Raw genomic sequence first — 72,089 nt, forward strand, 5'->3', positions numbered from 1 at the left:
GGGCGCGTCGTGTAGCTGCTGCAGTACCTTGGCGCGAAGTTCGTCTCCCGGCACGTAGATGGCCCCTTTACGGATGAGCAATCCATCTCGCAGCTGGAACTCGTCGGTCGCTGCCGTGCCCTTGCGCACCTCTGCCATCTTTGCTTGCGCGAAGGAGTCATCCTGCAACGCTCGTCGCACCGCCTCCAGGTCAACTGTTGCAGCAGCGCACGCCCACACTGTCGGTGCGAAGATGTGCATGGTGGCCGCTGGCGTTGCCTCCTCCAGATACTGTGGCTTACGGGAGAGAGCATCCGCCATGATGTTGGTGTCCCCCGGGACATACTCTATTCGGAAGTCGAAGTTCGCAAAGAACTCAGCCCAACGTATCTGCCTCTGGTTCAGGAACTGTGCCGTGCGCCAGTGCTCCAGATTCTTGTGGTCCGTGCAGACCTGCACCGTGTGCTTGGCGCCGATCAGGAAGTGCCTCCACGCTTTGAATGCTGCATGAATGGCCAGCAACTCCCTGTCCCAGATGGTGTAGTTCTGTTCAGACTTGCTGAGCTTCCTGGAGTAAAACGCTCCCGGCCTCCAAGCCCCCTGCGGGTCTTTCTGCAGCAGGACTGCTCCCACGGCTCTGTCCGAAGCGTCTGTCTCCACCCTCATCGGCCTGCTGGGGTTGACATGAAGCAGCTGCTCTTCCGACGCGAAGAGACGCTTGAGTGCCTGAAAGGATTGCTCCGCCTGCTCTGTCCAGATGAACTTCTTTTTCTTGGAGCTGAGCGTGTCCGTGATGGCCGCTGTCTGCATGGCAAAGCCTTTGATAAACTTGCGATAGAAGTTCGCGAAGCCGACAAACCGTTGGACCTCCTTCCGGTTGCGTGGGCTTTTCCAATCCAACACTGCTCGAACCTTGGCGCTGTCCATGGCGAGCCCCTTGTCAGACAACTTGTAGCCCAGGAAATCCACCTCGGTCACGTCGAATTGGCACTTCTCCAGCTTGGCGTAAAGCCTATGTTGCTGTAGCCTGCTCAGCACTTCCTTGACGTGTCTGTCATGCTCCTGCTGCGATTCCGAAAAGATCAGGATGTCATCCAAGAAACAGACGCACGTCTTGTAGAGGAGCCCCGCCAACACGTGATGCATGAAAGCTTGAAAAACGTGGGAACCATTTTGCAATCCAAAAGGCATAACTCTATATTCGTAGGTGCCCAGGGGCGTGAACATGGCTGTCTTCCACTCATCTCCTTCCCGCATGCGAATGAGGTTGTACGCCCCTCGCAGGTCCAACTTGGTGAACACGCTGCCCTTCCGTACCTTTGCGAGGAGGTCGTCGATTCGGGGCATGGGGAAGTCCGATGGCTTGGTCACACTGTTCAAAATGCGATAGTCCACTACAAGTCTTTTTTGGGGCGTGTCCCGCTTCTTAACAAAGAATACCGGACTGCCCCCCGCTGCCTTGGACTCTCGGATGAAACCGCGCTCCAAATTATGATCTATGAACTCTTTGAGTTCCTGCAGTTCGTCCTCAGACATGGAATACAGCTTCCCTTTGGGCAGCGCCGCCCCCGGCAGCAGGTCAATTTTGCAGTCATATGGTCTGTGGGGGGGTAGCCTGTCTGCCTCCTTCTCGCAGAAAACCTCCAAAAATTCTGCGTACTTGTGGGGAACCGCTTGCAGCGTGCCTAGCTGCAGCTGTGACTCCTCTTCCTCTCCTTCCTGCCGGGGCACGATGCAGTGTTCAGCGCAAAAGGAAGAGCCGAAGGTCAGCTGCCTCTGGTACCAAGCCAGCGTCGGGCTGTGCTTGTCCAGCCAACTCATGCCCAATACAATGGGCGTGTCCGATAGTTGAGTGACATTGAAGCTGATGATTTCCCTGTGATTCCCAAGTCGCATCACCATTGGTGGCGTCTGCTTCACCACTTGCCCCCCTAGCAGCTCCCTGCCATCCACCGTGACAACCTGCAGGGGCAGCGTGGCGGGCAGCAACTGTATAGCGTGCCGGTCGACAAAGTCCTGCCCTATAAAGTCCGCATTGCTTCCGGAGTCAATGGTGATTGGCACGTCCATGGTGATTCCATTGGGCAGCTGGAGCGACGCGGTGAGCCTCACTACTGGTTTGGGCGGGAGGGGGTCCATGGGCTGTAAAATCTCTGGGGACTGCTTCACTGACACGTCTGGCTGGGCCCCAGTGCCTCTTTCTCCAGCCAGACTCCGTCGTTTCCCTGCTGTGGTTCTCCTTGCTGCGTTGCTGCAGTTACCATTGCTGAGGCTGCAGTGTGCTTGTGGAGCCTCTGGGGACACTCTTTCGCCATATGCTGTGGATCATCGCAGATGTAACACTTCCTGTTCCCTCTAGGAGGCTTCGCTTTCACTGCTGCCGGTGCTAGGGCTCTGGCTGCTGACTGAGCCCTTGCACCTCCAACCTCCATAGGTTCCGCTCCTCCTCCTGGCGGAGGCGTGGATTGCGCACGCGCTGCTTCTCTGGGAAGGAAGGAGGAGCCCCTGGCTGGTTCGCGCCCTCCACGCCCTTCGTCCCTGCTCCACGGACGTTCTTCCAGCCGCACCCCCACCGCCAGCGCCCTCTGAACGATCTCCTGCGTGGTCCGGGGTCTCTCCCCCCTCGCAATTTCATCTTTAACCGAGCCGTGCAATCCCTCCCAAAACAGGTCTCTTACAGGAGCCGAATCTCTGTCCCATTCCAGAGCACTGACCAAAGCGAAAAAGCGGGCATGGTACTGCCTTACGCTGGCCCTCCCTTGCTTCAGTCCATGTATCTGCTGCCGAGCAAGATCCACGTCAGTGCTTGATAAAAAGCACCCATCCATCGCTTTAATAAAGGCATCCGCATTTTGGAGCGCCGGATCCTTATCTCTCCACAAATTGCGCAGCCATGCTTTAGCATCTCCATGCAAATGGGACATGATGAATCCCACCTTCTCTTGCTCATCTCTAAAGTCTTTGTTCAGCAGTTGCATTGCACACATTACATCTGCTCTAAAGTTGGGGTACTGTTGCAAATTCCCATCGAAGTGAGAGACCAGACCGCCTGTTCGTCTCCCCAACCCAATCCCCTCCGGTTTGGGTGTCAGTTGCCCTTGCTTCGTAAGCACTTCCAACCTGACCTGGAGATCCCTGTAGGCGGCAGCTGCGTCCTCCTCTCTCTTCCTGGATGCAAGAGCCTCGGCATTCAGTCGTGACACTGCTTCTCTGAGTTCCGCTATCTGCTGTTCGGCCGTCATATTGTCTGCCGTTCGTGAGCTCGCTAGTAGGCACCCGCTTTCTCTCCTCTCCGCGAGGCCGTAGATGCCCACAATTTAAGGGATGGAGCTTACTGTCAGAGCTGCTTCCAGATCCTAGCTCACAGAGGATCACGCTAGCCAGCGATCATTAAACAAAAGTCTTTATTGAGTTACAGTTTCCATTCTCAAGCTGCTGCGTGCAACTCTACGTCTCATGGTTAGATCGGCGAAGCTCCATCTGAGTCTCCGCCCCCTGTACACCAGTTTAAGATTCTAGCCTTACTCCACCTCTTCCGTCTCTCCTTTCTCCTCTGGGTCCTGCTACCCCCCGGGGTCCCTTCCTTCCTGGATTCTTCTGACGCTGACGTTGACCCCCCTGACTCCTCCCCGTCTTTTCGGCGGGCTTTGGGACCTGGCTCCCTATCCGGGCTGCCAACTGCACCGCCCTCCTGTACATTTGAACTTGGCGCGCGCGCCCAGCCTTCAACCTTCCTCTCGACCGTTTCCTCGCTCCCCGATGGAGGCGTGGCCAATCCTGACTCATGTCCTCCCACTGGCAGTGCGCCGCCTGATCCCGATGCCTGGGACTCCTCCCCCCTACTGCACTCTGGTGTGGACGCTGGTCCTGATTTCCAACTGCTTCTCTCTGAGTCCCCTCTGGCCCCTTCTTCCTGGGGTGTCCCCCTTGGCACCCCCCTTGCTCTGACCATGGGAGCCCCTTTCTGTGAATCTTCCGATTCGCTGGAAAGACTCAGAGACCTCGGACCGCTGTCATCGCTAACATTACCTTCGGACTCCTCCCCCTCGCTCTCTATTTCCTCCCTTTCCTGTGCCTCTGCTCCTGAACCCCTGACAGATGCCTTCCTGCAAAGAATCCTGGGAACTGTAGTTTGTTAAGGGTGTAGAGTCATAAAATGAAATTACCTTGGGAAAAGTTGGTGGGACTCACTACTGATGGCGCTCCAGCAATGTGTGGAGAGAGAAATGGCTTGGTTGGACTGTTAAAAGAGAAAATGAAAAAAAGTAATTGCCACACGCCGCTGATAACTTATCACTGCATTATCCACCAAGAAGCTCTGTGTGGCAAGGTTCTGCAACTGGATAACATAATGTCCACAGTCACGAAAACAGTGAATTTTCTGCGTGCACGGGGTCTGAATCATTGTCAGTTCCGACAATTTTTGAAGGAGGTGGGCATGGAACATACAGATGTGCCATACCATACAGAAGTAAGGTGGCTGAGTCGGAGCACCGTTCTCAAGAGATTTTTTGAGCTTTTGGAAGAAATTACTCTTTTTATGCAAAGTAAAGGCAAGCCCTTGTCAGAACTGTCAGATCCAAACTGGCTGTGCGATTTTGCCATGTTGTGTGACATAACAGAGCATCTCGCCCAAGTGAATCTGAGGCTGCAGGGCCGCAAACAAGTCATAACCTCAATGTATGAGGCAATAACAGCTTTCCAGGAGAAACTGCGCCTATGGAAGTCACAGCTTGAAAAAGACAGTCTTGCCCACTTTCCTATCTGCCAGAGCATCTCAACCTCATTCCCAGGTACTTTTTCATGTGCTCGATTGGGTACCAAAGTGAATCGGCTGATTGATGAATTCAATCGACGCTTTTCTGACTTTAAAGAATCAAAATGTACTTTTTTCTGACTGACGGTCGAATAAAAATGATGACTGACTGACTGACTTTAAAGAACAAAACTTAACCTTTACCAGCTTTGCCAGTCCCTTCAACATCGATGTTGACAGTGCACCACATCACCTTCAAATGGAATTAATAGAACTTCAGTGCAACAGCAGCCTGAAAGCGAAGTTCCAGGATGCGACAGTCGACGACTTTTACCGTCTTCTCCCCCCTGCTTTGATGCCACAGCTCCGACTTCAAGCTGCACGTGTTCTGTCCATGTTTGGGAGCACCTATCTATGTGAACAGATGTTTTCAGTCATGAATCTGAACAAGACCAAGCTCAGATCACGCATCACTGATGATAACCTCCATGCTGTTTTGCGGATTGCTACAGCACAAGACCTAACGCCAGACATCGATGGACTGACCTCAGGAAAACGATGTCAGCCATCTATTCAGAAAAGTTTAAAAAAAGTTAATGCCTTGTGTTTGCCATATGTGTAATAAACAGTGTTTGGCAATATTTGTATGTTTTAAAAAAATAATTACTGTCTGTTACCAAAAATCATTTTTCAATAAATTGTACAATAATTGTACATTTGAATATCTACTTGCCATTATTCTGACTATGTTTCTGCTTTCAGAGCTAGTTATTACTTACATTATTACAAAAAACAGTAATAATTGAATGCCGTGACAATAATTTATGATAATAAAGAGTGGACACATAGTCCTACAGATACAACCGGCCCTTTGAGGGTGACCAAACTGCTGATGCGGCCCCCGATGAATTTGAGTTTGACACCCCTGGTGTAGACAGTTGTAAGGAGACTCCTATTCTCCTCAGAGATACGGTTGCCAGAGTGGTTTAACGGTTGATCATTTTACTGACACCTGATCTCCCCATAGGGCCTTTATGGGCCACAGAATTGCTTTAGCAATTACTGCTTTCTGCTTAACGATCAAGAACATGAACTGAGGTTGGGCTGAGCTATAGAGAGAAAAAGAAAAGCATGTTGTAATACCAGGTTTTCTGTAGCTGATAAATTTCCTAAAGTCAAATGGTGAGGCTTGTTAGTGGTTTCTTGCATAAGAATAAGCAGAAAGACTTAGCTGCTAGTTCACGGATCTGGAAAACTTCTGTGGTCTTTATGATGTAAGCCATTTCTCATAAACTCTGCTGGTTTTTGTATGCATTACTAAGCACCAATGTGTTGAATGAAGTATGAGGGCACATGGACACTCAACCAGTGATCTGAGTCTCATTTGTTTTCAGTGGGAGAAATGGACAGTGAGCACCATTTTATACACGTCTGTTCAGGGAAAAGCTTCTTTGAGTTCAATTTCGACTCCCTTTCCCCTCTTTCCGAGGTTCCTAACATTTATTTCCATCCTTTCCTGCATACTCCAAATTGTCTTAACTTAATTCTTTTATCCATCTGTTCTCATATACAGTGGTACCTCGGGTTAAGTACTTAATTTGTTCCAGAGGTCCATTCTTAAGCTGAAACTGTTCTTAACCTGAAGCACCACTTTTGCTAATGGGGCCTCCTGCTGCTGCCACGCCACCGGAGCACGATTTCTGTTCTCATCCTGAAGCAAAGTTCTTAACCTGAGGTAGTATTTCTGGGTTAGCAGAGTCTGTAACCTGAAGCATATGTAACCTGAAGCGTATGTAACCCGATGTACCACTGTAAAGGAATAATTGGACAGTCCTCTGGATGGAGAGATGTAGAAAGTGGCGTCCCCTAAGGATCAGTATTGGGGCACGTGCTTTTAAACGTAGAGTTGGGAGTGAGCAAAGTGTCATCTAGTTCAACCCCCTGCAATTCAAGACTCTTCTGCTCAATTCAGGATTCGAACGCATGACTCTGAGATTAAGAGTCTTATGCTCTACCGACTGAGCTACCAAGGAGTATGAATACATGCATGTAAGCTGCGGTCAGGCAAAGAATCATAGACACCGAGAGACAACAGGACTGCTCAAGGTGCCCCGACTATAAAATTGGAGAAATTGAGAGAGATATAGCCGCACCGGCAGCATATCTCTTCTTTTTCATATCCAAAAAATGCTAGAAAGGCCTTTACACTCGCCAGAAGCTTGGCCCTGCCCTCACCGGTCCTGGAAGGAGCTTTCAAAAAAGTCCCATACACTCAGAGACTTTGCGCCTGTTCACTGGGGGATATAGGAAGCCCAGAGCACTTGTTATTTAGATGTCCCTTTTATGAAGAGGCATGAAGTAAGATCATTGATTCCCTACTGGTGAGGCTCGCTGACCTCCCGGAAAAGCAAAAATTTGACCTTTTCCTGTTAGGCAAAGATTATAAGACGACCCAGTTGGTTGCCAGATTCTGTGTACAGATCTGTAGGTGCAGATCATCCCCCAACTCAGACTAGTTCGTGAAGAAAATCCCCAAACTCGGTTCCATGGGTGACTCTGGGTCATATCTATGCGGTAGCTTATCTCAAAGTTTTAAGTGTCTATATGCTTATCACATTTATAAATTTTAAATTTATTGTTGTACATTATTTTAACTGTTTTCTTTCTGGTATTATACCCCCAAGTGTGTTTTATAAGCTGGTCTCTGACCATAATAAATTATCTATCTATCTATCTATCTATCTATCTATCTATCATCTATCTATCTTGTATTTCTTCTTATTCCATGAAAGCCCGCCAGCCAAGATATGTAGTCTCTTAATTTCTTGACTAGCCTGACTTTTAATGAAATGGCTGAGTTAGATACATCACTGCTGTCCGGTGAACTTTACTGCATGATTAAAGCAACAGAAAAGGACATATCAGTGACTATGGAGCCATAGGTATGTGGTTGGCCTCTGTGAAAACAGGATGCTGGGCTAAGGTGAGCCATGGGCCTGATCCAGTAGTCACATCTTGTGTTTTTATTATCTTATATTTCTGCAGAATTTGCAGTCTTTTTAATAATAATAATAAAAAATCCACATGAAATTTCACCAGCATTTTATTGCAGTTTTCACATTTGTGCATGCATATGTCCACTTTTGTAAGCAATTTCCTCTAATGCATTTTTGTATGTATGTTTACCCCAATATGTGTTTTTCTGTGCACTGGTTGAAGAACTGCATTTTAAAATTCAGAGAAGAGTGGATTTTGGAGGGCAGCTGTGTTTCATTTCACATATTGGTTTGAGAAGTGAGAATGCAAATAAAATTGGATCAAAATGCAAATAAAATGGAATTTTCTCCTCCCTCCTTATCCTGAATACACATTGTATAATATCCAGTCATCCCAGTTTGTGGATTGTGGCTTATTTAACTCCAAACAAACCATGGTGTCAAACCAATAGTCATTTTTGGCTTACCAAATATAGCAAAGATTGGTTTACCATTCTAGTAGGGCTGCTGTTCTGTTATTTAATTATTGTTTATTGGTTTTATTTTTTTAAAAAATTGAGCCTCAGAGGAGACTACAAATTTGAGTGACAGAGGATGTGTGATGAGAGGGACTGCTTCATCCCCCCTCCCCCAGTTCATTTTTTGTATGATAATAACTTTCCATTTTTCATTTGCAAGACAGGAAACAGGTGCTCATGTGACTTCTGCAATATGCTTGCGAGTTAAAGCAGAAGTGAGTATTTCCTACTGATGCGAAACAAGGCATGCCCTAAGAACACAGTTTGGCCCAGGTCAAGATCCTGACATTATGAGAATTAATTGTGAGGCACCTCTGAGCCTCATAGGTAACTAAAATATTGACAATTTCAGAGCGAGGAAATCAAGAATTTCTGAACAAACAAGATGAATTTTAACAGGGAGAAATGTAAAGTATTGCACTTGGGCAAAAAAAATGAGAGGCACAAATACAAGATGGGTGACACCTGGCTTGAGAGCAGTACATGTGAAAAGGATCTAGGAGTCTTGGTTGACCACAAACTTGACATGAGCCAACAGTGTGACGCGGCAGCTAAAAAAGCCAATGCAATTCTGGGCCTCATCAATAGGAGTATAGCATCTAGATCAAGGGAAGTAATAGTGCCACTGTATTCTGCTCTGGTCAGACCTCACCTGGAGTACTGTGTTCAGTTCTGGGCACCACAGTTCAAGAAGGACACTGACAAACTGGAACGTGTCCAGAGGAGGGCAACCAAAATGGTCAAAGGCCTGGAAACGATGCCTTATGAGGAACGGCTAAGGGAGCTGGGCATGTTTAGCCTGGAGAAGAGGAGGTTAAGGGGTGATATGATAGCCATGTTCAAATATATAAAAGGATGTCACATAGAGGAGGGAGAAAGGTTGTTTTCTGCTGCTCCAGAGAAGCGGACACGGAGCAATGGATCCAAACTACAAGAAAGAAGATTCCACCTAAACATTAGGAAGAACTTCCTGACAGTAAGAGCTGTTTGACAGTGGAATTTGCTGCCAAGGAGTGTGGTGGAGTCTCCTTCTTTGGAGGTCTTTAAGCAGAGGCTTGACAACCATATTCCTGCTTGGCAGGGGGTTGGACTCGATGGCCCTTGTGGTCTCTTCCAACTCTATGATTCTATGACTTTTCAGAGCAAGCAACTCACTCTCCCTGGCCAGCTCTGCTCCCTTCTCTAGGAACAAAGCAGCTTTAGATATCCATTGATTCCCATTCTTTGCAGGTTAGCTCATGCTTGTGCCAAAGTGGAAATTGCAACACAGTGGGGGATTTTTGTCGGTTGCTTCACAGAGCAACACAGCAATGCAGAGTGGTCAGTTTAGCAGAGGCCTAGAAATGATTGCATCATTTGCAGTTGCTCACTTAAGGGCTCTCTGGAATACCCCTTGTGTAATGTTCAGTCCTGAACCCACATTCTGCTGAGCCACGTAGGCAATTCATCACTTGTTAAGGACAGCTATTAAAAGCCCTGGCGGTTATTGTTTATAAGGCTTGTTGCTGCAAAGGATAATGATTGTTTAACAATACAGTGGTACCTCGGGTTTCAGACGCTTCAGGTTACAGATGCTTCAGGTTACAGACTCCGCTAACCCAGAAATAGTACCTCGGGTTAAGAACTTTGCTTCAGGATGAGGACAGAAATCGGGTGGCGGCACAGCGGCAGCAGGAGGCCCCATTAGCTAAAGTGGTGCTTCAGGTTAAGAACAGTTTCAGGTTAAGTACGGACCTCCAGAACGAATTAAGTACTTAACCCGAGGTACCACTGTATATAAAAGCTGGAATGCCTGTGTAAATGAATTTGGAGAAGAGTAGTCATGTTAGCTTCCTGCTGCAAATACAATGAAGTGTCTTGTGGCACCTAACACATTTATCATAGTGTAAGCTTTTGTGGACTGCAGTTAGGGATAGTTCCGTTTTTTCAACTTGGCATATCAGTTTGTGATATTTTTATTATTTTACAGATTTGACTAATATTTTTACAGATTTGACTAATATTTTTACAGATTTGACTAATATACACCTCTTTGCAATGCCATTTTCCCCAACACATTTATTTTCTCTAATGTATGCATATTAACATACATTTCACATTGCATTTTGCATTTTTTTGTACACATTACTTGGCTGGAGAACTGCTTTGCAAAATTCAGAGAAGTGCAAATTTTCGAAGCTGGTCCATTAGAAATGTCTTCTATATGCTTGGTTAGTTTCTCCTTAACAATACTTTCCACCTGTTTTCCTGGAGCAGATGTTAACCTAACTGGCCTGTAATTTTCAGTATCTCCCCTGGATCCCCCCCCCACCTTTTAAAAAATGGTATTATATTGGCTATATCATGTCCTCAGGTGTGGAGGCTGATCTGAGGGACAAAATACATATTTTTATTAGAGAATCAGCAATTTCACATTTGAGTTATTTGATAACTTTTGGGTGGCTGCGATCAGAACTGGGGATTGGCCGGTTTCTATTTTGTCGATTAGATATGAGAGTGCCTGATCACCTCATCTGTCTCCTGAGAAATCTCTATGTGGGACAAGAAGCTACAGTTAGAACTGGATATGGAACAACTGGATATGGACCATAAAGAAGGCTGATCGCCGAAGAATTGATGCTTTTGAATTATGGTGCTGGAGGAGTCTCTTGAGAGTCCCATGGACTGCAAGAAGATCAAACCTCTCCATTCTGAAGGAAATCGGCCCTGAGTGCTCACTGGAAGGACAGATCCTGAAGCTGAGGCTCCAATACTTTGGCCACCTCATGAGAAGAGAAGACTCCCTGGAAAAGACCCTGATGTTCGGAAAGATGGAGGGCACAAGGAGAAGGGGACGACAGAGGATGAGATGGTTGGATGGTGTTCTCGAAGCTACCAGCATGAGTTTGACCAAACTGCGGGAGGCAGTGGAAGACAGGAGTGCCTGGCATGCTCTGGTCCATGGGGTCACGAAGAGTCAGACACGACTAAACAACTAAACAACAACAACAACATTTTGTCGATTAGGCCTTAGAACTTCATTTCTTTTCACCACTATCTGCCTTGGTTCCTCAGACTCAATTCCCCTTGCAAAAATTAATTCAGGCACTGGGATCTGCCCCATATCTTCCAAAGTGAAGACACATGCAAAGCATTCATTCAGCTTCTCTGCAATCTCATTATCCTCCTTTAGCACACCTTTGACTCCCTCGTCATCCAAGAGTCCAACTGCCTAGATGGTCTCCTGCTATGAAGGTATTTAATTCGTTTCTTGTTATTGGTCTTAAGGTGTCAGCAATGTGCTTAAGGTGTCAGCAAAGTGCCACTGTATTCTGCTCTGGTCAGACCTCACCTGGAGTACTGCGTCCAGTTCTGGGCACCACAGTTCAAGAAGGACACTGACAAACTGGAACGTGTCCAGAGGAGGGCAACCAAAATGGTCAAAGGCCTGGAAACGATGCCTTATGAGGAGCGGCTAAGGGAGCTGGGCATGCTTAGCCTGGAGAAGAGGAGGTTAAGGGGTGATATGATAGCCATGTTCAAATATATAAAAGGATGTCACATAGAGGAGGGAGAAAGGTTGTTTTCTGCTGCTCCAGAGAAGCGGACACGGAGCAATGGATCCAAACTACAAGAAAGAAGATTCCACCTAAACATTAGGAAGAACTTCCTGACAGTAAGAGCTGTTTGACAGTGGAATTTGCTGCCAAGGAGTGTGGTGGAGTCTCCTTCTTTGGAGGTCTTTAAGCAGAGGCTTGACAACCATATGTCAGGAGTGCTCTGATGGTGTTTCCTGCTTGGCAGGGGGTTGGACTCGATGGCCCTTGTGGTCTCTTCCAACTCTATGATTCTATGATTCTATGATTCTTTTTAGCAACCCTTGCTGCCTTCACTTTTTGTAATTGCCAAAGTTGGTTTGCCTTTTTGTTCTCCTCATTTGGCAGGAAGCCTTCTTGCCTCCAATAGCGTCTTTGCTTGTTAATCTCATTGGCATCCTCTTGGCTCTCATGGTACCTTTCCTTCTTTCCAGTTATTGTGTTTTTGACCTTGCCTTTCAACTTCCTTTTTTACCAATTCCCTCATTTGGGGGAAGTTCTCTTTTTTGAAATCAAATGTGATCGCACGGGATTTTCTTAGCACTTGGCCATTTAGTCTGGTTTAGTTCAATATCACTCCGGTCGCCAGGAAGCCCCACAAACAAGATCTGAGTTCAATGGTGATCTCACATGAACAACCATGTGCCTATGAAATGCTGGAGAGCCACTTCCACTCAATGTAGACAATGCTGAACTAGATGGATGAATGGTCTACCTCAGCATAAGGCAACTTCCTACGTTCCTAAGCCAAAAGGAGGAAAAATTCTTCCTGGCTCCTTCCTTCTCTAGCAACTGGCTTGAATGCAAAAAATACCACACAAGTGCTGTTGTTTTGCAATGGTTAGTTTGCAATGTTAGCAATGGTTGGGAAAAAAGGCATATCCTCCTCCATTTTGGAGATTTAGTTATTAGATAAAAAGTACAGTGGTACCTTGGGTTAAGTACTTAACTTGTTCTGGAGGTCCGTTCTTAACCTGAAACTGTTCTTAACCTGAAGCACCACTTTAGTTAATGGGGCTTCCTGCTGCCGCCACACCGCTAGAGCATGATTTCTGTTCTCATCCTGAAGCAAAGTTCTTAACCTGACGCCCTATTTCTGGGTTAGCGGAGTCTGTAACCTGAAGCGTATATAACCTGAAGCATATGTAACCTGAGGTACCACTGTACTTTATTTCTTTTCCACCCCAATTCCTCCTTACGAAATAACACTTGAAATATTGGAGAGGATGACATTCTTTAATCAGATTGTGATCAACACCGCCAAAACAAACATTAACAATGGAGGGGAAATTGGACTTACTCAAGAACATGAGCACGGATGGGGGTCTGTTCTCCTTGCTCTAGCAGTCTAATGTACATTTATCACTGTGCTAACTTTATTATGTCCATCAGAAGGACAAGGCCACTTGCCTCTGAGAACACACTGTCCGTTAGTAACCATTTGCATTTATATTCTTAGTACACTCAATCAAGCTCCAAAAGAATTATCCCCCAAGTGCAAATTAGAAGGCCTTTAAAGGAGATTGTTTAAAAAATCTGAACATTTTCTTGCACAGCTCCAGAACACTAAAAGACAATTGCTTGTTTGTTGTTTGCCTTGCGATGAATTTAATTAAGTCATACTCAGAGTTAATCAATGGCCCTTACTAACTTAAGTCCATTGTTACAGGTAGGTAGCCGTGTCGGTCTGCCGTAGTCGAAACAAAATAAAAAAATTCCTTCCAGTAGCACCTTCGAGACCAACTAAGTTTGTTATTGGTATGAGCTTTCGTGTGGTATCTGAAGAAGTGTGCATGCACACGAAAGCTCATACCAATAACAAACTTAGCTGGTCTCGAAGGTCCTACTGGAAGGAATTTTTTTATTTTGTTAAGTCCATTGGTTTCAGTAGGTCTACTCTTGTGCATGGCTTTGTCGGATAGCTACAATCCATTACGGTTTGCTGGTCTAAGAGTATGGGATTACTGAAAAAGCTCAGTGGTGTGGTGGGAAATTATGAAACACAGGTGCTTTTCATGGCAACCCTTCTAAAACTGTAAAACACAAATAAAATGTTGACCAGTGCAGACATCAATAACAAGCAAACTTTTCTCTCTCTCACCACCAGCCCTTTTATTTAACATCCAGTCTGCAAACGAATCTCCTTCCTCACTTGTTTTGTCACATTTTGGTTGGCAATATTTCCAAAATGAAATCCTTAGCCATTCATGCTCAGGTCACCTACTTCATCCTCTCATTTGTTTATTTGACGGGTTTCTATCTTAGGAAAAAAAGAAAGCTTATTTATTCAGCACCCAGAAGATTGGCACATAGCTTCCCTGGAGATGACATCATTGTCTCTGCTGTGAAATAAGTGGCAGTGCTTAATCCTGGCCTGTCCCTGCTTCACATAATCATGGGGGAAAACCCATGAATTTAGCTTTCCCAGGGATTAGTTCGGGCATGGCCAAACTTGGCCCTTCAGCTGTTTTGGGACTACAACTCCCATCATCCCTAGCTAACAGGACCAGTGGTCAGGGATGATGGGAACTGTAGTCCTAAAACAGCTGGAGGGCCAAGTTTGGCCATGCCTGGATTAGTCAAACCGGGAGCTCTTCAAACCAAATGGGTTATTTCATTGAGCAGCCTTTCTCAACCTGGTTCCTGCCAAACATTGTTGAACTCCTATCAGCCCCAGCCAGCATGACCAGGGATGATGGGAATTGAATTCCAGCAACTATCAGAGCATCACAGCCCACCCCGAATTGCTTGCGTGGCTTGATTCACTCTTCATAGGTTAATCAGTTATAACAGATGACAGGGCTCCTGTTATCTTGAATAACTGTGCTGGGGAATAATTTGGCTAGTTTCGCTTTCCCATGTGAGGGGTGAGGAAAGCCTTGCTACTTCCCTATAAATATACATTTCCAGCATTGCATGAATTTTTGTATTTATTATGAAAGACCAAAGGAACTCCCTTAACTTGTTTTTCTCACTCTGCTGAGATGTGTTATTCTGGTTGGCAGTGGCGTAGCGTGGGTTGTCAGCACCCGGGGCAAGACAAGTAATTTGCGCCCCCTAACCCGTGGATTTGCGCCCCCTAACCCTAACCCCCAGATGTTGCACCCGGTGCGGCTGGCCCCCCCTGCACCCCCCACGCTACGCCACTGCTGGTTGGTTTTTTTTATGTCTGTGGTCCCGTGGCTTGAAAAGCAGAATTCGTATTGGACTGGTTTCAATATTATCAAATTAATGAGTATTTTTTTTAAAGGATCTATTAAAAGGTTTTATAGATTGAAGTTCTGACTTTGAAAAGATTCTGCTCTAAGGAACAGAAAAACCGGTTTCAGAAATGTATAAATTGTTATTAGAATGGGAGATGAAAGATGAAATGGTTAAATCAGTGATGATACAATGGGCTAAAAGTTCTTGGACATAATATAGAAATGAACTCTTGGGAAAAGCTGTGGAAAGCTGATCTGAAATCTACTGGAGAACTGCATTGCACAATTTGTAGAAGTGCGAATTTTGAAGCATGGCTATGTTTCATTTTTTGTATTGTTTCAGAAAGCACAAATGAGGTATTTAAATAGGGACTAACTCGCCAAACCAGTGATGTTTGGTGATTCCCCTCTGCCCTTTCTGACTTACTTAGTGGCAGCCCTAGCAGTTTCCATTTTAAACAGAAACCAGCCTCCAAGGCATTGTGGGATATTAAAATGGAAACTCCTTGAGGCAGACATGTTTTCTAAGGTGAAGGCTCAGCAGTGGGGCTGGGCTAGGGCAAAAGATGTGAATGCTGATGTTGTAGTTGCTATTATTATTATTATTATTTAAAGAGAAGAATAATACTTTATTTAGAATTCAACAATAACAAAGGAAAAAACCACAGTAATTGTTACATCAATTCATTACAATTCACCAATTTTAACAATATGTAAATAGTAATAGAAAAATTACACAACATCACTTTTGACTTACTGAAGTTTTCATGTTACACTTTTATCTCTTTATCTCCTCCTTAACGCATCAAAAAGAGAAAGACCAAGAAAGGAGGCACAAAAAAAGAAAAGAGAAAAGGAAGAAGAAAAAGGGAAGGGGAAGGGGGGGAGAAAAAAAGAAAGGAGGGGGGGAAACAAAAACAAAACAAAACAAATACATTTGAATGCTGATGTTATTAGGCCTGCTTTACATTCGCTCTGAGGTGAGAGGTAAGATTCGTATCACTTGACTGGACTATTCAGAAAAACTGGCTGAACTTCCTCTTCTGAAAAGTATGGTATCGGGAGGAAAATCAAGTGATGGGAAGGTCTGTTGTGGTGTTTGACATGTGACAGCTGGTCGCCAACAGATCTTCTTTGTTTTCTTTTGGGGAATGTCAGGGTCATATTAATTCTATTCACGTGTCGGGTGCGGCCATGGTTTCTTGGCTATGCTTTTAGTCGAGTTCCCCATATCGTGTCTCCTCCTTTAATTAATTAATTAAATTTGTACTCCCTTCATCCATATATCTCAGGGCAGTTCACAGCATAAAAAAAATACAAGATAAAAGCACAAACTACACAATAAAAACATGAACAAGACCAAAACAAACCAATAACCCCCCCGCCTCCCTCAAACACATTTAAATAGATACAGGAAGTTAGTTTTCACCACTCCGAAAGGTGCATAATGAAGGTGCCAGGTAAACTTCCCTGGGGAGAGTATTCCATGGATCAAATCTGAGAGATGGGTAAGGTCACCCATCTTTCAGTCACCTGACATGATTGATGGGCATATTTGAAGGCACTCCCATTTTTCTAAAAACCCTTCTAAAATTAAGAATTATCGGTTGGGCGCTGGGAATGTGCTTTTCTCTAGCAAAGGAGTAATAGGAAGCTCAGTTTAACCTCCCAGTTGTGCCTTTGAAACCACACCCACCTGCCCCAAACAAGGCATCAGGTGTGGGGTAGGCAGCTGTGGTTTGCAGGGAATGATCTGGTGTGCTAAGCTGGGACCCCTGCGGGGAAGAAGTTGACTTGTGGGCTGGAGGTTTCCCACACCTGAGAGAGGACAGGCAAACACCTCTATAAATACAGTAAGGAGAGAAGACCTTCTCATTATTAAATTGGAGAGAGACTATAGCTCAGAAGTAGTCTTCTTCTTCTTTGGAGATCACTCGTAGCTGAGTAAGATTGTCTTCCACGAACACAGTCTTAACAGTGAGTCTGTGACTGTGGAGGCCAATTCTGGATCCATATGTCCTTCCGCAGTGAGGACATTGGTTTCCGGGCAGGAATTGATCATGGTGAGGGTTTGCCAAACGTGCTTTCCTCTTAGCACGTTTCACCCTTTCATCCTGAGTTTGAGCATCTTCAAAGTCCATGACACCTTTGGTAAAGGCTGTTCTCCAATTGGAGAGCTCACAGTCCAGTGTTTCCCAGTTGTCAGTGTTTCTACTGCATTTTTTTTAGATTTGCCTTTCTTTAGACCTCTTTTGTTGACCACTAGCATTACGCTTTCCATTTTTAAGTAGTGTCCATTTTTAGCAAGTATATAATCTTCTGAGACTCATCCTAGGCATCTTCTGCTAAAAGGATCATTAAGGAGCAAGATGTGGAGAGCCGCAGAGAGATTGACAAATGGCCTGACTCTGTTCAGGTGCTTGTATGTTCATAAATACATGGAAACAAGCATAGCTCAACATTTCATTTCTGCAGATTTTAAAAAAAGCACTGGGTGGTTCTTGGGACTTCTATTTCAGCAAAGAGCGTCCTGCATCCCAACTCTTCTGACGGCTGCTTCACGTGGTCAGCTATCGCTCGCCTCTTATTTCGACTCAATCCTCGAAGAGCAAGAACAGCGACAATGTGCTCCTTTCTGCAAAATGCAATGAAGGTGAATTCTCCAAGAAACAAATGGGGGAAATATACATGTAAAACAAAAGCAAAACGAGGCAATAAAAAGATCAGCTCCCATCATTCATTGGCAAACATTGACACCCAAATGATCATAGAGGCCTGGAGTTTCTAAAATGCTGTTGTCATCCAATAAACTGTAATCTGGTCAATTGTAGGTAAAAGACCATAAGGGCTTAAATTACAAAGTCGTTTCCCCATGTCTGGGGTGGTGGGGTGGGAGGGGAGAGAATTCTGCAAAGTCCTTTCTTGTAGAAAGTGGCTAAGTTGGGGAGTTTCCACTTTAACACCCCCACAATGCACCTGGAGAAATGTTACATGGAGGGAGGCATTGTGGGAAATTAAAATGGCAGCTTCTAGCTGCCCAGTGCTGATTCAGAGTGCTATAGCCTGTTTTTGCCACCTGGCCCACTGACATAGGAGGGTCTTGGGGGGGGGCATTTAGCGAAGGTGGAGAGTGACTCTGAATGTCCTAACCTACCTAGGATTGCCATACCTTAGAAAGCACCTATATCTGTGTGATGTTATATTATCAGTTAGTGGTTGTGCTGCCTGTTCTAGGAATTCAGTTGCTTCCATTATGTTCGGCTTGTATATTTGCAAAGAAACAGATATTATAAAGACACCATACGCCAGTCTTCACCAACCAGGTGCTCTCCAAATGTTTTGGATAGCAACTCCCACCACTCCCAGCCAACATGGCCATTTTGGATTACAAGAACCACCAGCTGTGCTGACTGGGGCTGAAGTTAATTTTAGCTCCCGGCATTAGGAGGGTGGCAGGTTGGCGGAGACGGAACTAAATCTACCGTAGGGATGGGGCTCTCTATTCCTTTCAGTGCTTGAAGTTTCTCATTTTTCCAGTCTTAAATTTACCTTTCCACAACAATTAGTGATTGTTTTGTGTGTCTTTTAAAAAAGAACCTTGTGAAAATCCACCAGCATTTTCGTGCGAATTTCCCACCAATATTACCATATTTTTCCGTCTATAGGATGCCCTCATGTATAAGACACCCCCTGTTTTGGGAGACTCGGATTTAAGAAAATGGGGGAGATGGCCCCGTGTATTTTTGACATTATTTTTAGGGGAAAAACCTAGTCTTATACATGGAAAAATACGGTAACTCATTTTTGTATATTATGCATTTTTATGCATACTTTACACTCGTTTACACATTATTGCAATGTGTTACTTGGCTGGAGAACAGCACTGCATATTTAAGAGAAATGCTGATTTTTGAAGGATGTCTGTGCTTTGGTTCGATTATCGTATTTGGTTCTCATATGTGTTCTGCTTCAAATTTAACTGAATTTTCCCCCTACCCCATCCTCTGCAGAATTCTTTCTTATCATGAGGAAGCAGACCCTATAAAGAGGAACAGCCCTGGAACTTCCCAGGGCATACACAAAGGAGGCATGTCTTCTCTGGCAAATAGTTGTTTGCGCTTTTTTATGGCAATGGTTATTTCATTGTTGTTGCAATAATAGCCAGTGTGTCAAGAATTATGACAGTTAGGGCTGGCAGCTGTGCTAAGTGGCTGTTAAAAAAAAAAGCTGGTTAGGAATGTTTATTTAAACATCTTTTTTTAAAAAAAGTAAAATTAGTGTCTCCTGCTGTAGATTGAGGAAAGAGGAGCATGGAATAAGAGAACATGGGAAGAATTCAATGTCACACACTTCTGATTGTTTTGTGGGGAGGAGATGCAGGCAACCCTCTTGCGCAAGCAGAAGTCCTTACACAGTGCTTCCAGTGATGGGATTCATTAGTTGAATCCTAGCCAATTCTCTTTATCCCTCCCTGTAAACAAGCAAAGCTGGATGGAAATGACTTGGTTCTGCCTCTTCTCCGCCCTTCCATCTTCTCTGGGGCCGGCCCTATCATTAGGCAAAGTGAGGTGGCTGCCTAGGGGAAGATGATGATAGCTGTCATGAAAGGGCAGCAAATGGTTAGTAATTTTAATTTCTTATTGTTTTGCTGCCAGAGAGGTGGAGAGGTAGTTGGGGGAGTTTTTGCCTTAAGCGCAAACACAACTTGACCAGTTGTGGGTACAATATGACTTTAAGTGTTGGTTTTTTGGGGGGTGGGGCCAGCCATTTAATTGTCTCAGGCACCAAGATGTTTGGCCAACTCTGATCATCTTGCTCTGCCTCCTCTCCCCAAAAATGCCCACATGGTGTTATAGAAGGGATAAGATGGGCTCACCGTGTAAAGAATGCGCTGAAGGGGCCCCCAACTGCACCTGATAAATTTAAAGCAAAATTCAGGGGGAAATGAAAGAAAGCAGCAGAATAGAATGGGTTACTGGTTTTGATCTTTAAAACCCTATGCGGCCTAGGACCCTCGTACCTACGGGACTGCCTCTCCTGGTATGCCCAGCAGAGGACCTTAAGGTCCATAAATAACAACACTTTGGAGGTCCCAAGCCTCAAGGAGGTTAGATTGGTTTCAACTAGGGCCAGGGCCTTTTCAGCATTGGCCCCAACGTGGTGGAATGCTCTGTCACAAGAGACTAGGGCCCTATGGGATTTGACATCTTTCCGCCGGGCCTGCAAGACGGAGCTGTTCCTCCTAGCCTTCGGCTTAGACTCAGTCTGACCTCTTATATGGGATTTAGTATATAAATTTTCCCTTGGCTTTTTTGCTGGCCCATGTAGGACCAGCATGGATAGCTGGCTTGGGTGAATATCTGGTGTTTCCTCCCTTTATGGTCTTGATTTATGGGCTACTACTAAAATGAGGCTGCATTTTAAGCTGTATTTTAAGCCGTATTTTAATTAACTGTTTGTTGTTGTTGTTGTTTCTTTTCTCTATTATGTTTTATTGTAATTAATATTTGGTTTTAGCTGCCCTGAGCCCAGCCCTGGCTGGGGAGGGCGGGGTATAAACAAAAATTTATTTATTTATTTATTTACACTTAGCATAAGCCTGCTGATATTGAAGGACCTAAGTTGGCGATGGTCTTTAATTTCAGAGGGTCTACTCTGAGTAAAGGAAGGGTCGCAGGTGGTGCTGTGGGTTAAATCACAGAGCCTAGGACTTGCCGATCAGAAGGTCGGCAGTTCAAATCCCCACGACGGGGTAAGCTCCCGTTGCTCGGTCCCTGCTCCTGCCAACCTAGCAGTTTGAAAGCACATCAAAGTGCAAGTAGATAAATAGGGACCGCTCCGGCGGGAAGGTAAACAGTGTTTCCGTGCGCTGCTCTGGTTCGCCAAAAGCTGCTTAGTCATGCTGGCCACATGACCCAGAAGCTGTCTGCAGACAAACGCTGGCTCCCTCGGCCTATAGAGCGAGATAAGCGCGCAACCCCAGAGTCGTCTGCAACTGGACCTAATGGTCAGGGGTCCCTTTACCTTTACTCTGAGTAAAATATATCTGAAAACAAACCGATGAATCAAAGCAGCAATGTGCCCCCACAAAGAAGGAAATGGGGGAGCATCTATAAGGCCCAAGGATGGGCGAGTCTGCCAGTTTAGGTCTCTCTCAGTTTCTCATTGTCCCAATTTGAGAGAACCCAAAACTGGCAGGTTCGCCCATCCCTAATTGCAATAAAACTGAAAAAGCGGGAGTGCCCCCCCCCCCCCGATTCAGCTACTAATACGGCAGTGGGGTGGGGGGATGTAACATACATATGATCGCTCCCTAGGAGTCACTTTGCACTCTATTTTGCACCCACAAGCAGCACAGAAAACCTCCACCTAGAGAACGAGAGAGATCGTAATAATCAAACCTGCGAGTTACAGCTATTCGGAATGGGTTGGCATACCTGATGTCTGGATAATCCTGGTATAAACAGTTAATGTGGTCCTTGATTCTGGGTTTTTCTTCCTCGCCAATTATTCTAGCAATGTATTCTATGGCAGGAGCGAGCCAGTCAGAAGTTGAACCCTGGAAATATGTTAGAATACCTGGTTATTCTCCCACCACCAAATGACCTGCAGTTAAGATGGAAGCATTCAGGTTTCGAAAAAGCAATGTATCTCTGATAACATTTTGTCACCCAAAGGTTCGATCACACTCCTAGCTGGTCTCCTACTACTCATGTATTTAAATACTTTTTGTTGTTGTTGGTCTTTATCTTTTTAGCAGTGTACTCCTCAATTTGGTTTTTTTCCATCATCTTTTATACTCTGCTTGCATTTATTTTGCCAAAGTTTGTGTCCCTTTTTGTTCTCCACATTTCAACAAGACTTACATTTTCTAAAGGAGGGTTTCCCAAACTTTGGTCTCCACCTGTTTTTGGACTACAACTCCCATCATCCCTAGCTAGCAGGACCAGTGGTCAGGGGTGTTGGGAATTGTAGTCCAAAAACAGCTGGAGACCCAAGTTTAGGATATCCTGTTCTAAAGGAAGATGTCTTGCCTCTAATAACCTTTTTTTGACTTTTACCACACGGACATCCTCTTGGCCTTGATCAGGCATAGGCAAACTCTGGCCCTCCAGATGTTTGGGACTACAATTTCCATCACCCCCGACCACTGGTCCTGTTAGCTATGGATGATGGGGATTGTAGTCTGAAACATCTGGAGGGCCAGAGTTTGCCTATGCCTGGTCTTGATGGTACTTTTCTTGATCTGCAAGAGCTTCTAATATTGTGGTTCCGAACAAGTCCAGATGTTTTGGGCTGTAAATCCCAACAGTCCTGTATTCCTAAACACCTGGTTGGAAAAGGCTGATGTAGTCAGTGCTGATGGAACTCCACTTAAGACAGCTTCTAATGTTCTACCTTTAACCCTACTACTCTTAAAATGAATCTTGTTAACACATTTTAGGAAAGAAACAACTTTAAAGGTTACAGATCTTGAGGTTTCGTTGGCTCACTTGCATTTAAATAACCTCAGGTACTTTCACATCAATCCACTGCTACGATGTACTGTATTTTTCACTCTATAAGACGCACCAGACCACAAGACGCATCTTGTTTTTGGAGGAGGAAAACAAGAAAAAAAATATTCTGAATCTCAGAAGCCAGAACAGCAAGAGGGATTGCTGCGCAGTGAAAACAGCAATCCCTCCTGCTGTTCTGGCTTCTGGGATAGCTGTGCAGCCCGCATTTGCTCCATAAGATGCACACACATTTCCCCTTACTTTTTAGGAGGGAAAAAGTGAGTCTTATAGAGCAAAAAATACGGTAGATACAAATGGCAGAAATTCCTTACCAGATGCTGCATTGTGTTGTTAATAGCTGTGGCATCCTGAGACATTATTTTGCTGACCTCGTCTCGTTTCGTTTTCCTCATTCTGCCTCTTGGCTTGAGAGTTTGCATGATGTACTCTTTGACCACATCCTTGTGAACCTCGTTGAGAAAATCCTGCGTACAACAAGAACGATAAAAATAACAACCCAATAGTGGGTTGGCCAAAGCACAAGAGCACAGCCAGGGGCTTATTGCCATGCCAATCCACAAGGACTGGGAAAGATTCAGAGAACCCAAAAGAAACCCGTTGGATGAGTTTTTCAGTGCACAGCCACCGGTAAGATCAAGTTTTATTCGTGTCACTGCAAAGTATTGCAATGGTTACCTTTAGGCTTATTAATTCTGTCTGTTGCATCCCACTAATAATGTCCCTAATCAATTTACAACCAAAGCAAAACAAAAATAATACACAACAATACATAGCAAAACAACAATACTAAAATTGCAAAATAAATAATAATAATAATAATAATAATAATAATTTTCCTTAACATCTTTATTGAAAGGTCAAAAAGTACATAATTAGATGTGCACTAAACATGGTGAGAGGTAAATAAGAGAGAGAAAAAGAAAAAGAGAAACATCATCATCATCATCATCATCTACTCTCTCTCCACCCTCAGGTCCTAGGTTTGCAACAATTAAACCTAATGTTAAAAACAGTTAAAAACAACTTACTATCACTAAAATAAGTTGGGTCGTTATATATTTGGGTATATATATTTGTTGCTTATTACATTTTTGAAATCTGTTGTTATCCTATGGACGTAAGAAATAGATTTTGTCAGGCTTCAGCCCAGTCCTCAGGGTCTCTATAAATGAAATCTAACTGGATGCCCCTCCAAATGCATTGGACTACAACTCCCATCATCCCTGACCACCGGCTATGCTGACTGGGGCTGATGGGAGTTGTAGTCCGGAAACATCTGGAGGGGTGCAGGATGTTCACCCTGGGACTACAACATCCACGAGGCCCAGCCACTATGAGGGCTGACAATAGTTCAAAACATCTCTATATACGCTATGCCATGTGTACATTGTGTGAAAGACAGGTTAGGAATGTTTTTGTTTTAATTACTTACTTGTGTTTTTATCTTGTATTTTATTCTGTTAACTGTGATGAATATAAATTTAATAAACAAACAAATTTTTTAAAAAAAAATCATTACTGAATTATTAATTATTACTCTTACTCTATTACCTTGCAGATGGGTTCCTTTAGATGCTTTAGATGTTCCGAAGACTCCTCAATGATGGACAATATGTTTATGATGAACGAATCGAAAGTTCCGCCACTTACGACCCAGGCCTGGCTTAGAATTTTCTTGAACATTGGCTGGTAAAACACACACACACACACACACACACACACACACACACACACACGTCAGTCATGGGTATTACTAAAGCATCTCTTTTGATTCTAAGGTGTGGCCTACTCAAGTCCTTATGGCCCAGAGCCTACCCAGGGGTTTGGAGGATACTCAGAAGAGTTTTGGGACATCCCCCACCCCTTTGAGTGGCGCATATGCCTCTCATCTCAGGTCCCCTCACAAACTGCACGGGAAAGCCTCCTTCATTTCAAAAGCATTTTGCCATTTGCCACGAGGGGAGTGCAGTTTGAGAAACGTGAAACGAATATGGCAATCCTTGGCCTGCCTAACCCAGAAGAAACTCTTGCATAGGTGGGGTATCTACAGCCCTCCAGATGTTGTTGGACATCAACTTCCATCAGCGCCATTTGGTATGGCCAAATTCCTCCAGTGGCAGACACCAGGCTCTCAAATTTCAGTGGTGCCCTGTGCAATGCTAAAATCTGGCGCCCCCGCCTCTCGGGCTCTGTTCTACTTCATTGCTCTGGTGCCCCTGCAGCATGGTGCCTAAGATGGCCACACCGATCATGCCACCCTAAAAGCACCTCTGGTTCCTTACAGCTGGCCTTAAAGGATTGGAGCCTAAGGTTGTTCTGTGGCTCCTTGGGTTCTCATTCTTCAAAATCTTGATCATGGTCCTTTGGTCTTTTCCCATAGCTTTTAAACCAGCTTTAAGTACTTGGCACATGATTCCACGAATATTTCAGACAAGCCCTCCTGTTTCTGTGTCGATGTTTTGCTGATATGCAAGTGCATTTAAGAATAACCTGGTTAAAACACCATTGATCTATCTGCTAACACTTCTTTCCTAGGTGGGCATGAAAACAAAACTACTGGAATCTACTGGGAAACATTTTAAACTTTGCCAGGAACTATGCATGCAAAGTTTGGGAAATAAATATAGCCCCTCACAATGGACGTCTGGGCATGGAGACTTTAACATACGGTACTGAGGACCATGTTCACACACTATAAAAGCTCAGGATGCCCAAGAAATGTGGGAAGATCATTTGGGGGACATGTTCTTGCAACTGTCTATTGCAGGGGTGGAGAACCAGTGACCTTCCACAAGCTGTTCAATTCCCATCATCCCATACTCTGACCATTGGTCATGCTGGCTGGTGCTGATGGGAGCTGGAGAATAGCATCCTCTGGAGGACCACAACAGCCCCATCCCTGCCCTACTGGAATAGAACTAAACCCAAAGATAAGGCAGTATGTATTGGCTATTAAGTTTCACGGTAGGAGAATAGTTTATTTTCTATGTCAGTGTAAAAATCTAATTATCATTCCTACTTTAAAAAGAGATTGTTGACAGCCAGGTAAACAGTTTCCCAGGTTTTTGATACCCGGAACTTTCCCCCACCCTAGATTCAAAGTGCAGGACCACGTTACTCTTAGATGCAAAACGATGCATATGTTATAATCAGCTTCCAGGAAAAAACATGAGTCGATATCCAGGGGAAGGGCTTCAGCTCAGTGGTGGAGCTGAAGAACTAGGAATTATGAATCCCTTGAACGCAGTGCATGAACACATGTAACAGAAGCACAACAATTTTAAGGAAAAGCACATTTGGGTAGGAATTACAGTCACACCTCAGGTTACAGATGCTTCAGGTTGCGTTTTTTTCGGGTTACAGACCGCCGAAAGCCAGAAGTACCGGAACGGGTTACTTCTGGGTTTTGGGAGTTGCGCATGCGCAGAAGTGCTAAATCACACTTTGTGCATGCACAGAAGCGCCGAATTGCAACCTGCGAGTGCGCAGACGCGCCGCTGTGGGTTGCAAATGTGCATCCTAAAAGGATCACGTTCGCAACCTGAGCGTCCACTGTATTTGGAGCCGACGGCGAGGGGTGCTTCACCCTTTCCCATCTTTGCCCTCAGAATTCTCTTGTTTGAAACTGTGCAGCGGGGAGGACAGTTTCAAGTGGAGATGCAGTGGGGGAAGGGTTAAGCACTTTCCGCCTTGCTCCCTTCCTCCTCTGCCTGGTTATCCCCCAAAGGTGTTTCCAATAAACCCCTGTGTGTGCCATACGTAGTTAGGGTCTGGTCCCTCCCTGTGCCTTGGCTGCGTGTCAATGCAGTGCTTCAAATCTAGGGTGTGATGCAAGATCTTAGAGACAGTTCAGGCGTGTGGGAGGAGGAAAACAGGAAGCGCTGCAGATCGCTTTGGTAATTGTCAAGGGTAGCCTGTGTGCATTTACCGTAGATGCTCCACCTAATTAAGGGATTATGGGCAGTTGGAATGCCTCCATGAGTTCTGGGCTTCTTCAGATCCCTAAACTGTATTCCCCTAGATAAATATAAGCCTTTTCCACCAGCTGGCAACTGTATTAAAGAGGCAGGAACCAATTAAAATGTAAATCAGAGGGAAAGTAAAGTGGGATAGAGGAGCGGGTCAACGAGCTGTGCTAAATCACTTTGAGCAGCTTTTCTTGGTGCTCTGCCCAGGAGCCTCTGCTTTTAAAAAAAGTAGCACAAGTCTATTTCTGTTGCGAAGACAAGGAGGTGCTGATGCATACGAAATGACCGAGCATCATCTGGTCCATGTTTTAGAGATGCTCTGGGGTAGAAAAAGCATGCCTTGAATTACTGTATTTTTTTGGATCCACATTCGCCAGGAAAGTAATCACAACATCTCAGGGCAAAATCCTCCTGCACTGTTGTCGGTCTCTGATGCTATGGTAACGTCCGCAGTATACAGTGGTACCTCAGGTTACATACGCTTCAGGTTACATACACTTCAGGTTACACACTCCGCTAATGCAGAAATAGTGCTTCAGGTTAAGAACTTTGCTTCAGGATAAGAACAGAAATTGTGCTCCGGCGGCGCGGCAGCAGCAGGAGGCTCCATTAGCTAAAGTGGTGCTTCAGCTTAAGAACAGTTTCAGGTTAAATACAGACCTCTGGAACGAATTAAGTACTTAACCTGAGGTACCACTGTATGTTTAAAGCCTCTGTCCTGGAAATGTGAAAAATCCCTGCAGCAGTAGGGCTCTGTTTACATCCACAAATCTCAACAGTCAGGGCTTCACCCAAAGAATCCTGGGAAATGGAGTTTCTTAAGGGTGCTGGGAGTTGTTAAGAGACCCCTCCACCCTGCCAGAGCTACATTTAGAACTCATGCACATTCCCCACCTTGCCTGAGGTGGCTGAGGGACTGGGGGAATGTCCATAGGACATAGGGAGCTGCCTTACAGCAAGCCAGACTAAATATTGTCTACACTAACTCACTCCACTGTTGCAAACAGGCAACATTCTCATCCTTGCCTGGAGATAACGGGGATTCAATTTTGGACGTTTTGAATGGAAAGAGGAGACTGAGAGAAGATAGGATGGCCATCTTCAAATATCCGAAGGGCTGTCACAAGGAAGATGGAGAGAGCTTGTTTTCTCCTGTTCTGGAGGGTAGGACTCGAACCAATGGCTTCAAGTTACAAGAAAGGAGATTCCGACTAAACATCAGGAAGAACTTTCTGACAGTAAGTGATGTTCAACAGTGGAACAGTCTCCCTCGGAAGGTGCTGGACTCTCCTTCCTTGGAGGTTTTTAAGCAGAGGTTGGATGGCCATCTGTCGTGGATGCTATAGCTGAGATTCCTGCATTGCCGGGGGTTGGACTAGATGACCCCTGGGCTCCCTTCCAACTCCACAGTTCTGTGATTCTATGAAAGCAGGTGATCGGCCACTGACCAGTGGTACTTATTGTCTGCCACTGCCACTGACTGTTAGCTATGCTGGCACACCAGCCCCTGTGCAGATGGCAAGAGCAGCTTGTAAGTGAGGATGATGTCTGCCTTTCACAATAATTCTGCCTTGCAAGGGGCTTTACAGTTGCAAAAAACATCGCTGTTGTTTGCAACCTTGGCTTTGCTCGAAAGTGAAAGCAGCGATGGTGAGAAATTAAGTTATCCGACTTCTTAGAATTGCTCCTATTCCTACCACATGAAAGAAGATGTGGTTTGGGTTGTTTAAGGACATGTGCAAGGCTGTCAGTTAAACTGCTTGGAAGATATACTCCCCCATCCGCTTTTCGAAGAGGCCTGACCTCATTCAAAGAGGCCTGATTCATAATAAAATAAAATTTCATCAGTTCATAACGGCAATTCAATTACGGTAAGTCCCTTTTCTCATTTCAGAATCCTGGGAGCAGCGGTCTCCTCGCTACAGAGCCATGATTCAAAGAACCCTTAACAAATCGCAGTTTCCAGGGTTCTCTGGGGGAAGCATGGTGTGTCAATCTGCCCATGCACACACCCTGGCTCAGTGATGGCATCTCATGGAGGAAATCAACAAGAGCTGCTGCGGCTTGGAATCTCAGCAGCTGGGTTTTAGCTCAGTCTTCTTGAATTGCAAATAGTCCTCTTACCTGTGTTTCCAGCTTTAATTTATTTAAAAAGCATTTCCTGTATCTCAGCATCAGACCAGCTAGGGTCTTCTCCAGTTCTTCGCAGTTGATGTGAAAAGTCGTTTGCAAGTTCATCCTGCAGTGAAAAGGCCAACAAGTCAATGTTCATTAAGGTGTAATTTACAAAGCCAATACTCCTTTATCTCTTAAAGAGCAACCCCCTTTCTCTGATTACAACAGGCATGAAGCATTAAAGGTAAAGGGTAAAGGGACCCCTGACTGTTAGGTCCAGTCGTGGCCGACTCTGGGGTTGCGGCGCTCATCTCGCTTTATTGGCCGAGGGAGCCGACATACAGCTTCTGGGTCATGTGGCCAGCATGACTAAGCTGCTTCTGGCGAACCAGAGCAGCGCACGGAAATGGCGTTTACCTTCCTGCCAGAGCAGTACCTATTTATCTACTTGCACTTTTGACGTGCTTTCGAACTGCTAGGTTGGCAGGAGCAGGGACCGAGCAACAGGAGCTCACCCCGTTGCGGGGATTCAAACCGCCAACCTCCTGATCGGTTTAGACCACAGCGCCACCCGCATTACTTGCTATTTAGTGTAGAGCAAACAGTCTAGGAACCCACAGCTAAATAATTTCACTCTGATTTCTGACGAAGATCAAAGAAGGCCAAATAGAACGATGTTGAAATTTAAGGTTTTCTTTCGGCCGCTTATTTTCCCGCTGGTTATCCTGATTAAACACCTCGCTCTTTTAACAACTTCAAAATAAATGGCATTTCCCAAAGATCCAAATTGATTTTTGCCAACCTCTGTCTTAATTAGAAGCCTTAATTTCCCATCGCTAGGAAGAGAAGCGAAGGTGAAATTAAAAGCCTGAAATTAAATTGCATGCTAGATGGCAACTTGCCAGCTTGATCGCTGCATACCAGTAAGAATGAACTCAAAGTAATGATAAAGAGAAGAATCGAAAGAGGAGTCGTGGCACCAATTAAAGGTTTTGGCTTTGAACCGATTAATCAGTTAACAAATTGATTACATTTTAATACATCTGTGTATTTTTAGATCCTATATAGAAGTCTTTTCACCAAATGTGCTGGCTGGGCTTTTCAAATTTCTACCCCACCTTTCTTCCAAGATGGATTCCCCCTCCCTCCAGGTCAGGAACTGGGGTATGCAGAGATATCCCTTGAGGAGTTCCACAAAGCCTGTCTTTCTATATTTCTTGCAAATGTGAAATATACTCGGAGTCAAGTGTGGATTTCATGCTCTTTATTCAGCTCATAGTAGTGAGGAATGCAAGTCCTCCCAAAGTGTCTGCTTTATATACATTATTTACACAATGGGCCCCACGTGATTGGCTAATTCTGGGATTCACCTGTAGGCCAATCAGGTTGCGAATTCACTTCCACCTGGAGCTGGATTGGGTGGCTCCTGCAGACCAATCATACAGCTGCATTGTTTTAGGACCAATCAGACTGCTGCATTTTTGATCCTATTCAACTCAGTGCATAACACCGACGCTCTAAGTGTCCCTGTTTTCCAGGGACGCCCCTGATTTAGAGAAGCCATCCTAGTTTCTGATTTGATCCTGGAATGCCCCACTTTTCCTTAGGATGTTCCTCTTTTCATTGGAGAAATGTTGGAGGGTATAGAATGATCTGACCCCCCAGCCATCTGAAGGCAATCCTGTATAGGGAAGGTTTTGTTTTTTGTTTTGTTTTTTTAAAAGAAAAATGTAATGTTTTATTATGTTTTTAGATATGTTGGAAGCTGCCCAGAGTGGCTGGGGCAACCCAGTAAGATGTGTGGGGTTATAAATAGTAGAATGATTATTATGGAATGGGACGTCCTGATTTTCACGGGAGAAATGTTGGAGGGTATGAGAATGCCTAGCTCCACATCCCCCTTTGCCAGTTGGCTTAGGAGCGGGTCTGTGTTTTGCTTCCTGAGTGATGGATATGTTTCTGGAATTACCCCCAAGCTGTCAGCCACAGGGTGGGATCCGTCAGGGAATCCCAGGATGGTGACACTGTTCACCTGCTGGCTGAAAGGAGGAAAAACCGGTGCTGCATGAGATATTTGTGCTCTGGGGTCCGTCAAGCAGTGGATGGATTCAGGAAAGTGATTGAGAAGGGGGCGTACTGTGTTTAAGATGTGTAACAAGCATCTCATCTGGTATCTCATCCCCAACCATTATTAAAATAAATGCCTCCGGCCTTTTAGGGAAGGTACGGTATCTCTAAACATTTTTTCTAAGTTCATTGTATATACTGTCCCCAAACACCTTTGTTTTTTTACACATGTGGTAAAAATTGCCATCCTTATCTAAACATTTCCAGCATCTTTCACTTCTAATCATGTACATTTTTGCCAACTTGGTTGGGGTGAGATACCATCGATACATCACCTTCCTGATGTTTTCCTTTAATACAGTGCATGCCGTAAATTTTATGCCCATGTTCCAGAGTTTAGACCATGCCTCAAACTGGATGCTGTGACCCACATCTATTGCCCATTTCGTCATTACCACTTTGATTTCCTCATCTGTATTTAATTGTAGATAATTGTAGACCCTGGTTAATAATTTGGCCTTTCCTTCTATTAATATTAATTCTATGTTTGATTTACTCTTATTAAAGCCATGTTTTATTTTATCTTTGTTAAAAATATCATTCATCTGGTGATATTGAAATCAGTCTGTCAATTTGTCTCTAATCTAATCAAGAAAGCGATTCAGAAGGTGGTGTACTGTGGTTAAGATGTGTAACACCGGGAGAATCTGAGACCAGAAAGAAGAGGAATACCAAGAAGACTGGAAGAAATTAAAAGACTATTTGAATAAATATTGTAATATTAAAGATATGTAACCACTTGAAAGAACTAATCAGGCCTAGGATTAAATTAGATTTAAATATATAAATAAGAATGTACTATAAGAAAAGTTAGGAAATTGGAATATGACTGTAATATTGTTTTATGAAATAATGATATTGGAAACTGCTACATTTAATTACGAGGAAATTCAGATGGAAGAGATTAGAGGAAGTCAAGCAATATGTTTATGAAAATGGATTTTAATTAACTAATTGAATTATTTTTCCATTTTATGTACTTTAAGTTTTTTATTTTTTATTTTTTTCCTTTTTGTTATGTTTATCTATGAAAATTAATAAATATTATTGTAAAAAACAAACAAACATGTGTAACACAGCACACAGTCTAGGAATTGGTGAACCTGGTGCCTGGAAACAGCATGCCGGCTCTAGAGCAGACGCTGGGAACCTGTGGCTCTTCAGAGGTTGGGATGACTTATACAGGGCTGTCTTAAGCATATCTGGCGCTGTGGTGCAAAGCTCCCTCCAGCGCCCCCCCATTTCCCAGAGTTTTTTAGGGAGGACGGTGCTGCCGGCAGGGCTGGAGGAGGCGGACGGCGGCTGGAGGGTGGCTCCTCCGGTGGGGAAGAGGTGGAGGCTGGGCACAGGGCCTCCCAGCTCAGCTGGCTGCTTCGTGCCGCGGTGGCCACGGCAGACGAAGGCTCCGGGCGCGGTGCTGCTTCAGTGCGGCATGGCGGAAGCGGGCGAGGGTGGCGAGCTGATGCCAGGAGGTGCTGCGTCCAGCCTCCACCTCTTCCCTGGCGCCCTCCAGAACTTGGCGCCGCTAGCCTCTATGGGTAAGATGCTCCTGCCCTTACCCTGCCTGAATCCCTGGAGAGCCACTGCTGGCCAGTGTAGACAGTACTGATCTACATGGACCAATGGCCCAAATGGGTGTAAAACAGCTTTCTATGTTTTGAATTGCAGCTTAATGCAAACATGGGGTGGAGCGGATTTGTGGCTGCCAAGACCATATAACACTGGTCCTGAAAGACTTACATTGGCTCCCAGTACGTTCCAAGCACAATTCAAAGTGTTGGTGCTGACCTTTAAAGCCCTAAACGGCCTCAGTCCAGTATACCTGAAGGAGCGTCTCCACCCCCATTGTTCAGCCACTGAGGTCCAGCGGCGAGGGCCTTCTGCAAGAAGTGAAGTCATAGGGAACCAGGCAGAGGGCCTTCTTGGTAGTGGCGCCTGCCCTGTGGAATGCCCTTCCACCAGATGTCAAGGAAATGAACAACTACCTAGCTTTTAGAAGACATCTGAAGGCAACCCTGTATCAGAAATTTTCTTAATGTCTAATGCTTTTATGTGCTGTAAGCCGCCCACAGTGGCTGGGGAAACCCAGCCAGATGGGAGGGTATAAATAATAATAATTATTAGCATTATTGGGGATCCAAGTGTTAAACCATGAGAAGAGGAGGAGTTTGGATTTGATATCCCGCTTTATCACTACCGTAAGGAGTCTCCAAGCTGCTAACAATCTCCTTTTCCTTCCTCCCCCACAACAAACACTCTGTGAGGTGAGTGGGGCTGAGAGACTTCAGAGAAGTGTGACTAGCCCAAGGTCACCCAGCAGCTGCATGTGGAGGAGCAGAGATGCGAACCTGGTTCACCAGATTACGAGTCTACCACTCTTAACCACTACACCACACTGGCTCTATGAGGAAGGATTCAAATTCCTGGTGAGGTGATAGCTTAGGTTTGTGCGCCATTAATGCAACAAAGGAAATGGATCTGTGCTAGATGACGAAGGGGTGGGGCTCCTCCCTCGACCGGCTGGTTATTAGAAAGAGAAAAGGCCAGAATGGGGAGTTGAGTGACGTGAGCTAGAAGAGGGAAAGCAACAGGCTGGGGAGGCAGAGAGTGAGAGCGACGCTTGATTTCAGTTTGAATCCAAGGCTGCAGCTATGGGGGAAGCAAAGTTGTCTTGGGGTGTTAATGCTGTCAGCTCAGGTCGCATATATGTGTAAATAAACTGTATATCATAAAGACACCAAAGTCTCTGCTGTAGCTCATTCCAAAGGAAACCCAAACTAGGGATGAAGGAGTGAAATTCATTCGCTTCACATTTTAACGCAAACCTACCTAATTCATACTTTCCAACGCAATACACAAATAGGAACACAGTTCTCCTAAAATCTGCACTTCTCTGAATTTTGCAATGCCATACAGCAGCAACAACAACAGAAAGTATGCACACACATGTCTACATATTGGAGGAAATTGTTTGCAGTAATGTGTATACTAGTTGATAATGTGTGATCATGGCCACTGGTCCCATCACCTCCTGGCAAACAGAAGGGGAAGAAATGGAGGCAGTGAGAGATTTTACTTTCTTGGGCTCCATGATCACTGCAGATGGTAACAGCAGCCACGAAATTAAAAGACGCCTGCTTCTTGGGAGAAAAGCAATGACAAACCTAGACAGCATCTTAAAAAGCAGAGATGTCACCTTGCCAACAAAGGTCTGTATAGTTAAAGCTATGGTTTTCCCAGTAGTGATGTATGGAAGTGAAAGCTGGACCATAAAGAAGGCTGATCACCGAAGAATTGATGCTTTTGAATTATGGTGCTGGAGGAGACTCTTGAGAGTCCTATGGACTGCAAGAAGATCAAACCTCTCCATTCTGAAGGAAATCAGCCTTGAGTGCTCACTGGAAGGACAGATCCTGAAGCTGAGGCTCCAGTACTTTGGCCACCTCATGAGAAGAGAAGACTCCCTGGAAAAGACCCTGATGTTGGGAAAGATGGAGGGCACAAGGAGAAGGGGGCGACAGAGGACGAGATGGTTGGACAGTGTTCTCGAAGCTACCAGCATGAGTCTGACCAAACTGCGGGAGGCAGTGGAAGACAGGAGTGCCTGGCGTGCTCTGGTCCATGGGGTCACGAAAAGTCGGGCACGACTAAACGACTAAACAACAACAACAACAACAATACTAGGAGAAATGTACACTAAAATGCAGATGAATTTTCACGAGCAGCTTCTTTTTAAAATTGCCAACTGGTGCAGAAATGTGGTGAATTGAAGGCGGGAAAAACAAGAAACTAAGTACAATCAACACTGACAGATTTGCTCATCCCTAGTCATTGCAATTGTTTTTGTTTGTTTTTTAACCATGTTTGGAGAAAAAAATGCATCCCACACATTGCTGGGTGTACTAATCCTTCAAAACAAAAAAATGTATATTTACATTTACACAATAATTTCTTGTTTTTCTTTTAATTGCCTGCTTGGGTTTCTTCTGTGGATAAAAAAAATGACAGTAACAAGCTGAATTTATTTCCAGCCCCTTCTACTGTCTTGCTAATTACTGGAGGTGCCCTGCCACCTAGAGGCAGAATAATGCTAGTGCATAAAATAAAATCTAAAAACATACTATATATGCGAAATGGGCTACTGATATATATATTTTAATGCTTTTAGTTATATTTTGTGTTTAAATAGATTTTGAATGGCTGTAAGATGATAACGTGTTTTTGTCTCTCTTGTCTTTCCGATTGCATGTTAATTTTTATTGCATTGATTTCCATGGTGACTATGGGCGAATGCACCTCCAAGTGTCCCCATTTTTAAGGGACAGTCCTGGATTTACAGAAGCCGTCCCAGTTTCTGATTTGATCCGGGAATGTCCCACTTTTCCTTAGGACATCCCTATTTTCACTGGAGAGATGTTGGAGGCTATGGAGTTATACGACCCCTGAGCCAAGAAGATAAGTAACTACAGTGGTACCTTGGGTTACATACGCTTCAGGTTACATACGCTTCAGGTTACAGACTCCACTAACCCAGAAATATTACCTCAGGTTAAGAACTTTGCTTCAGGATAAGAACAGAAATCGTGCTCCAGCAGTGCAGCGGCAGCGGGAGGCCCCATTAGCTAAAGTGGTACCTCAGGTTAAGAACAGTTTCAGGTTAAGAACAGACCTCTAGAACGAATTAAGTTCTTAACCTGAGGTACCACTGTATTCAACCTTTAGAAGACACCTGAAGGCATGCCTGTATTGGGAAGTTTTTTAATGTTTAGTGTTTTATTATGTTTTTATATACTGTATGTTGGTGGCTGGGGCAACCCAGTCAGATGGGTGGTGTAATAATAATAATAATAATAATAATAATAATAATAATAATAGATGCCCCTATTTTCATTGGATAAATGTTGGAGGGTATGAAAGCAGTGTGTGTGTGTGTGTGTGTGTGTGTGTGTGTGTGTGTGTCTAATTTCCTATCTCCATAACCAGAATGGAAAAGGGGGTTACTGGCCTCTTAGTGGGCAGGTTCATCTTTTTGGGGGTGCACTAGTAATTTTTGTGCAGGGCTGCTTTCTAAAAAGAAATTGTAAGGCAGTAAAATGGGCATAGGGAACTTGTGTCACACCTTAATTTACCTTTGTTGGATAAGTTCCCCTGATACTGGTACTTCCACCCAGCACAATGTGCGGAGACTGAGGAATTGTATTTTCCCTGCAAAACGATCCCTGGACGTTCCGTTGTCCAAAAGGACACAACCAATTTGCCTTCTGTGCTAAATCCTAAGATCTGGTCCAACGTCTCCTCTTCAAACACAGGGTGAGGGGGGAAAAAACAGGTTTACCTCAAGTCCTGGAAGCTGTTAAGGTAGGCCATCATGAACATCAGAAACTGGGGGTGATCTTTCGCTTGGTCCAAAAATGCTTTCCCAAAGCTGTAATAAAATTGTGGCTAATTAAAAATGGCCACTAACCAGTGATAAACACAGAACAAGCATAAACACCACAGACTTCAGCATCCTTTCCTGTTAGAGGAATCCTGCATTTGAGGATTAGCAGAAATCCTGTCAGTCTAGTCCAAGAGCCATGGGTTTAAGGAATAACCTACTGGCTGGGGGATTCACAGCTTGGCTTCCTTTACAACAAACTCCACTGTCTAATGTGGGTTTTTTTAAAGTCAGAGGAGCTGGGGAAAACTTTGGGAGAGCGATTTGAAGTTCACAGCATGTGAACAGCATCTTTGAAAATGATTTACAGATGGTATTTAATGTCAAGTAGATTTGCTAAAATGTATAAGTCCGAATCACATAAGTGCTGGAGATGTAATGATGTTTAAGGTACATTTTATCATATGTGGTGGACTGGTAAAAGAGGATTGGGAAATGATATATAATTATTTGGGAAAAAAACCCGTTTTAAAGTACCTTTCAAAAAAAACACCAGAGTCCTTTTCATTGGGGATAATTCCCAACTGTTAAAAAAGCCTATTTATGTATGCCGCTACTGCGGCCCGTGTTTTGTTAGCCCCAAAATGAAAAACAAGTGAGGTCCCAACCAAAGAAGAATGGCAACTTAAACTGATGGAATATGTGCAGCTTGCAGATTTAACATATAGAATAAGAGAACAAGAAGAACACACGTATAAAGAAGACTGGAAAATGTTTACTGAATATATGGGTGAAAATTGGGTTCATTTAAAAACGCTGGTAGCATTAAGATAAATCCAACAGTGTAAATAAGTTTTGATGGACTACTGAATGGTTTAGTGTATGTAAAATATGCAGGGATGTATGTTATGCAAAATGAACCACAGAAAGAGAAGAAGGAAAGTCATTGGTTTAAGGTTGTTTAAATGAATATTTTGAAATGTAATTTAGAAAATTTAATAAAAATTATATACAAAAATAAAATAAAATGAAGAAGAAGAAGAAGAAGAGGAGGAGGAGTAGTTTGGATTTTATATCCCGCCTTTCACTCCCTTTAAGGAGTCTCAAAGCGGCTAACATTCTCCTTTCCCTTCCTCCCCCACAACAAACACTCTGTGAGGTGAGTGGGGCTGAGAGACTTCAAAGAAATGTGACTGGCCCAAGGTCACCCAGCAGCTGCATGTGGAGCAGCGGAGACGCGAACCCGGTTCCCCAGATTATGAGACTACCGCTCTTAACCACTACACCACACTGGCTCCCAGTCAGAGGAGTTATTGGATGATAGTTTTATCAATCATGTTTAGCCAGGTCAGCTAAAATGGGTCCTTCATGCTTAGAGAAGCAATATGCATTTGACTACTAGTTGGTGCTGGGGACACTGAGATTTGCAGAGATGGCCAAACAGGCCCCAGATTTCTTTTCCAGCTCTTCCGTCTGAAGTTCTTTTTGCTGGCGATGTCAGAGTCAGAATTTGGATTCATTTGAAGAGGAAGCATTTGCCTCTGCACTTGAGCTAAAGCCTCTGAGCTACGTCCTCAGAACAGCTGATGCTTTTCCATCATGCCTATTTGCTAGAACCATTAAGCATAAAACATGATCCAGTTTAGACACTGGTACTTTGAAACAAGCAGACATTACCGTGGTAGGAATTCTGTCACTTCTTTCACGATACCTTTGAGAACGGCGTCTTCCACTTTTTCGCAAATGCAGCCGGCTACCTTTCTGTGTTGTTTGGCAAGCTGGACCAAAGGGGACAAGGGATGTAACAAAAAGCAGAGAGGCAATGGCTTTGTTTGATGAGTACAATGGGCACCTCAATGATTTTTTCAGGTGTGGCAGACACAGAACATGCCAGAGCTTGCATTTTGCAAAGAGGAAACAAGAAGGACCTGGGTGAGGCTAGGGAAATCTATTTGCCAGAATTTTAACCAACTGGGGTAGTAAAACACCTCATCATTTTTTCAAAGGTCAGGGAAAGGTTTAAAAAAGTGTGTGGGGTGTAGCTTTTGAGAAGTGCAATTTCTGAAGGATCTCATTTTATTTCAGAAAGTGTGAATTAAGCAGGGCTGCCTTTAAATGCAAACGGAATCACATTTCTGCTCCATCCCTACCAGCAGGCCTGTGTTATTCTGATTTCTGAGGGATGGCCGTGCCTTAACTAACATCAGGCTTCCTCATCCTCGGCCCTCCAGATGTTTTTGGCCTACAACTCCCATGATCCCTAGCTAGCAGGACCAGTGGTCAGGGATGATGGGAATTATAGTCTCAAAACATCTGGAGGGCTGAGGTTGAGGAAGCCTGCTAGACTAACATCATAAGACGTGCCTTGCTGCTGAATCAGGTCCGCTGCATCCAACTTCCTATTTCTGTAAGGTGGTCAAAGCCGATCCTCAGGGAAGCCAGCAAACAGGACACAAAGGCAATTGCTGCACCCCCTTACAAAATTCCCAACACTTCTGCTAATCCATATACTTTTTGATTATTGAAAACATATAATGATCCCATGAAACGTTAGTAATGGCAGCAGAACAAAAAGCCCTCCCTCCAAAACACCTCACCTTAAATTTAATTTTCTCCCAGTATGGGTTTATTATTTCTTTTGCATTTTATTTAACTGAAATGACTCAGCCCACTGCAAATTGCAAAAATACGAGTTCCTCCTGGCTTCATTGATCTCCCAATCCCTAAATCTAGCAGGGGCTTTTATTTCTCTCTCTCTCTTTAAAAATGTGGGAGGTCATTCTGCTGTGGTCACACACACCACCCCCAATTTCTCTCTCCTTCTTTCTCTTTTTTCGAGGCTGCTGCAGGCCTAGTAGCAAGTGGTTTCTCCACACCAAATGTCTTTTTGTAACAACCCTGTTCTCTGCACTCCTTCCTTCCTTCTAAAAAGACTCTAAAAATTAGTTGCCTATTATGTCTGTGACACAATTGACAGCAGGTTTAATTTGTAGCTAGGAAGCGAGGGGTGGCAGTGTTAAAAATTGTAATAAAACTACATTTTGCTAATACATTCTCCAAGGACGTGACTAACATAAATTAGCACAGTAGGCGACACCTACATACCAGAAGGTAATATTTCAATTTCCCTGGAATCAAAGAACATGCATGTGCTATGAACAATCTCAGCAAATACCGTTTGAATATCGTAGGACAGCGACGAATCGTATGGGTTTTTCCGCTCATCTGGCTGTCCTTCCCACTTTTCCTTGGTCTCCAGCATCAAAATATTCTCCAAGCAGTTCTTGGTTTCCTGCTAAATATTTAGATAAAGGGAAACAACACAGATCAACATAATCATATATGCAGACACTTCTTTTATGCACACGCATCCCAGTTCCTTGTAGCTCTCCAGTAAAATAGTTTTCAAAATGGATCCAAAAGATGCTTTGGAAGCTAGTCAAGTTCTGCTGCTTGAGAAAAATCAGCAAGGGCAGACAAACTGCCTTGCAAAACAGTGTGGCCCACTGCTAAGTGTGGGTGGGTGGGTGAGAATTCAATTCAGTCCGCATTTAAAGACAAACCATTCAAATCTTCCCTTTTGCAAACGAAATGTTGAACCGCAAAACACAGCCATCCTTGAGAATTTGCCGAATTTAGCAATGCAGTTCTCCAGGCAAGTAATGTGTATAAAATACATATTATTAGGGTAAAGTAAAAATAACGTACAAAAGTTTCATTATATTAGGAGAAATTGCTTCCAAGAATGTGTACATTAGTCAAACCTGCACACTAAATGAACCCGTCATGGGGCTTTGATGAAAAGAGCTCACAATCACTTCTCAATGCTCCTTGCATCCCTATTTTCATCGGAGAAATGTTGGCGATTATGCCCTACTGCATGCCTTTGTTGTGGCCTAGGGTCTGTTAAAGGTAAAGGTAAAGGGACCCCTGACCATTAGGTCCAGTCGTGACCGACACTGGGGTTGCGGTGCTCATCTTGCTTTATTGGCTGAGGGAGCCAGCGTACAGCTTCTGGGTCATGTGGCCAGCATGACTAAGCCGCTTCTGGCAAATCAGAGCAGCGCACGGAAATGCCGTTTACCTTCCCACCAGAGTGGTACCTATTTATCTACTTGCACTTTGACGTGCTTTCGAACAGCTAGGTTGGCAGGAGCTGGGACCGAACAATGGGAGCTCACCCCGTTGTGGGGATTCAAACCGCTGACCTTCTGATCGGCAAGCCCTAGGCTCTGTGGTTGAACCCACAGCGCCACCCGCATCCCTGAGCACTGGATAGGTTTGCCTTTAAATGATCATTGAATCGAATTCCCCCCACCCCCATCCCCATATGTAAACCAGGAAGTAGACAAGGACTCTCCATTCAACAAATAATGCATTGCTCCTGTGGAAGTTTAAGGGGCCTTTGGATCCCATTCATAAATGCATTTTCTAAGGCGATCACTTCATTCCAAAGGAAGTTGGGGCACTGAACGCTACAGTCTGGAATAAAAGCAGCATGTGTTCAGTTTCAAAGGATTCAATCAGTGATGCAAACTTCCCCACCCTCTCCTTTGATTTATACAAGGAAATTGAGATGTTACCTGGACAGAATTAACGTAGTTGCTCTTCAGTTTGTCTAAATCTTCTGAAGTTAACAAATCCGGCAGAGCTTCAGTTTTTATTTCTGGTTTAAGATCTGGGCATCCTAAGAGATTTTCACTACGAAAACAAAAACAGCATTCCATGATGTTTCTACATCTGGGACCTTCGTCCAGAAGCCTGTGGACAGAATCTGGCTTACAGAAAATACCTTACTGGTCTAGGCAAAGTCTTTCCCTCCCATCGCTTTAAAGGAAAGGAGGGCAGCAGCTGGGGTGGTCCCTAATCTAATTCATTTTGGTGTGTTATTTTTACTAACATACACGTTTTAAAAATATATGGCTTTTAAAATGTTTTTGTCGGAGAAGGGTTATTGGTTTGTTTTTGTTTTATTATGCATTCTGTATTCTCATTTTGTATTTTTCTGTTGTGAACTATCCTGGGATCTTTGGAAGGGCAGTATAAAATAAAATAATAATAATAATAATAATAATAATAATAATTTTGCATGCTTTTCGTGTGCACTTTTTTGTAGCATACAGTGTTTTGTATTTTTTTTAATTTTAAACTTTACAAAATGTAGAGATGCACAAAGCAGATTACCAGCATCAGACCTAGAGCCAGGAATCAGGTTGATTTCATTATCCAGTGACTCTGTAGCCTCCAATGGTGTCCTAGTAATTACTGGATTCCAGGGTAACAAAAATATGAAGGAGAGGCTGAAGGAATCCACACAAGCATGTGGGAGGGGTCAGCGGTACAATCCTGCTGCATCTTGATCTCATGGAAATCACATGGACATGGGTGGCGCTGTGGTCTAAACCACTGAGCCTCTTGGGCTTGCCGATCGGAAGCTCAGCGGTTCGAATCCCCGCGATGGGGTGAGCTCCCATTGCTCTGTCCCAGCTCCTGCCAACCTAGCAGTTCCAAAGCACGCCAGTGCAAGTAGATAAATAGGTACCGCCAGTGCAAGTAGATAAATAGGTACCTATAGCTTGTGACATGGACCAAACAATATCTGCGACTTAACTATTCAGGGGTCCTTTACCTTTTCCTAATCATCATGTGATTAATGGGAAACCTACCTGCGATATACATTAGTGACCCAGTTGAGTACTGCATAGAATTGATTGCATCCCAGGCTCTCATCTTCTTCCAGGATGCTTTGTAAATGCAAAGAGAGGGCTTTGTGGAAAGCCTTCAGGTATGCATCGCCCACACTGTAGTCTGGTGGATAGCATTTGTGTACCCAGTGTTTGATTGTCAACAAATCTGTTCTTACGACTTCTTTGAGATATCCTAAGTGTATCGACAGCCAAGAGGTGTTGTCCTCCTTCAGTGGCACAGGCACTTTTGAGACCCTGATTTCCACACTTCGCTTGACAGTGTCTTCCCAAAGCTGCCTCCAGTTCCTGGCTAACCCAAGGTTGGACACAGCCTCGGATGGGGCAGCGATGCTTGTAGCCCCAGCATGGGCTTCTTCTTCCTCTGCGATCAGAGTCACAAGAGTGTTTAAAGCCTTTGCATCTACCCTGGGAAGCTCCAGGGTTTCCTCCACGATGCGCTGGATGGCCTTAGAAACCAAGTCGTAGAGCAAGTCAATGTCCTTGGCCTTCACAATGCATTCCTTGGGGTTGTCTTCATATTTCTTGGCATCTATTTCAGCCAGAAGCTCCCTTTCTAAACCCTTGATGTTTTTGAAGGCTTCTGGAAGTTGGCCGTTTTTAATAAGTTCATTTATCTGCATAACTAAAGAGAGAAATGGAGCGTGAGAGCAAGCCACATCTACTGCATGTTTTCCTCTTCAGAAATAATTTGGAATAGTTCCTCTGGGACAGTAGTGGGGAACCTGTGACCTCTTACTTGTTGCTGGACTCCAGCCCCCCAAATCCCTGACCATTAGCCAAGCTGGCTTGCTGAAATATACTCAGAGTCGCAAAGTGATTTCATGCTCTTTATTCAGCTCATAGTGGTGAGGAGGAATGAATGAAAGTCCCCTCAAAGTATCTGCTTTATATGCATTATTTACACAATGGGCTGCACACGACTGGCTAATTCTGGAATTCTACTGTAAGCCAATCAGGTTGTGGATTCACTTATATCTGGAGCATGATTGGGTGGTTCCTGCCAACCAGTCATACTGCTGCATTGTTCTAGGACCAATCAGACTGCTGCAATTTGGATCCTATTGTTCTAAGACCAATCAGACTGCTGCAGTTTGGATCCTATTCAACTCAGTACATAACACTTGCGCTGGTGGGAGCTGGAGTCAATAAACATCTGGAGGGCCAGAGGTGTCCCATCCATGCTCTGTTGAATAAAACGAAACCTAAACAAGATGCTTTGTCTATTGTCTCACAGCAGGAGGCGGCTCTTTCATGCAGAACAAGAATAAAAGGAGTTACAGAACTACTTCTGTGTTCTGAGGAGAAGAAGAAGAAGAAGAAGAAGAAGAAGAAGAAGAAGAAGAAGAGGAGGAGGAGGAGTTTGGACTTGATATCCCTCCTTTCACTCCCCTTGAGGAGTCTCAAAGCAGCTAACAATCTCCTTTTCCCTTCCTCCCCCACAACACTCTGTGAGGTGAGTAAGGCTGAGAGACTTCAGAGAAGTGTGACTAGCCCAAGGTCACCCAGCAGCTGCATGTGGAGGAGCGGGGACGCGAACCCGGTTCACCAGATTACGAGTCCACCACTCTTAACCACTACACCAGGCTGGCTCCTTGTACTTTAATCCAGAGGTTTTCAACCTTTTCGACTTCACAGCTCCTTTGACCAACTACATTCTTTCTGCGGCACCCTTGTGGGGCTCAGGAGTCATGTTATGTCACCCCTTGCCTGCAAAGCTGGCAGCCTCTTGCCCTTTTTCAGGCACCCACCCTTCTAGAATCTTCCCTCAGCCTCCTCTCCTCTCCTTGGGAGTCTTCTGGGCAGCCGCTGCCACCACCCCTGGTCTCTGAGCTGCCCCCTCATCTCAAAGAGAGGTGCCTCCTCACACTGCCCCACAGGGGCCTGGGACTTACTTGTCTGTTCATTCCCAGCAGGAAGGGCTGGTGGAGTGGCTGGCTGGGCTCCCTTGCCCACTTGCTTGCTTACTTCAAGGCTGCCTCAGCTCCTGGCAACCAGCACCCCCTGAGGCACCATTCGCCTGTGAAGCTTGTAGCCAGGGCTGCTGCAATAAGCAGCTGTACAAGCCTTTGGGAGGCAGAGACGTGAGAGGGCATCAGAGGAGGGAGGGAAGGAAAGAGGGACAGAGGCCAGTGTTGCCTGCGACATCGCTGACTACCATTCCAGGCATCCCAGGGTGCCACGGCACACTGGTTGAAAACTACTGCTTTAATCCTTTACAACAGCTGTGGGGAACTTGTGGACTTTCAGGGATTCCAGGACTACAGCTCTAATCTTCCCTGGCCATTGACCATGTCCAAGAACTTCTGAAGGGCCTGCAGGTTCTCCTTCCCCAAATACAGGTGGCAAATGTTCTACTGGAATGAAAAGTTTGCATTTCCTTACTTCTATTCTGACATTGTTTTTACCCCCAAAACATTTCTGCTATGAATAAAAAGTTTTATTGGTTTTATCCTAACCAGTTCATAAGTGCAAGTGAAGAGACTTGCTGGATCATACTGAAGGTCCATCTATTCCAGACATGAGGAAACCTGTGGACCTCCAGATGTCATTTTTCAGGATACAATTGTAGATGGCATCAGAAGCAGCTGAGAGGTTGAGGAGAACCAAAAGCAGCTTCTGTGGCAAAACTGAGCCTAAACCCCGACTGAAATGGATCTAGGAAATCAGTTTCCCCCAACAGTGCCTGGATCTGATTCAGGACCACCCGCTCAAGAAACCTTCCCCCAAAGGTGATATATTATTATTATTATTATTATTACAACAACAACAACAACAACAATTTATTATTTATACCCCACCCATCTGGCTGAGTTTCTCCAGCCACTCTGGGCGGCTTCCAATCGAGTGTTGAAAACAATACAGCATTAAATATTAAAAACTTCCCTAAACAGGGCTGCCTTCAGATGTCTTTTATAGATAAGATAGCTGCTTAATTCCTTCACATCTTCCACAGGGCAAGCACCACTACCGAGAAGGCCCTCTGCCTGGTTCCCTGTAACTTAGCTTCTCACAGTTAGGGAACCACCAGAAGGCCCTTGGCGCTGGATCTCAGTGTCCGGGCTGAACGATGGGGGTGGAGATGCTCCTTCAGGTATACCGGACCGAGGCCGTTTAGGGCTTTAAAGGTCAGCACCAAAACTTTCAATTATGCTCGGAAATGTACTGGGAGCCAATGCAGATCTCTCAGGACCGGTGTTATGATATTGGCAACTAGCTGGTAATTACTAAGATTTTCCAAATCCAGAGAGGTTTCATGAGGAGTGGTCTTACCACTGCCTCATTCAGGTAGGCAGGGACCAACCCACCTGCAAGGAATCCTTAATCACCTCCCTAGCCCAGCCAGCTGTCCCCTCCTTGCTAGTTTTTATCAGCTAAGAGTGCCAGTGGTTGCCCTAACCAGTCCAAGCACCTTCTCCACATCGCTGAGCCTTGCTAACTGAAACTCATCCAACACAACAAGACTAGGGCAGATCTACACTCATGGTTTATAACATTAAGGGAGCTTTAAGAATGGTTTTCATACTGTATAAGGGCAAATTATGTTTTTCCTATAACATTAAGAATGCATTAAACAGCCGCTGGCAATTGGGAAACCATGTGTTAAAGGTAAGGGAATGCCTGTGACATTTTAAAATGATAATAATGTTTAAAAGATCAGTGCAGATCCAGCCTTAGACAGTGCTCTGCATACCGCATGATATTTATCTGCTGTAAAAGTGGAGTCAAGATCACAGTGGATGCAAGTGGTTTTGTCCTCAAAATGCTTTGCGAGGAAGTGACTGTCATGGAATTCTACTCAATATTGATCCAGAGCAGAACTCTAATGCATAGTTAGCAGAGTAAAAACTTAAACACATTGCAGGATTCCCCAAAAATAGACCAGAGGCAATTAATATTTCATCCCGGAGAGCTTTACTGCTACTGAAGGCAAATGAACATAATGGTCACAAATCCAGTACATTCAGGATTGGCACTGCCCATAAGAAGTCCAGTTGCAGCAGACTTAACTTAAACTTACAATAACTTATAATAAGTCTAAACCTTAACACTACATACAGAACACCAGAAGGAAAAGAAATAGAAAGAGAAAGTGAAACCAAGGTTCCTTCTGGCCTTCACTGAAGAGATAACAGTTTAAACCAGCTGTACTCAGCTTCTCTGGAGGAATAACCCTGTGCTGGTCCTGGGAGTTAATCAAGAGACAAGGTCCAAGTCCAGTCCATGGTCGATGAAGCAAGATGAAGGCAGTCCATAAAAGTCAAAGCTGGGTGCAGGGCAGGGGTCAGGCAGGGACTGACAACCACCAACATTGCTCCTGGGACTGGGGCTGGCTGGTTTTTATCTGCCCCAAGGCATAGGGCGGCCCCGATCCACAGGTGACTCGCCTCTCCTGGCCTGGAGGCGAGCACTCCTCCTGTGTGAACTTAGTTCCCTCCGTCTCTCTGCCCTGAGCCTCTGTAGCTCAGGAGAGGCTGGAGGGTTACCAGACCCAGAGGCAACCCCAGCTTCCTCTGACGGGGCTGTGAGTGGAGCACCTGCAGGCAATGGGTCCTCCATCACCTCAGGAGCCAGAGCAGACTCAGCTGGTGCCTGCACCTGAGGATCCAGCACAGGTGAGGACCCTTCAGGCTCAGGCCCCAGCCCCGGCTCAGCTGGTTCTGGAGGTGGGGAATCCTGTGCAGGCTGGGATCCCTCAGGTTCAGCATCCAAGTCCGAATCTGAATCCCAGGCCATTACAAACCCAAACATCATGAACCTTCTGCTTGTTTCTTTCACACAGAGAAGCTTCCAGAACCCTCTTGAATTAAGAAGAATAGAAAAGATCTCTACACATCAGATCAATACTTTCTGCACTAAGAAATGCAAACTGACAGTCACAGCAAGATGGAAAAGCTCACAATGAGGATGCAAGGGAGGCGACTGTACTATTTAGTCCCCTGCTAGAGTCATTATCAGAGTTCAAGAGCACATTCCAGAGAGACAGAAACTCTTAAGGGGAGTGCGAAGGAGGGCTGGAGCGGGTATGTGGCCTGAGGAGAGTCCCATGGACAGATGGAGCAGGCCAGAGGGCTGGATTTGTCCCCCAGGCCTGGGGTTGTTCACCCCTGTACTGAAAGCTTTTGTGTTCAGAAAAAGATGACTAAGAAAGGACATGATGGAGATAGATAAAACTGTGCAGTGTAATGAGAGACTGCTCCCATCATGGCCCAGTTAAATACCTGCTCTGCACTTTGCGGTTGTGTAGTTCACATGCACAGAAATGATTTGCTTAGTGCCTCTGTGTGTGATGTGAGCGAAGGCAGCTGGCTAGTAACAACTTGTACCAAAATACCGCAGACAGACAGAGAGTTTGGGCTCTGGCAGGCGCTGAAGATTAGATTTCGAAAAAGTGGCTGACCCCAATTAATTTACCAATTTTCCTTTCAAGGCAAAGTTGAAACAAGCACTGAGCACATTCCGGCAGATAAAAAGAGACTCACGCAAAACTGAAAGCAAGCAAAAGCAGCGTCCAAGAGGCACTTATAAGCAAGAAAGCAAATCTCCTAATTGTCGTTCCCACAAATTATAATAGCTGAGGGACACCTGGGTTCAGTTCCCTGCTCATCCAGAAAGCTGACTCTGAGGTCTCAGAGCAGTATCTTTCAGATCTAACCATCCTCCCTAGGTTGATATGTGAACAAAAAGTAAAGGGGGCCGAATGGTACAGGGCCCTGAGATCCGTGAAACAACACAGCCAGTGATCAGGATGGCACCACCACCCAAAAGTCCCTGCTCCTGATGGACACCCATTGAGTCTCGTTCAGTAGGGGTACCTGATAAATGTTATTGACTGAATTTACAAGGAAGGCACCAGCACTCAACTCAGTTTCAATATTTGATTTGGTATAGTAAATATGCCCTGTATTGTGATAGGCTGAAAGAACTATACACCTGTTTTCAAGCCTTGCCATCCAGAACAACCCAGAAAAACAACATCAAGCAACAGTATCTTCAGTTTCTTACCAGACAGTGGTTCGTTCTGAACATGGTCTTCTTCTTCTTCAGGCTCCTTACTCTCCTTCGGATGTCTGGTCTTTTTTTTCTTTATGAATGAAAAACGCTTGCTGGACCTGGAGGGGTCCACTTCTTCAGCCGATTGCTCTGTGACAGGTTTTGATGCACTTCCCATCAAGCTCAAGCTCCGAATTGGTTTGAATTCCTTTGGCTCGTCTTCTCCTTGATGACTCAGGTGCGGATAACCTTTGGGAAGACAATGATTGATTGATTGATTGATTGATTGACTGATTTCCCACCCTTCACCCTAAGGTCCCAAGGCAGGTTACAGCATTAAAAACAACATTCAAAACAATTGACAACAACAAATTGTCACCTTCTCCTTCTGTGTAGTTCACTGAAGGTTCCATTTTCTCCTCCTTCTCCTTCTCCCTTATTTCTGTTTTAGTTTCATCCAGTTTAGGTTCAACCGATTTCTCTTTGAGAGATTTTGATCTACCTTTCCTCAAGCTCATTCTTATTATCTTATTGATGTTTTGGGGCTCCTTTTCTTTGGGAAGGCGCTTGCCATCTTCACTCCCCTCCGTATGTTTTGCCAGAGATCTTGGCTCTGATGGCAGTTCCATTTCCCCGTCCGCCTCCCTTATTTCTGCCTTATCTTCACCCACATTGACTTCAGTAGATTTCTCTTCGGCAGATTTCGGTGCCTCTTCACCGTCCGTGCGTTTTGCAGGAGACTTTGGTTCTGCCGTTGGCTCCATTTCCCCATCAGTCTCTCTGGTTTCTGTTCTATGCCCATCCGTGTTAGTGTCACTTAATTTCTCTTTGAGGCTTTGCGACTTTCTTTTCCTGGTGCTCAGTGTTTCTCTGATACCCCTGATGAAGCTTTTTGGCTCGGTTTCTCCTTGTTTATGCAAGGACGGACAGTTTTCGGGAGGACAGTGTGCACCTTCACTCTCTGCACTTTTCCCTGGAGACTCCGGCTGTGATGGCACCTCCAATTTCCCATTCCTCCCGCTTATTTCTGTTTTATCTCCATCCATTTTAGCTTCAGCCAGTTTCTCTTTGGCCAATTTTGATGCGTTTCCCCTGAAGCTCAGCACTCCTCTGATACCCCTGATGAAGTTTTTGGGCTCGTTTTCTCCTTGCTGACTCAAGGGCGGAGAATCTTTGGGAAGACAACTGCCGATTTCACTCTCTGTGCATTTTTCTGGAGACGCTGGCAACTCCATTTCCCCACTCGTCTCCCTTGCTTCTCTCTCTCTTTTTTTTACTGTGGGAGGCCGGGGGGGGGGGCAGGGCAGGGAAACAAAGCAGGAAAGTTAATCAGTATGTTACAGAAGTGGAAGGCAGGAAACAACTATTGCTGATATGTGCAGTAAACACCCACTATCAGTAAGGCCAGCTTTACATATGGGTGTGATGGCCTGGGACTTGGGCTTGGACTCGGAACCAGAGGAGACTCAGTCTGCACCAGATCCTTTGCCTCAGGCATCATCTGAACCAAGTATGCGGTCTGATCTTGAAGAGTCCCAGTCTGCACAGGTTCCCCTGCAACAATAAGCACCAGCTGGGCCGAGTCAGGGGCCTGAGCCTGCCCTGGCTCCAGATGCAGGGATTACCTCGTTGCCTCCAGCTGGGCCATCACTTACAGCTGCTCCACTACCGGTTTGGTCAGGGGAGGTTGAGGCGGCTCCTGGGTTTACTCACCCACCGACGCCTCCCGAGCTTCAGAGACTCAGGTCTGAGAGAAGGAGAGACCTGAGTACTCGCAGGAGGAGTGCTCGCCTTTGGGCGAGACAGGGAGGTGAGTCGCCAGGGGATCAAGACCAGCCGCTACCCCAACAAAGATAAAAGGCTGTCGGACCCTGCCCTAGGTCGCTGTATGCTAGATCCTGCCTGAGATCCTGTATCTGTCCTTGCCTGGTTTCCTGCCTCGTGTCCTGCCTTGGCCCTGTCGGACTGACTCCCAGTGGAACCTTCGGATTCTGGACTGGTTCTTGACCGTGTTCCACGGGTTACCCCCGGGCCCAGCACAATGTAATACAGTGGTACCTCGAGATGTGAACAGGATCTGTTCCAGAGCCCCGTTTGCATTCCGAATGGAACGTAAGATGCAATGGTGCATCTGCACGGGTTGTGTTTTGCCGCTTCTGTGCATGCGCGTGACGTCATTTTGAGCGTCTGTGCATGCGTGAGCGGCGAAACCCGGAAGTAACGTGCTCCGTTACTTCCTGGTTGCCGCGGAGCACAACCCGAAAGCGGTCAACCTGAAGCACACTCAACCCAAGGTCTGACTGTAGTATCATTGCCTGGCCATAAAAATTGTAAAAACCAGTTTGGAGGGTGGTGTCTAGCTGACTGCTAGAGTGAAAAACAGCTCCAGATTAGATGCAAAGAGGCCTCTGCAAGCACAGAGAAAAAGTTTGGGTTGGGCGATTGTTTCCAAGGACTGAGGCTGGATGAGAGACGGTGGGGCAATGAGGGGCAGAAGATGGCTGGGGAGAAGCTGAAACATCTCACATGACACATTCCCCCCCCCCCCATAAAGCATATACAGTGGTACCTCGGGTTACATACGCTTCAGGTTACATACGCTTCAGGTTACAGACTCCGCTAACCCAGAAATAGTGCTTCAGGTTAAGAACTTTGCTTCAGGATGAGAACAGAAATCGTGCTCTGGTGGCGCGGCGGCAGCAGGAGGCCCCATTAGCTAAAGTGATGCTTCAGGTTAAGAACAGTTTCAGGTTAAGTACGGACCTCCGGAAAGAATTAAGTACTTAATCCGAGGTACCACTGTACAGTCATACTGCCAGCCAATTGCAGAGGCCGCTGTTGCACACCCACCTTGTCCCTTTCATTCCAGAAGCGATTTAAGCACCCATACGCAGGATTGAATTAACCATTAAGTGAAATAAACACATGCATCAAGAAAAAGGGGGGGCACCACAGAAACATTCCATTGCCGGATTTTTAACACTAATGGTCACAAATTGCTCAGCCGAGCGTTCATTTTCTCCGCTGAAGTACATTAAAAATCCCAACAGAACAACTATGCAACAAGGCATGCCTTATCTCTGCTAACTTTAGAAGCAGACGTGTTATGTAATATTAGTTTTGAGGACCTGATCAAAGGCTTTGCAATTAGAAAAAGTAGGGGGAATTTCCACCCTAAAATATAAATACAAAAATAAGCATTATTTCCCATCTTACTGTAGGTTTCGTTTCATTTCGGGGTGTGTGTGTGTTTTTTTTTACAGTTTATATATTGAATATATATTTATATATTGAATTAGATAAATATGGGGACTAGGGTTGCCATATTTCAAAAAGTGAAAGTCCGGACACAAACTTTTTTTGGCAAAGTTGTTGAGCTTCTCTTTTCTTTTTAGGAAAATCACCAAAAAATCTGTACTTCCAGTATGGGCTGCCATGCAGCTGGGTTTTTGATGGACGAATCCAGGCTATGTCTGGGAAACTCTGAATGTATAGCAGCCCTAATGGGGGCACCCAAATCTTTTAAGAGCTTAGGGCCCCTAAAGGTCTTATTCTGGCCCTGCCCAAACACCACCCATAAGCCACATTGTCTGGTCCCAGGCTAAGACCATGACATTCTCAAAGCCCTGGACAAAGCCTGCATGTATAAATCCCAGCCTGTCTGTCTGAGATCATTCATAAAACACATTGATAGTTTCCTCCCGTTGCTGTTGGACATTTTGCAGCAACTAGGGACTTTGGGCTTTCTCAAGTTCTCATTTTTCTAATCTTAAATTACGGCTCTCCACATTTCTTTGGCAATTTGCACTTTTTTGAAATATTGCTGTGAAAATTCAGCAGCATTTTTTGTGTGAATTTACCCTAAGAAACCTAATTTTTGTATGTGATTTTGCCCAATGCACACATTTTTGCAAACCAGTTTCCCCCTAATATAGTGCAGTTTTCTATGATTTTCACAAATACTTGCATATTTCTGCATGTTTTACCCTAATACATGCATTTTTTTGACACATTACTTGGCTGGAGAACAGCATTTCCAAATTTGGAGAAGTGCAAATTTTGAAGCCTGGCTGCTTGCACATCATTTTGAAAAATGCGAATTGGGCAGGTTTGCATTTAAAGAGCCAACTTAATTGAATTTCCAACCCCCATCCCTAACAACAATGAATCAACCCAACTGTCTCCTTGCAGGTCTGGTTATAACGGCTATAATGATGAGCTCCCACACTTTGAATTTTGCTACTCTGCCACTGGCCAGATGTGTTCATTGCTACATCCAGGCATGTCCCTGACCTACTAAAAAGATGACATTCAATCTCCACACTATAATAGGGCTCCCTTCCTCTCTGTCAATCCGTTGAGTGAAGCTGAAGATGGAAAACCTCCAAGGATCTCAGGCAGGTCAAGGCAAGTCCAGGGATTGATTTTTCACTGCGCCGCTTATTGGCCTGATCTCTGGAGTCGATTCAGTACTTGTTTCTGACCTGTAAGGCGAACCCTCGTTTGCACACTCTGCCTCGGTTAAAAGGGGCCCTCGATAGCTTAGGTTTTCTGAAATCAGAAATACGTCAATTGCCATGGTTACTGCTCTGTGGTTTTGAAACGTGCAATCCGTTTTTGTAATGCCGTGTTCGGTAGGCCGGCCAAGTGTAAAGGGGGAAATGAAGCTCCTGTGCTTTTAATAATGTGTTGCGGAAGGAATTTCAGGAGGTGGAGCGGGGAAGAAAAAGTACAGCTAATGATTTATTTATTTTTAACGAAAGGACAGCATCTAGCTGTCCTACCGACACCCTACTTTTCCTACTTCTATGGCATCATAGGATGGCAGCTCCCCAGCCCCCTCCCACACTAGACCCGTCCTTTCAGTGAGTGGTGTGACAGGCAGAAATACCACAGGGTGAGCTTTCCACCCATCGCTGCCACTTGTGGCTGCCTGGGAGGGCTTTGCCACCAAATTTTGCTGGTCAAATAGCTGCTAAAGCCCAGGAACCACAGCAGGGGAAGGAAACAGCAATCCAAGTTACAAAATAGAGAGAAAGACACTAGGAGAAAATTACAGCTCTTTCTTTCAGTTGAAAGAAAGGGATTTGAGTAACTATGGGGGTGGAAGAAACAGCAGAGTGGACCAAGATGGTTTCTGTTATGCATTCAGTGCTCTGTGTTTGTCTTGAGACTGGACTAAGGATTCTGAGCCCCTGTGTTCTGATTAGATACATGATATCCAATCAGAGAACATTTCAGGATTTGGGCCTCTACCATTGGCCCTTAAACTCTTGAGTCACGATTCGCAGCTTGGAAGTTTAGACGTTGGGAGTGGGAGTGGTCCAGGCCTTCAGAAATGTATATAAGCAGTTGCTTTGCCCCTGTTGTCCAGTTCTGTTAGTTCAATAAAGGTTCTTGACGTTAGCAATGTGTCTTGCCTTGTGGGAACCCACCTCCACTTCAGTTTCTATTCCCAATTTAATAGGAGTGGTGTTTGGGGAAGGTAGGAGAGCCCATCACACACAGAAAAAGACACACACACCCTAGCTGTCAAGCATTATATGCTTTGTGTGGGGAAAGCTTGCATTTTTGGAATTTCCAGGTAAGGCCTGGAAGCCTGGAGAGCTGCTGCCAGTCAGTGTCCACAGTCTTGAGCTAGATGGACCAATGCTCTGGCTCAGTATAAGCAGCTTCCTATGTTGCTATCCCTCCTCCCCATGTTCTAATCTAGACCACGTGTGATTATCCATCAGGTGCTTTTATTCTCTCCAGGCAGAATGAGGACCATTGTGCACCAAGTGAGCCCATGTTCTAAATATGTACGGCATAAACACAAATCCCTGTGCTTTTATTTTATTTTACCTTCCATTTAAAGCCCTGGCTAGCGTGAACTCTGGTTTTCCACGCCCATGGGATACACAACCATAGCAAAGCCCAGCATGGAGAGTTTGTGTGCGGAAGTGGGAGGCTGGAAGGATTAGAGGACGCCATAATACAACAGCTGACTCCCAGACCTTTACTCAGTGTAAAGGCAGGACATTTTTCCAGCCGGAACTCAGCGGAACTCAGTTCTGGTACCTTTCACGTGGGTGCCATTGTTGCCATTCTAATAGAACAAAGGAGGTGTTCATGGTGAGTTCCGGCACCTCTTTTTCTGTAAAAATAGCACAGTGTAAAGGGATAGAGAGCATTGCATTTGCGCTAACTCCATGTGGCTATTATAAACCATAAAAATGGGATCTATATAGTAGGTTTGCATACAAACCCCTTTGGTTGCAGTCACAGACTTCTGCTGCAGTACTTTTAAACCACCCCCTCCCCCAAAGAATCCCGGGAACTGTGGTTTATCCCACAAAGAACTACAATTCCCAGCATACTTAACAAACCACACTTCCCACAAATGCACTCGGGTTCAAAGTGGTACAGAGAATATAAACAGTCCCAAAACAACAGCCATATCAAAAATGACAACATTGCTGAAACGGCCCAAGAAATCTTGCTGTCTGAAGAGAGGCTGGAAGAGCTCAAGAGGAACAGATCAGGTGTAGCTGTTGCTGCCCACCACCATCTGCCACCCGAGGCAGTTGTATCACGGTGCCTAACAGCAGGGCTGGCACAGATTACTACATAACACTTACTACATAGCACTATTAACAATTCATTTAAAACAGACCAAATATTTACCGTAGATTCCTGTGTAGTAGGTGACTGGGCGTATTACTAAAGGGACCCCTGACCATTAGGTCCAGTCGTGGCCGACTCTGGGTTTGTGGCGCTCATCTCGCTTTATTGGCCGAGGGAGCCGGCGTACAGCTTCCGGGTCATGTGGCCAGCATGACTAAGCCACTTCTGGCGAACCAGAGCAGCGCACGGAAACACCATTTACCTTCCTGCAGGAGTGATACCTATTTATCTACTTGCACTTTGACGTGCTTTCGAACTGCTAGGTTGGCAGGAGCAGGGACCGAGCAACGGGAGCTCACCCCGTCACGGGGATTCGAACCGCCGACCTTCTGATTGGCAAGTCCTAGGCTCTGTGGTTTAACCCACAGCCCCACCTGCGTCCCTTTAATGGGCATATTAGACGACCCCCCAAATTGGCAGCTGCCCATCGTCTCTGCTGCTGCTTCGGAGCCGCTGCAGCAGCAGCGAGGGGTGGGCTCCGCTCCGCGCCGCCAATACCCGGCGTATAAGACAACCCCCGACTTTTTAACCTCTGTTCCAGGGTTAAAAAGTCGTCTTATACGCCGGAATCTATGGTAAGTGTCTTTCATGTTGATGGTTGCTTGTCCTCTACTGATAAAACGTAAATTATGCCTTCTCCCCCATTTAATCTTGTAAATATCTAGGGGGAGCAGGGAAGTGGTTCATATCCACCTAGAACACACAGACTATGACGGGGAACCCAAAAGGGACCTCCAGTCCTCCAGATGCAGATCTCTTCATGACTCACCTGGTTTTCTTAAATCTGCAATTTCTCGCACTCCCCTCAGACAAACGCTTGTCAAGGCACCTTCTCCGCAGAGGCAGGGCGTGATCTCATCTTCTTTTGGCTTTGCAAAACTTGACTGAACCCTGTACAGAGAGCATAACAGAGATAGAAGAGGGGGGTATTTTAGGCTAAAACCAAAATCCGTTCGCTACCAAAGCTGGGTTTTGTGTTTGTGTGTGTGTGTGCTGCAAAAGGAAGTAAAAAAAGAAAAATACTCCGGTTACCCTTTATTTTACTTTCTGTTTGCAAGATGGAATAGGCAAGCTGAGAACAGTTCCAAAGGTCAGTTTGGGGGAATTCCACCTCTGCTTGATTAATGATTTACACAGCAGAGTTCGCAGAAAGGCTTGGCACCCATACAGCAAATATGTATATTTAAGATCCACACTGAAATGTTAACCAAACATGGCAGATTATGCTCGCTTGGCTTATTTCCTTCTGGGTTCCCCCTCCTTTTTCTATCCTCACAACAGCCCTGTGAGGTAGGTTAGGCTGACAGGCAGCACCCAGGGAGCTTCCTGGGCCAGTGGGGATCCAGGGCCTAGTCTGACACTCTAACCGCTAGGCCACACTGCCTCTCACACATAACTTCATGACTTGGCTTTCAATAATAATAATAATAATAATAATAATAATAATAATATATTTATACCCTGCCCATCTGGCTGGGTTTCCCCAGCCACTCTAGGCGGCTTCCAACAAAGTACAGTGGTACCTCAGGATAAGTACTTAATTCATTCCGGAGGTCCGTTCTTAACCTGAAACTGTTCTTAACCTGAAGCACCACTTTAGCTAATGGGGCCTCCTGCTGCCACCGTGCGATTTCTGTTCTCATCCTGAAGCAAAGTTCTTAACCCGAGGTACTATTTCTGGGTCAGCGAAGTATGTAACCTGAAGCGTATGTAACCTGAGGTACCACTGTATTAAAATACAGTAGTCTGTTAAACATTAAAAGCTTCTCTAAAGAGAGCTGCCTTCAGATGTCTTCTAAAAGTCTGGTAGTTGTTTTTGTCTTTGACATCTGATGGGAGGATGTTCCACAGGGTGGGCGCCACTACTGAGAAGGCCCTCTGCCTGGTTCACTGTAACTTGGCTTCTCGCAGTGAGGGAACCACCAGAAGGCGCTGGACCTCAGTGTCTGGGCTGAACGATGGGGGTGGAGACGCTCCTTCAGGTATACTGGACTGAGGCCGTTTAGGGCTTTAAAGGTCAGCATCAACACTTTGAACTGTGCTCGGAAACGTACTGGGAGCCAATAAAGGCTGTTCTCTCCACCGTTGAAGGAGAGTAGCACATGAGGGCATATCTGTGCTGCAGATTTAAACTAATTGTCCTCTGATAATCCTAGGAAAAGTTATTTACTGAAGTGGCTGAGAAATTCTTATCAGAGAGGGTGGAGCAACTAATTGAAATTTCACCTTTGTACACACGTACACACGTACACACACACACAAACACACACTTCTCTCTACCTTCCACAGAGACAAGAGGGAGCCAGTATCAGAGTTTGAGAACACATTTTAGCAAGGCAAAAGCTACTCTTGACTGCTGAGGTAGGTGCCAATCCTTGCTTCCAATCTATCAGGCACTACTAGTGTATTGCTGAATGCCACATCACAAAAAAATAAAAATAAAAATCAAGCATCAGGTGCTTTAAACTTGGTGGTAAATATACGTTATTATATTAGTTTTGTCATGCTTTAGCTGGTATACGGCCGTTCTGAAGACACCTGGGAACTGTAGACCCCACCGTTCGCATATCGTTTGAGAGATTCAGGTGCAGAATCTGGCACAATCGAACTGCCTCACCCCTTCAAACATTTCCAACTCAGTAGGTCAGTCTTAAGAACAACTTGTAGCTAAGAACATGCTCCCATGCTTGCTTATTTCCTTCTCCCTCCCAGTTCATTTTCCTTTTGTGTCGTGTCTCTTTAGATGGTGGGCAGTTTGGGAGGTGGTCTGGGAGCATTTTTTTTGGACTGTAGAGCGGGATCGTAAAATTCTCACAGATAAATATAATACAGCTGGGCCAGCGGATGCTATAGGAGATGAGAGACATCCAATTCCATGTGCTACAATCCGCTTTTAACTGCCCTTATGAAGGTGAATATATCTGTGCCTTTCACGTTTCTTTGTTACTGCAGCAGGTTAACTTACAGTTTGACCACGTATCTTTTTCCTCTTCTGTTTCATCTTCTACTCTTCCTTCCCTCTTTCAGCTGGTGCTACTAAGTTCATCTCTCTCATCCAGAAATGTTGTTATTCAGAAATGGCCTTGCAGGGTTTCCATAGAGACTGTGCCTGAATCCAGATCAAATAGTTCATTTTTGAAGAGGGTGGGTTTGTGTGTGTGTGTGTGTGTGTGTGTGTGTGTGTGCATCTCCTAGATGCAGATTCACTCTCAGCAGTAAGATGGCTTCTTTTTCCAGCTCACATTTTCATCACAAGTTTAGTAAGCCAAGCATTTGTTGTTGTTGTTTAGTTGTTTAGTCGTGCCCGACTCTTCATGACCCCATGGACCAGGCTCGCCAGGCACTCCTGTCTTCCTCTGCCTCCTGCAGTTTGGTCAGACTCATGCTGGTAGCTTTGAGAACACTGTGCAACCATCTCGTCCTCTGTCGTCCCCTTCTCCTTGTGCCCTCCATCTTTCCCAACATCAGGGTCTTTTCCAGGGAGTCTTCTCATGAGGTGGCCAAAGTATTGGAGCCTCAGCTTCACAATCTGTCCTTCCAGTGAGCACTCAGGGCTGATTTCCTTCAGAATGGATAGGTTTGACCTTCTTGCAGTCCATGGGACTCTCCAGAGTCTCCTCCAGCACCATAATTCAAAAGCATCAATTCTTTGGCGATCAGCCTTCTTTATGGTCCAGCTCTCACTTCCATACATCACTACTGGAAAGTTCCCTTCATGGATCACTGCCTTGCCGTGGCAAAGGGGCTTGAATAACTCAGAGAAGCTATGAGCTATGCCGTGCAGGGCCACCCAAGATGGACAGGTCATAGTGGAGAGTTTTGACCAAACGTGATCCACCTGGAGCAGGAACCGGCAAGCCACTCCAGTATCCCTGCCAAGAAAACTCCATGGACAAAGGACAAAAGCCAAGCATTACCTTTCATTATTCCTCCACAAACACCACTGGCTCACCATTATCCTTCTGTGCCACTAGCAGGACTTCCACAGGTAGGCACCTTATTCAAATATTAAAAACAAGTGTTTTTAATAACCTGTCACGCAGTTAAATGCCATACTTAAAAAGCAGAAACAACATGAACACTACAGTGGAAAAAAGAATGATTTGGGACGCTAGCAAAGCTGTGATGAGAGGGTTTCTTATACAACAAAACACAATTAAGAAAAAGCTCTGGAATGGAAAGAAGGAGAAAATATTGGAGAAGATACATCAGGGAGAGAAAAAATTGAGAACCAACCCAAAGTCAAAGGAGGTGCTGAGAGAAATCAAATTCCATCAAGCACAATATTCTAAATTGATAAATCAAGAAATTGAATGGAAAATTAAACAGATGAAGCAAAGATCGTTTGAATCAGCAAATAAATGTGGAAAGCTGCTAGCTTGGCAGCTGAAAAAAAGACAAAAGTTAAATACAGTTACAAACCTAGAGATTGAAGGAAGAATGGTTCAGAAACCAGAAGAAATTAGGAAGTGTTTCCATAGATATTTTAAAGAACTGTACGCACAGGGGCCTCAGAAAGAATTTGAGATAGACCAATTCTTAAAGACAAATGGATTATCAAAAATAACTCAAGACAAAAGATCAATCTTGAACTCTAAAATAACTTCACAGGAAATTGAAGGTGCCATTCAGAGTATGCAATTAGGCAAATCTCCGGGCCCGGATGGGCTTACCTCCAAATATTATAAGACTCTGAAGGACTATTTGACACAACCTCTGATGGAGGTATGCAACCAGATCATGGACGGGAAGAGGGCGCCAGAAACGTGGAAAGAAGCTTTCATCACATTGATACCCAAGTCAGAATTGGAAAAGACTCAGCTTAAGAACTACCGTCCCATCTCACTCCTAAATGTGGATTACAAAATATTTGCAGACATTTTGGCAAGTAGGCTTAAAAAGGTTTTAAATGAGGTAATTCATAAGGACCAAGCAGGCTTTCTCCCTGGTAGACATTTATATGAAAATACTAGAAACATCATTGACATTTTAGAACTCTTGCAAACCAATAGGAACACAAGGGGGGTGTTAATTTTCATTGATGCGGAGAAAGCATTTGACAACATATCTTGGATGTTTATGAAGAAAAATTTGGAAGGGATGGGAGTGGGACGGGGGTTTGAAAATGGAATAAAAGCAATTTATTCAGAACAGAAAGCTAAATTAATAGTGAACAATGTGGTGACGGAGGAATTTAAAATTGAAAAAGGGACACGACAAGGGTGCCCTCTATCCCCTCTTTTATTTATTTCAGTCCTGGAGGTACTATTGAACATGATAAGGGAGGACCGGCTGGTACAAGGGATAGAGGTCGGAGTGAAACAATACAAACTGAAAGCTTTTGCAGATGACCTAGTTTTGACATTACAGGAGCCAGAACCTAGTACAAAAAGAGTTTTAGAACTTATAGCAGAGTTTGGCCGGGTTGCGGGATTTAAGTTGAACAAACAAAAAACTAAGGTTTTGACTAAAAATATGACATCTACAGAAGCAGAGGGGTTCCAGAGAGAAACAGAATTAAATGTGGTTAAAAAAGTGAAATACCTAGGGATTTATTTGTCTTCCAGAAACTTGAATTTATTTAAAGATAACTATGAAAAATGTTGGTCGGAAATTAAAAAGGATCTAGAAATTTGGTCAAGATTGAAACTTTCCTTGTTAGGTAGAATTGCAGCTGTAAAAATGAATGTATTGCCGAAAATGTTATTTTTGTTCCAAGCCCTACAGATCGTGGACAGAGTGGAGTGTTTTGGAAAATGGCAGAAGGATATATCCAGGTTTGTCTGGCAGGGCAAAAAGCCTCGAATAAAGTTTAAAATATTAACTGACTCGAAAGAAAGAGGAGGATTTGCCCTGCCGGACTTGAGGCTGTATTATGAATCTGCAGCCTTCTGCTGGTTGAAAGATTGGTTTATGCTAGAAAACACTGATGTCCTAGATCTGGAAGGTTTTGACAATGCTTTTGGTTGGCATGCGTATCTATGGTATGACAAGGTTAAAGTTCATAAATTGTTTAAAAACCATATTGTCAGAAAAGCAATTTTTGCAGTCTGGACGAAATATAAAGACTTACTCGAGAGTAAAACCCCAAGGTGGTTATCACCGATGGAGGCCAAAGCACGAAAAAGGCCCAATATGGAGGCCCATTGGCCGAAATATTGGGAAATAATTGAAAAAATTGGAGACAATTGGAAGCTGCACAGTCAGGATAAATTAAAAAACAAGGTGCGAGATTGGTTACATTATGCTCAAATTCAAGAGGTTTTTAAAATGGACAAAAAAGTTGGTTTCCAAGTGGAAAAATCGAAATTGGAGACAGAATTGCTAGAACCAAAAACTAAGATACTATCGAGAATGTATAACTTGCTGCTTAAGTGGAATACACAGGATGAGACAGTTAAATCTGCCATGATAAAATGGGCACAGGACGTTGGACATAACATTATGTTTGAAGACTGGGAAAGGTTATGGAACACCGGAATAAAATTCACGGCATGTAGTGCCTTGAAAGAAAACATTATGAAAATGATATACCGGTGGTACATGACCCCAGTCAAGCTAGCTAAGATACATCACCTGTCTGATAATAAATGTTGGAAATGTAAGGAGGCAGAAGGGACATTCTTTCATCTCTGGTGGACCTGCCCAAGAGTGAAGGCCTACTGGGAAATGATATACAATGAATTGAAAAAGGTATTTAGGTATACCTTTCCCAAGAAACCAGAGGCCTTCCTGCTGGGTATGGTAGACCAGAAAGTGTCAAAGAAAGATAGAACTTTGTTTATGTATGCTAGCACAGCAGCAAGAATACTCATCGCAAAGAATTGGAAGACACAAGATCTACCCACGTTGGAGGACTGGCAGACGCAGTTGATGGACTACATGGAACTAGCTGAAATGACCGGCAGAATCCGAGATTTGGACGAAGAATCAGTCGAGGCGGATTGGAAAAAATTTAAAGACTATTTGCAAAAAAATTACAAGGTGTATGAATCTTAAGATAGTGCATGTTATTGGAAATGTTATGCTTTCAGCAAATATGATTAGGTAAATGGTAAAATAAGTGATAAATGAGGAAAAGAAGACAAAGCGAACCAAACATATTATGTTTATTTAAAAGGTATCAAAATTGAGAAATAATATATTGAATACGGATACATAATAATTGAAAGTCGTAATAAGGTTTGAAATAAGGTAACAAATTGCTGATATTGCTATTACAAAGAACGCGGACCAGGAGGGTGTGGGGAAGTCCAATGGTTTTTCTTTTTATTTTGTTAAAAAAAAGTCATAAAATTGTTTCTTGCACTAGTTACTTTATGTATTGTTTGGAATGTATAAAATTATGAAAAGAAACGCAATAAAAAATTATATAAAAAAAAAAAAAAAAAAGCAGAAACAACAACAACAAAAAACCCTTCTTCTTTGGCAATCACTCATAACCAAGTAAGATTGTGTTCCATGAATGTGGTCTTAACCGTGAGTCCCTAAGTGACACTGGAGGCCAATTCTGGATTCTCGCATCCTTCCATAGTGGGGACGTAGTTTCTGGGCAGGAGTTGATCACGGAGAGGGTTTGCCAAACGTGCCTTCCTCTTATCTCATTTCTCCTTTTGTCTTGAGTTCGTGCTTCTTCAAAGCCCATAACACCTTTGGGAAAGGCTGTTCTCCAGTTGCAGGCCAGTGTTTCCCAGTTGCCAGTGTTTAGGCTACATTTTTTCAGATTTGCCTTGAGAGATTCTTTAAACCTCCTTTGTTGACCACCAGCATTACACTTTCCATTTTTTGAGTTTAGTTGCTTGGGAAGACGATAATCAGGCATCCGAACCACATGAACAGTCCAACAAAGTTGATGTTGAAGAATCCTTGCTTTGACGCTCATGATCTTTGCTCCTTCCAGTGCGCTGACATTAGTTTGCCTGTCTTCCCTAGTGATGCATACAAATTTTTCAGAGACAGCGTTGATGGAATCTTTCCAGGAGTTGGAGATGGCGTTTAAAACCCTATCACTGCCATTCCATCATGTTGCATGGTGGGGGAAAATCCACAATTTGTGTTTGAGATGCTCACTGCATGCAATTATGTTAAGCGCAATTGGCACTTGGCCATGGTTTACAGTTTAATGGGGGGGGGGGTATTTGCATTTTGCATCTTCTAACAGTGGCAGTACAGTGGTACCTTGGTTCCTGAACGGCTTGGCTACTGAACACTGCAAAGCCAGAAGAAGGTGTTTCAGTTTGCGAACATTTTTTGGAAGCCAAATGTCAGTTTTGACTGTCGCCATTGTTTCCGGGGCTAATCAGCCAATCAGAAGCCGCGCCTTGGCTTGTGAATGTTTTGGAAGTCAAAACGGACTTCCAAATGGATTGAGTTCAAGAACCAAGGTACCACTGTACTAGAAACAAACAAATTTGAGACAAAAATAAGCAATGCCAGGTCACTTGTTTACTGTGGGTGAGAGGAGGAATTGGCAGCTTGTAAATATTGTTGCATGCCACCCCAATCTTCAAGCAGTGCACGATTCCAAGGCTTCTGGGTACTTACCCAGTGTACCATTTCTATGGAATAAGGAAGGGGAGATAAGGATCTGGTCTGCCTGCTTGGATTCAGTTCCCTGTTCCTGTTGAGGCAGAATCTAAAATTACCTAAATGTACTGCTGATGCTGATAACATAAGGCTTGTGTCACACAGATGCAGTGATAAAGGGGCATTCCTGTTTGGCTGCAGAAAGACCCATAGCCTACCATCATCAACAGTAGCTTTCAGTGCCAGAATCTAGCCTTCTCTTTTCAGAGGCAAACCTGGGGTCCAATCCAGCCTTGGCTAGGAACTGTATTGGCATCCCCCCACCCTCACCAGAAAAAACACACTTTGTGCCGCAGTGTGAGAAAGATAGGAAGCTTCTCCCGTGTTTGATCTCGCCATGACAGCAGTGGCACGACACACAAACATATATGCCACGTACTCCATAGTCTCCCCCTTCATACCGCCTTGCCATTTCTCCTACAGCTCAGATCCGAGCTCTTGTCTGAACTCAAGACCTTACGCAGATAACTAGAGACAGATTTATGGGGTGATTTTTCCACCCCTCTGGGGACTGGTTTCACCATCCACTAGATATGCCTCTGCCTCCTCTTTGCACTATGGTTTTGGATACCCAGTCTGTCACAATGGGCACTGCAATATCAGATTGCTATTTGTGGAACTTCCGGGTCAGCGCCATTGGTGAATGGCGGAGTTCCTCCGACCGGAGGAACGGGCTCTGTGGAAACTGGGTCTTCCCGCCGCGGCGAAGGTGGGGACCCGCTAGAAATCCCAGGCGGAGGAAGCCTGGGAACGTGGGGTTCGGCAGGGCACCAGAAGCGCCCCCCTACTAGCGGGGAATCCCATCTAGGGGCTCCGGAGCGAAGTGGGGTGAGAAGCGTGGTGCTACGAACTGACTGCTACTTTCACGGAGTGAAGCCGCACAGCCATTGCCAGAGAGCGCTGACTTTTTCCTGTGGACAATTGGACTTAAAACAAGTACCCGTGAGTAGAAACGGAAAATTGGATCAAGAAATTGTTTAATTTGGTATCGAAGCGGGAAGGTGCAAACAGGAAGTCCGCCTTCCGCTTTTTGTATATAGACTAAAGCAAAAATTTTGCAAGCCAGAGCCGGGAAGCTGTCAAAAAAGACTAAATTTCCTTCATTCAGAACCACTGAAACCCCCCTTGGAAGCAGGAGAAAAGGGGGGGGGACTCTGTTTAACCCTAGCAGGAGAGGGAGTGAAGAAGGATAAGTTTCCACCGTCTCTAACCTGGGAACGGGGTGTCAGAGACAGAAACTGTTGGAGAGGTTCATTGACTGTGAACGTAATACTTTGACAGATAGCTAATGAAGAGAAACAAGTTGATTCTAATGTTGCCTTTTGCATTTTAAAGAAACAAAATACCTGAAAAACATCTGAAATATCTGAAAAATGAAAGTAACTTTCCTTTGTCTTCAAAAAAAAAAAAAATGGATACAAATAGATTGTCTCCTCTAGAGGGAGCTTGCTAAATTGTTGCTGTAGTATATTTGAGACCCAACATCTGTGAGATTAAGACCGTGGGAACAGTCTTTTCTGACCTTGAACAAAGATGAGCTGGGAGGAAGACTGGGTGCTTGCTTTATGCAAAACAAATGCTTTGCTGGAACAGATGCATGAGAAGATGGACTTGATGAATGAGAAAATGGATTTGACTGTTGTGGTTAATAACTGTGGACAAACAGGGAACATTGATACAGAAATCATTCAGGAACCAACCTATGAATCTGTACTGACTGGGCAAGTGCAGATGACAATGGAGGAGGATGCGGCTGCACCTCAAATAGTACAAATGGAGAGACCTGAGGCCCTACAGGAGCATAAACCGCTGTTATTGAAGATTGAAGTTGGAGTGGGCCAAGGGGAGTCTGGAGATGAGGAGGTTCCTAGCTTTGGAGAGATCTTGAAATTTGATCTTAAATACATTTTGGATTATATCGAGGACTGTGGAGAGTGGGACTGTGGGGAATGGGCGAGCTGGATGAAGGGTGTTGGAGACAATTTTGGGTTGGAATCCCCCAGAGACCTACTCCTCAATGAGAAAGGAAAGAAACTAAGACAGAGACCAACAAAAGACAAGGAAAAGGGCAAGCACAAACAAGATGAAGAAGAACTGCAGAAGGGACATGGAAGAGACTTAAGGGCCTCGGACATAAGGCTTCCGGGTTGATGGACTAGATGGAATGGACAGTAAGGACTGACACGACCCGAGACCAGGAAGAAGAGACGCTGGATGATGATTGGAAGAGAATCTATAATGGAAATTTTTTATTTTAGAATCAGCTTAATGAATATTAGGGAAAATGTGGGAATGAAACTATACGAGTCTAGCAGAAATGATATCAGGAGCTATGTATGTTTGAAAACTAAGATTTAAGTCTTAAGGTACTTAGGGGTAAGATAAGGTTAAATAAATTAAGGTAATTTGAATAACAGAATATGGGGAAAGATGGAAAGGATTTGTTGAGTTAATTATTAGGTTAAATTGTTGAGATAAATTTTATAACAAAAATTGAGAAAGATGGAAAGAATTTGCTGAAATAATTACTAAACTAGAATACAAAAAGGGAGGTGTGAGGAGGTCAATGAAACAAGCAAATGGAAATTATGGATATGCAATTTGGGATTTGTGTTTTTTTTTCTTTTTTTTTCTTTTTTACTCTCTTTTGCTGTATTGTCGTATTGGTTTTTATATTTTGTGCTTTTCTCTTTTTTATTTTTTTATTTTTTTGTATTGTAGTGTTGTTTTTTATTTTTTATTTTTCTTGTAATCCTGAAATTATCAATAAATATTATTTAAAAAAAAAACCAAACAGATTGCTATTTGTGTTCACGGCAAATTAGGCACATCATTCCCTTTTTGTCACAAGCAAAGTTTTTCCCAGGCTCTGATGCACCTAGCAAATTCATTTCTAACCCATCTGTTCTCCCTTCCCGCCTTTGTTGTACCATATTGACCCCAGACCAAAGCAAACCATAGCTATCAAGCGCCAGTTATCATCACATGCAGTCCTCTATGTGACTTTCACCCAAAGACCCTCGTTTTCTTTTTTTTCTTTAAGGAGGCCAATATCTCACACCTTTTCTTTTGTGTGTTAGGGTCTTCTCTTTCATTGTCCAAAGGTGTTGACAGGCAATTAACAGGCAACCAACTGGACTGTATCACACCCGTTTATAGGAGTCAATATGCTGACTGGTTCCAATAAATCAACCTTGCTAAGTTGCCATCATCCGCTTGGTGAAACCTGCTAGCGTGATCTGCGATTTCCCTGGGCTTTTTGAACACGTAGCCACAGTGACAGAGGAAAATATTAATATTTTTGTTTTGCTTTGTAGCCTGACAAGATAAATCCTCCCATTCCACTCTCAACAAGTCTTGAAAAAAGAATTCTACCTTTTGTGCATGGTTTGATCCTCAGAGTTAACTTATGGAGGCATTCGGCAAAGTTCTATGTTTTCACTACTGCTCGGCATTTCTGTTATGCGGCCCGGACGCAATCAGAGGCTTCTTGTTCTCTCAGGTTTGTGTTTCAAAGTCACTGGCTGTGGCGGCGTGAATACGACAAGCAGAAGAGGCAGGTGGTAATGACCAGAAAGCTCTCCAAAACTTGTTAGAGCGGAGAGCCTGCAACTTCACACCTATCCATCCTCCCCACTACAATTTTCATACCACAGCTCGATGGCTACCCAAATGGGCTTTTACAAATTGGCCAGAAGGAGCTGTCAGAATGGGGACGTGCAGCTGTCTGACATGGTCTAAGTGAGTGTGCTCATTGGTGGTTTCTCATCTGGAATTTGAAAGCTCAGCTGAGATATGGCACGTTTCAAACCCCCTTTTAAAACAATCCCCTGCAAGATGTTAGAGGGCGCTGGTGTGCTTCCTACAATGGTCTCTCGCGACTTTTAAAAACACTCTTTAGCAAAGGTAAATGGAATGAGCAGTGTTGTTGCTGTTGTGTTTGTGTGTGTGTGTTACAATTCTGCGATTCTATGTAAATACTTCAATTTGAGTCCTATAGAAATATTGCAATTTGATTTCTATGGGAATTATGAAATTGCTTTGGCAAAAATGTGCCCAGGAGTTAAAACTCTGTGCAAAAAATGTGCTTGTTAGGAGAAATTCACACCAAAAAAATTCTTCTTTTGTGGGGATTTTGTTACATTGACAAATATGCTGCAGAAATATGGCGAACTGAATTTAAGAAGGGCTGGGATCCCACCCTCACAGAGTGGCTCAGGAAGGGCAAGGTGAGGATAGGTTTGATACTGTTACACTGACTGCAGCAAAATTCCTCTCGGAGGCAGTAAAAATCAGAAATCAGTATGTACAGGCTAAAGCTCCTCTGTTGGCTAGCAAGGCTGATCTTACACCTCAATAACTGTTGATATATATTATTGTTGTACTGTGTATTTTGGGTCTACAGACCGCAATAAAGCTGTGTGTGTGTGTATAGATGAAACCATTTATTTAATAAATGTGTTTCATTTTTAAAACACACATTAATTCGGTCAATTCGTATTTCATAAAACGTGTTTAAGATCGTAAGCCTGCCATCCTAACCACTCTTACGAAGGAAGCAGCCCCATTGGACATAACAGAACTTTACTTCAAAGCAAAGGTGCACAGGATTGTGTACAATGGTACCTCTGGATGCGAACGGGATCCGTTCCGGAGCCCCGTTCGCATCCTGAGCAGAACGCAACCCGCATCTGCGTGTGTGCAGGTCGCGATTTGCCACTTCCGCACATGTGCGTGACACCATTTTGAGCGTCTGCGCATGCGCGAGCCGCGAAACCCGGAAGTAACACGCTCCGTTACTTCCGGGTCGCCGCAGAGTGCAACCCGAAAATACTCATCCTGAAGCTACTTCACCCCAAGGTATGACTGTACTTAACAAATAGAAAAACACCATTTCTGCCCACCCAGGGCTCTACCCTGCAATCCAGTGTGCACTTAGCTCATTTTCTTAGCAAATTTCTAGGTGCAGACCTGCCTTCCACCCAGTCAAAATACAGGGTGTGTTTCTTGTCTTACTTTGAATGGATCCTTGAGGCCTGTGCGTGAAAAGTGAGTGCGTTTGCAGCATCCCACCTGGGCAGAAACGCCGTCAGCATCCCCATCCATGAAGTAAGAAAGAAGACGACAAAGCTGTATATTTTTGCTGGACCAACATTAAATAATAATAATAATAATAATAATAATAATAATAATAATTTATTTGTACTCCGCCCAACTGGCTGGGTTTCCCCAGCCACTCTGGGCAGCTTCCACAAAGACCAAAAATACACTAAGATGTCACACATTAAAAACTTCTCTGTACAGGGCTGCCTTAAGATGTCTTCTGAATGTCAGGTAGATGTTTATCTCTTTGACATCTGATGGGAGGGCGTTCCACAGGGCAGGCGCCACTACCGAGAAGGCCCTCTGCCTGGTTCCCTGTAGCTTTGCTTCTCGCAATGAGGGAACTGCCAGAAGGCCCTCGGCGCTGGACCTCAGTGTCCGGGCAGAACGATGGGGGTGGAGACGCTCCTTCAGGTATACTGGGCCAAGGCCGTTTACTTGATAGAGTTGAGCATGAGCTTTCAGACCCTTGTCTTTATGCAGAAAGGCATTCCAGGAGGCTCACGGAATTAAAGCAGTTTGAGCCAGAGCACCAACCAATTAAAATCATGGAAGGCTCTAACAATGGAATGAATTCCCTCACTTTGGCTGTAGCAACCTGGCTTCAGCACATCAAAGCAGACTTAACAGTGGTTTGAGCAGCAGGAAGTCTCACAAGCACTGATCACGACTCAACATGACATCCCCACATCCTTCTTTGCATTGGGTTTGCCAGACTGGTTAGCAGATCCCCTCCTATGGTCCATTGTCCCTCAACAAGACCCCTGGCATTCTTTTTGAAAAAAAGAATATTTATTCAGAATTCCACCCCCCTCTCTTATTTTTCAATTTCCTTTCTTTAATAGTACTGCGTTTTCAGGGAACTTTATCTGCTATATCTCAGGCATCCTTTACCACAGCCCTGTTCTTTTTTACAAGGGGAGGTCAGTATGTTCCATCAGCCATAAGGGTCTTTAATGCAAAATCGGTTTCCCAACTACTCTACACTTCAAACGTCTGGTACAATGGTTCATTTCCTAAGTTAGATGGGTTCCAGGCAAAGTTTCTTTGGTCACTATTACAGGTCCCAAACTGTGTCTCAAATTCAATTCTATTTTTGGAAACAGGTGAATGCCCACTCACCACCAAAGCATGGTGGGCTGCCCTGAGATACCAGCTCAAGATCTCAGTATTTGGCCTGGGGAAGGGATTATTCCTACATTTAACCAACGAGGAGTTTATCAGTCCATGGCTGAAAACTATGGCCAGAAAAGCCACCTCGATTGGACTGCCACCATCCCTCTTGTATCATCTGGGCTATGATACAGCCCTTGAATCCCTGAGGCAAAGGCTTTGGGACATCTCACATAGCGACCTGTGATCTCGATCCCATGTAATCTGTGGTCCGGTAGCAGCTCCCGTTGCTCGGTCCTAGCTCCTGCCAACCTAGCAGTTCGAAAGCACATCAAAGTACAAGTAGATAAATAGGTACCACTCCGGTGGGAAGGTAAATGGTGTTTCCGCACGCTACTCTGGTTCGCCAGAAGCGGCTTAGCCATGCTGGCCACACGACCCGGAAGCTGTATGACGGCTCCCTCGGTCCGTAAAGTGAGATGAGCACTGCAACCCCTGAGTCATCCTCGACTGGACCTAACGGTCAGGGGTCCCTTTACCTTTATGTTCTTAGACGTCAATTGTATGAAGCGTATCTTACTGCATTGTGGGCAGTATGAGCAAGCAAGGGACCAACTGATCAAACCCCTACTGGCAAATCTGCCAGGAAAGTCTGAAGCCTCCCATATTAAATATCTTTTGGATGACAGGTCTAATGATATTACATTGGCCGTGGCAAAGTTTCTTTCAGAAGTCAAAAGAAACAAAGACCATCAAGCGCGAGATAAAGCAAAAGGACTGCCTTGGTTTATCTTTCTTTCGTGGTTGGCTGTCTTAACTGTATTTTGTTCTGAAATTGTTCTATGGGTCTTTTTTTTTAAAAAAAAATGTTTTTTATTGATCAATTTCTACTTAACACATTATCAAACCATATAATCACATACATTATTTTTCCCCCTTCCCCTCCCACCAAGGACTTCCCTCAGCTCCTCTCCCTGATTTCTCTTCACATATTTCCTTTGCATATTATAAAATTGTACATATCCTTACCTATCTATCCACCATGTTGTCAACCAATAAATTTGTGCATGCTTATTCAAAACCTGCCAGGGAGTCCAATTCATTTTGTTGCCTTTTTAGATAATTTGTAAAAGAAAATTGTTCTATGGGTCTTTGGAGAGAGAGAGAGAGAGAGAGAGAGAGAGAGAGAGAGAGACCATAGCAAGACCCAGGAAAGTGGGCTGAGAGTGCAGGCAAGGAAAATTAAGGAAATTACCATGGACAGATCCAAGTGGAGAAGGGAAAAGATTGGCTGGATGGAGGCACCCAAGAGCAGCAGGCTAGGATGTTGCTCCAGCAGAGATGCGGACTGATAATCACTGGAAGTGATAAAGGACCTACATTGGCTCCCAGTAGGTCTTGGTGCTGACGTTTAAAGCCCTAAATGGCTTTGGCCCTGTATACCAAAATGACTATCTCCACCCCCATCGTTCAGCCCAGTCACATTGATTGACAGCAGCTCTCTGCAATATAAGACAGGGGGGTTTCTTTCCCAGGACTCCCCAGAGATGCCAGGATTAGGCTCTGGGATCTTCTGCATGCAAGGCTGCGTGAGCTACGACCCTTCCCCAATTGGACAATCCAAGTATTCAACTGCCTTTTAAACAGCATTGAAAATAGAAGTACATTTCCAAGCACAATTCAAAGTGTTGGTGCTGACCTTTAAAGCCCTAAACGGCCTCAGCTCTGAAGGAGCATCTCCACTTGCATCGTTCGGCCCGGACACTGAGGTCCAGCTCCGAGGACCTGCTGGTGGTTCCCTCATTGCGAGAAGTGAGGTTGCAGGGAACCAGGCAGAGGGCCTTCTCAGTAGTGGCTCCCACCCTGTGGAACGCCCTCCCATCAGATGTCAAAGGAATAAACAACTATCTGACATTGAGAGCCAGTGTAGTGTAGTGGTTAACAGTGGTGGACTCGTAATCTGGTGAACCGGGTTCGCGTCTCCACTCCTCCACATGCAGCTGCTGGGTGACCTTGGGCTAGTCACACTTCTTTGAAGTCTCTCAGCCCCACTCACCTCACAGAGTGTTTGTTGTGGGGGAGGAAGGGAAAGGAGATTGTTAGCCGCTTTGAGACTCCTTAGGGTAGTGATAAAGCGGGATATCAAATCCAAACTCTTCTTCTAGAAGACATCTGAAGGCAGCCCTGTTAAGGGAAGGTTGTTTTTTAATGACTGGTGTTAATGTATTTTTAATCTCCTGTTGGAAGCCACCCAGAGTGGCTGGGGAAGGTACTGCGGCACTGTGGCTGGGCAAGGTACTGCGGCACTGTGAGTTGGGAAGGCTGCTCCCTCCTCAGGCTAATTCCACCTGGCCCAGGGGGCGGGGCCCAGACTGACTCACCACCGCCACAGCTTAAGAGGCCTCATTGAGGCACTGGGACACTGCTGCTGCTGCTGCACTGTGGGTGTTGGGGAAGGCCGCTCCCTCCTGTAGGCCCACCCCACCAGGCCTAGGGGGCGGGGCCCACACTCGCCACCGCTACAGCTTTAAGGACACTGGTGCTGCTGCAGCAAATGTTAAAAATGTTTTTATATATTTTAAAGTGTTTTAAAGGGGTTTTTACTTTTTACTTTGTGGGCCGGGGGGGAGGGGTGGCATTATTAATCCGGGAAGATTGTCCTTTCAGGGCTCTACCATCGCCATCGATCCCTGGCATTGAATGTGTTGGCCTAGTGTGGGGCTCCGAGGTGAGCTTGGCTGTCTGGCTGGTGTACCGGCCACCTAGCGCACCAGCAGCCACCCTGTCA

At 44.7% G+C, this 72,089-nt stretch overlaps 1 protein-coding gene across 2 annotated transcripts; it reads right to left on the reverse strand.

Moving 5' to 3' along the window:
• Positions 1-15,637: 15,637 nt before the first annotated feature.
• On the reverse strand, positions 15,638-55,532 carry EXOC3L4 (exocyst complex component 3 like 4). 2 transcript variants are annotated; one of them, XM_081017237.1, is made up of 13 exons: positions 55,269-55,532; positions 48,213-49,109; positions 47,846-48,082; positions 41,801-42,464; positions 40,718-40,835; positions 39,310-39,426; positions 37,812-37,912; positions 36,093-36,182; positions 28,640-28,754; positions 24,099-24,233; positions 22,859-23,011; positions 21,465-21,586; positions 15,638-17,662 (listed from the first exon to the last, which is right to left on the reverse strand). In XM_081017237.1, the coding sequence occupies exons 2-13, from the start codon at positions 49,066-49,068 to the stop codon at positions 17,506-17,508; spliced, it is 2,865 nt and encodes a 954-aa protein (XP_080873363.1). In that variant the 5' UTR covers positions 49,069-49,109; positions 55,269-55,532; the 3' UTR covers positions 15,638-17,505. The 2 variants fall into 2 exon arrangements, with proteins under 2 accessions (XP_080873363.1, XP_080873362.1); XM_081017236.1 differs by having other exon boundaries at positions 39,310-39,429.
• Between the last annotated feature and the right edge of the window lie 16,557 nt (positions 55,533-72,089).

This window comes from Podarcis pityusensis (genome assembly GCF_964106645.2).
Source record: "Podarcis pityusensis genome assembly, chromosome: 1".
NCBI lineage: Eukaryota > Metazoa > Chordata > Lepidosauria > Squamata > Lacertidae > Podarcis > Podarcis pityusensis.

Excerpts from the sequence above, each read along its gene's own strand:
- EXOC3L4 (XM_081017236.1), bottom strand. The coding sequence starts at position 49,068 with ATGGAGTTGCCAGCGTCTCCAGAAAAATGCACAGAGAGTGAAATCGGC. Across the intron at positions 48,083-48,212 it reads GAACTACACAGAAGGAGAAG|GTTATCCGCACCTGAGTCAT; the intron begins GTGACAATTTGT and ends GTCTTCCCAAAG. Across the intron at positions 23,012-24,098 it reads TAAAGGAACCCATCTGCAAG|GATTTTCTCAACGAGGTTCA; the intron begins GTAATAGAGTAA and ends TGTTGTACGCAG.